The 72,089-nt window shown below is 43.9% G+C and overlaps 1 protein-coding gene and 1 long non-coding RNA gene across 9 annotated transcripts; both read right to left on the bottom strand.

Annotated features, from left to right (window-relative positions):
- Positions 1-17,804: 17,804 nt before the first annotated feature.
- On the bottom strand, positions 17,805-61,592 carry Smim14 (small integral membrane protein 14). Of its 8 annotated transcripts, none has more exons than XM_087583970.1 (7): positions 61,444-61,592; positions 56,387-56,537; positions 54,362-54,532; positions 34,702-34,814; positions 28,002-28,050; positions 20,849-20,991; positions 17,805-18,466 (listed from the first exon to the last, which is right to left on the bottom strand). In XM_087583970.1, exons 4-7 carry the CDS (start codon positions 34,774-34,776, stop codon positions 18,434-18,436), a joined length of 300 nt encoding a protein of 99 aa, XP_087440096.1. In that variant the 5' UTR covers positions 34,777-34,814; positions 54,362-54,532; positions 56,387-56,537; positions 61,444-61,592; the 3' UTR covers positions 17,805-18,433. The 8 variants fall into 8 exon arrangements, with proteins under 8 accessions (XP_087440096.1, XP_087440101.1, XP_087440097.1 ...); XM_087583975.1 differs by having other exon boundaries at positions 54,400-54,532; XM_087583971.1 differs by lacking the exon at positions 54,362-54,532.
- A 171-nt stretch (positions 61,593-61,763) lies between these two features.
- LOC148001333 (uncharacterized) lies at positions 61,764-66,578 on the bottom strand. The gene is made up of 2 exons (XR_015637435.1): positions 66,411-66,578; positions 61,764-61,961 (listed from the first exon to the last, which is right to left on the bottom strand). It is a non-coding gene; the product is annotated as an uncharacterized LOC148001333 (long non-coding RNA).
- Positions 66,579-72,089: the final 5,511 nt, after the last annotated feature.

Raw genomic sequence — 72,089 nt, 5'->3', positions numbered from 1 at the left:
GGACTGGGCCATCAGCCATCAATCTTTGATTAAGAAAATGACCTACAGGTTTCCTATAGCCTGATATTAGGGAAGCATTTTCTCAATTGAAGTTCCCTCTTTTTAGATGACTCCAGCTTGTGTCAACCTGACATAAAACTAACCAGCACACCTCAGAATCTAGAGTAAAAACAAAAACTTCAGTTGGACTTGAAATAGTGAGATAAGCCTAAAATCCCCATAGTCAGAAGGCAGAGTCAGGAGCATCCCCACAAACTGAAGTCCAGCCTGCTCTACACAGCAAGTTTAAACCAGCCTGACCTACAGAAAATCCTCTCTCAGAAACAAAACAAAACAACAACAACAAACCTATCAACACAACCAAAAGAGTCAAAATTATCTGAGATAGTATTTCAGGAAGCAATGCTATAAAAAAGCCAAAGTCTTGGTGTTGGTTACTCGGGTGAGCCTTGTAAAGAGAGAGTTCTGCTCTCTTGAGCAAATGCCACTCTGTGTTGAACTGTACAGCAAATATGGTATGGAAATAAATGAGGAACTTTAAACTTATTCTATATATTTTTTTTTACTTTTTAAAAAAAAAGGGGGGTTGGGGATTTAGCTCAGTGGTAGAGCGCTTACCTAGGAAGCGCAAGGCCCTGGGTTCGGTCCCCAGCTCCGAAAAAAAGAACCAAAAAAAAGAAAAAAAAGATGTATTTATTTTATGTATGTGAGTACACTGTTGCTCCACACCAAAGAGGGCGTTGGATCCCATTACAGATGGTTGTGAGCCACCATGAGATTGCTGGGACTCAGGACCTCTAGAAGAGCAGTCAGTGCTCTTAACCTCAGAACCATCTCTCCAGCCTCATTTTTTTTGCTTTTTAATATTAAAATATTTCCCTCTTCGCTTTCCTCCCTCCAGTCCCTACCATATACCCTGGTTCAGTCTTTATGCCATGGCTTCTTTTTTCTTTGTTATTGTTACACACACACACACACACACACACACACACACACACACACACACACGCCCCTACATATATCAATAAGCCTACTGAGTCTATTTCGTGTTACAGGCACATAGGATTCTGAGCTGCCTACTTGGTGCTGGGTAAACAGGAGAAAGCTCAGATCCCTGGGAGACATTATTCTCTCCAATCTCCGCATTCCTTAGCCAGCTTTAGCTCCTTTGCCTAAGGTGGAGCCCCATGAGATTCCAGTCTCCAAGTTCGAGTGTCTGCTGCTGGTGTACTTTTTGAGGTCTTGTCTAGGCAACTGTGTTAGTAAGGGAATGAAGTCCTTTTGACTCAGGCTTTTCATGAGTTTCATGATAGGAAAGGTTGTTTATCTGACTCTACCGATTCAGGATATCACACAAAGCAACAATCAAATGTTTTCAATCTATGCCCACATTTCGTGTTCAATGTACTTTGTGGGTGAGCATTGTTCTCAGTGCCAAACATTGTTTTCAATGCCTGGAGACTAACAATTACCACATTTTATGCACATATACATTATTCTAAGTTGGGGACATGAGTAAGCCACAGAGGAGAAATGGGGACATGGTGAAAGTAAAACTGTGCCTCCAGAAGCTTGCAGAGGTTAACTACACCAGGAGTCGGAGTATAGTGAGATTGATGACAGTCGTTCTGTTCTCCAGACAGGGTCTCACTCTGGAGCCCTGGCTGTCCTGGAACGCACTCTGTAGACCATGCTGGCCTTGAACTCACAGAGATCCACCTGCTTCTGCCTTCTGAGTGCTAGGATTAAAGGCTGGTGCCACCTTGCCTGGCTTTATTGCTGTTTTTCTTTTTTCTTTTTTTTTTTCTTTTTTTTTTTGGTTCTTTTTTTCAGAGCTGGGGACCGAACCCAGGGCCTTGCACTTCCTAGGCAAGCGCTCTATCACTGAGCTAAATCCCCAACCCCTATTGCTGTTTTTCTTAAAGGTCAATTAATTTATAACTGAATGTAAGCAGAATGAGTCCATAGCTCCATATGATCTAAAAGGATGTTATTATCTTGGTTACATGTTAAGTGAAAGTTTAAAAGACTAGTTAGAAACAAGCATTTTTCTTTTTAGGAAAATCATTTCTACAAATACTTCTTTTCTAAGAGATTCTCAATCAAGTGTTAAGACAAGTGGCCAGTACTTGATTAGAGACACATTGTAGCAAGTCCCCATACCTAAATATGCCTCAAGACCTTAGCACAACTGACTCCATGATGAAGTGTACCATTCAGGCTGTAAAACACAGCACATAGATAGCACCACTTGCTGAAGACCTAACCCATCAAAGTCCATAGTTATGGGAAAGCCTAAATGTACTAACCTTCCTTTTGGCTTCTGTAGTTCTGCTTCTGGATAACTGTTGTTAACTGAAGTATGTCAATCCAGAATATAGATTTTGTGCTTAAAAGCTCACCCTGAGACAGGCTCAATGCTACACTGGGATACTGTAGTTGGTGGCCAGCTAATAAAGACTTTCTATTGGCTTAAACTCATGTCTGAGCAGTCTCTTCTCTGGTGAGTACCCTACAACTGAGCCATCCTACCAGTCGCTGAGGATATTTTAGAAGACCGTGAAGACAAACATTTTCATAATGCCTTATTTGTTTTGTACCTATTCTCTCGCTGATGTAATCCAGAATTTCCCAGAGGCTTCAGTGTGATAGTGTGGCTAGAGATCCGACTGCAGAGGCAGAGGTGAGAATCCACTCCTCTTAAGTCCTTTTCATCTGCTTTATACACAAATCTTCCTTTAAGGTATTAAGGGTTCCCAAAGAAATAAAATGGGCCTGTCGTGGTGGTGCGTGCCTTTAATCTCAGCACTCAGGAGGCAAAAGGAGACCTCTGAGAGTTCAAGGCCAACATGGTCTACATAGCTCCTTCCAGGCCAGGCAGTGCAGTATGGTTAAGACCCTGCCTTGCTGAGGGGCTGGTGTTGAAGAGGTGGCCCCGCAGTTAAGATCATTTACTGCTCTTTCAGAGAGGAATCAGGTTATAAATCAAGGCACTTTTCAAATGCACTGAAACATCAGATGGCTGAAGGTCAAGGAGAGATCTCACCTCTCTCTGATAGGCCTCGGGAGCTATCTGATCCCACTCCTTGCTTCTGCGCGTGGTGGAGTCCAGTTAGTGGTCAGCCTCACTAATACGTCCCAAACACTGTCAAGCTGTTCCTCATAGGATGTTCGGTCCGCCACATGGATGGGCAAAGGAACGGCTATTTAGGACTAAATAATAGCCCAAGATAAATTATAATTAGACTCTTGATCTGCAACCGTCCAACCTTCCCAGACCACTGAAGTTCTAATCAATCGGCTTTTGTAAACAGCTTTTTTCCAGGAATTCTCCCCCTGCAACTTCAGTTTATAATGGCTGCTTCTTGTAGGAAGTTAAGAGTGATTGATTTGTTTGTTTGTAGGTTTGGGGTTTTTTTTTTTGTTTGTTTGGTTTGGTTTGGTTTTTGTTTTTGTTTTCCCCAAAGCAGGGTGCTTTCTATGTAGCCCTGGCCATTCTGGAACTTGCTCTGTAGACCAGGCTAGCCGTGAACTCAATTTGCCTGCCTCTGCCTTCCAACTGCTGGGATTAAAGGTGTGTATTACCACTGCCTGGCAAAATACATACATACATACATACATACATACATACATACATACATACATACATACATACACACATTTTTATAAATTCAACAAGAATTTTCTATCAAGTATTTATTGGCTGTCAGGACTGTCTGTTACTGGAATTCTCGCTGTGAGTAAAGAATATCACATTGGTTGCCTGTATAAATATTATTTTGTTCTTGGGAAATATCAAATAATCACACGAATATATGCAAAATTATAATGTCTTTATTAAGGGAAGGGGTGCATTGAGACAGGGTCTTGCTATGTAGTCCTGGCTGGCCTGGAACTCATATGTAGACCAGGATAGCCTAAACTCAGAAATCTGCCTTCTTCTGTTTCCTGAGTGCTAGGGTTAGAGCTGTATGTCAGCATGCAAAGCTAAAGATTCAGTCTTTATGAAATATAGAATAGGTTTCCTAGCACTCAGGACATGGAAACAAGAGGATCAGGAGTTCAGGGTCAGTGTCTGTGTGTGTGTGTGTCTGTCTGTGTGTGTGTGTGTGTGTGTGTGTGGTGTGGTGTGTCTGTGTGTGTGGTATGTGTGTGTGTCTGTGTGTCTGTGTGTGTGTCTGTGTGTGTGTGGTGTGGTGTGTGTGTGTGTGGTATGTGTGTGTGTGTGTGGTGTGGTGTGTGTGTGTGTGGTGTGTGTGTGTCTGTGTGTCTGTGTGTCTGTGTCTGTGTGTGGTGTGTGTGGTATGTGTGTGTGTGTGTGGTGTGGTGTGTGTGTGTGTGTGGTGTGTGTGTGTCTGTGTGTGTGTGCCTGTGTGTGCCTGTGTGTGTGTGTGTCTGTGTGTGTCTGTGTGTGTGTCTGTGTATGTGTGTGGTGTGGTGTGTGTGTGTGTGTGTGTGTCTGTGTGTCTGTGTGTGGTGTGTGTGGTGTGGTGTGTGTGTGTGTCTGTGTGTGGTGTGTGTGGTGTGGTGTGTGTGTGTGTGTGTGTGTGGTGTGTGTGTGGTGTGTGTGTGTATGTGTGTGTGTGTGTGTGTGTGTGTGTGGTATGTTCGTGTGCCTGTGCAAGGTCAGAAGACATTGAGCACCCTGCTCTATTTCCCTTCACTTTAATTCCTTAGAGATCGTCTCACTGAAGCTGGAGCTAGGCTGCTGGGCACCATGATTGTCTTCTCTACCTTCCATAGCACGGACTACAAGCACAAGGCCAGGCCAGGCTTTCTCCATGGGTGCTGGGACCTGAACTCAGGTCCTCATCTTATTCAGCAAGTGTGCTTACCCACTGAGCTATCTCTCCATCCTGGCCAAAACTTCCTGTTTCTGACAATGAAAGTTAGTTCTCCTTTGAACAAATGAGTTTTACAAGATCTGTTTCCGGCTTCTGAAGTTCTACAAGCACCCCTTTTATAAAAGTGATCTGACCGAGACTAGTCCATTACAAACAGAAGACTATCAACAAAGGAGGGAGGAAGGCTGAGAATGTGAGAGAAGAGGAGGGAAATACAGAACACATTCAAGAAGTTATGAATGCCAATCGGACGATGCTGCATCAATTAGTGATCTTGATTTTTTTAAAAACCAACATAGGGTCTCATGTAAACCTAATTTTTTTAATCTTCATCCTATTTGTTCTAGGAACTTCCTTTTTACATAACTTATTTTTATTTTGCATTCATTGGTGTTTTGTCTGTATGAAGGACCTGCTATGTGGTTGCTGGGAATTGAACCCTGTCCTCTGGAAGATCAGTCCGTGCTCTTAACTGCTGAGCCCTCTCTCCAGCCCCAACCTAAATCTTCCCATGAGGATGGTCTTAAACTCCTGGTTCTCCTGCCTCTCCCTTCCAAGTGCTGGGGTTACAGGTGTGTACATAATGTCCATTGAGTTGGGAGAGACAGAATTGTACAGCAGTAAAAATAAGACACTGGAACCATGTTCACTTCACCTTTAGAACCCTTGGATACGGATGGGGGAGGGGAAGAGCCTCCATTTTTAAGAATGGAGAGCCCTGGGGGCTGGAGAGATGGCTCAGTGGTTAAGAGCACCCGACTGCTCTTCCAGAGGTCCTGAGTTCAAATCCCAGCAACCACATGGTGGCTCACAACCATCTGTAAGGAGACCCGATGCCCTCTTCTGGTGTGTCTGAAGACAGCTACAGTGTACTTATATATAATAAATGAATAAATCTTTAAAAAAAAAAAAAGAATGGAGAGCCCTTAGGTGAGAAGTTATTTCTCTGCAGGTGAAATGAGTCCATTCAAGCCCCTGGGGGAAGGGCAACCCAGTTGGGAGCAGAGTATTCCAGGTAGGGACTGAGAGGTGCTGGGAGAACCTGGAAGCTTGGTCGACTTCAGTCCTTGACTCAGGGTTGAAACCAAACATTGGGAGCTTTCAGGTACCAGTGAATAGAGACTCAAAGAAAAAGTTGGGCATGCAGGCCTCTTTCTGATGGTGTCCTTGAGTTTAGGTTGGGACCTAAGACTTTGAGAATGCACCAGCTTAGGAGATAAACAAGACCTTGTAGAAAGAAAGGCAGAATGATGAACTGGGATAGTGACAACCAGGTGTAGGACAGGACAGGATTAATCCCGATCTTCTCTACTGTCATCAGGTTTCATAGCAAGGCCATCAGTGTGAGTGGAGGATAGGAAGATGGTGTTCAGGGAGCGCTGAGACCAAATAAGGCATGGTAGAGCACACCTGTACACCCTTTATAGGAGAGCCAGAGCCCTAAGGATCAGAAGTTCAAAGTCCTTGACCCCATAGTGAGTTCAAGTCCAGGAGTATCCCACTGAAGTGACTTTCTGAATTATCTACTCCCACTCATGTTTTACCTCCAAAAGGTTGCTCATGGTCTCTCTTTTCTACTGACTTTTTTTTTTTTTTTTTTTTTTTTTGGTTCTTTTTTTCGGAGCTGGGGACCGAACCCAGGGCCTTGCGCTTCCTAGGTAAGCGCTCTACCACTGAGCTAAATCCCCAGCCCCGACTTTTCTTTTTAAGATTTATTTATTTCATGTATGTGAGCACACTGTAGCTGACTTCAGACACACCAGAAGAAGACATTGGATCCCACTACAGATGGTTGTAAGCCACCATGTGGTTGCTGGGAATTGAACTCAGGTCCTCTGGAAGAGGAGTCAGTGCTTTTAACCACTGAGCCATCTCTCCAGCTATGTCTAGTGACATTCTTATTGAGTACATCAATAAATCTGTTTACCCAAAATGACCAACTGAAATTTTCTTGAACTTATTTACTGTATGCCTGGGGATGGATGTGCCACTGTGCATATGTAGAGGTCAAAGAACTTGAGGGAGTTGGTTCTTTCCTTTCACCATGTTGAGTCCCAAGGATGGGACCTGGGTCAGCAGGCCTGGTGGCAGAGTGACTAGTCACCAACCCTTGTCCAGGCTCAGGGTGCAGTTCTCTGCACCACGGTTGAATGCCTCTGCTCAACTTGACATGGTTGACCTACCTCTTGGAGGAGTGGTTTCCTCTGAGGTTATGGGGTCGAGCACAGCCCCTGCTTCCATTTACTTCCTCTTCTCTCCTCCTTGTTCTTTCCTCTACCACAGCTCAGCCCTTGAGACTGTGTCCCCAGCCTGAGTCTAGGGACTTCCTTTCTGCCCACCCCTCCCTAAGTGATTTTTACTCAGTTCAAAAAAACACACAGCCCACAGATGTGTTCTTTACAGATGGTTGTGAGCCACCATGTGGTTGCTGGGATTTGAACTCAGGACCTCTGGAAGAGCAGTCAGTGCTCTTAACCGCTGAGCCATCTCTCCAGCCCCTCACAGATGTGTTCTTTTTTTTTTTTTTTTTTTTTGGTTCTTTTTTTCGGAGCTGGGGACCGAACCCAGGGCCTTGTGCTTCCTAGGTAAGCGCTCTACCACTGAGCTAAATCCCCAGCCCCCACAGATGTGTTCTTAAAGCATCTCTCTATGATGGAAATTAGCTCCGCTGTCTCTAACCAACTGCCTACTACAGACTGAGACTTGTGCGTCCTACGATCACTGAAACCATCACTGAACTGGTGGTAGTGAGTTCTGGACGGACCCTGGAAGCCATTCTATATTTATATAAGTACACTGTCACTGTCCTCAGACACACCAGGAGAGGGCTTCGGGTTCCATTACAGACGGTTGTGAGCCACCATGTGTTTGCTGGGCATTGAACTCAGGACCCCTGGAAGAGCTGACAGTGTTCCTCATCTCTCCAGCCAGACATCCTATTTTTTTGACACATTTCTCAAAGTTTAGATGAGCAGCTATGATCTGAACTCTAAGGAGATGTGAGTAGAAAATGTACAAGGCTGGAGACGGTAGGCAGTTAAGAGCACTTGCTGCTTTTGCAGAGGACCCCAATACGGTTCCTAACACAAGGGAGTTCATAACAGTTTATCAACTATAGTTCTATGGGATCCAATGCCCACTGGACAAGGCAGTTGTCTATACACATGTTGTGTATATAAAACCCTATACATACATACATATACATGGAAGACATACATATACATAAATTAAATAAATAAATATACTTAGTTCCTTATTTTGAAATGGTCTCACTGTGTATCTCTGCCTGGCCTAGAACTTGCTACACACGCTCAGGCTGGTCTCAAATTCAGAGATCCACCTGCCTCTGTCTCCTAACTGCTGGGATTGCAGGCATTTTCAGTATATTTTTTGTTTTCTTATGTATATGGGTGTTTTGTCTATTCCTTAGTTGAATGCTTAATATTTTACTTATTGAGAATTTCATACATGTATACAATGTGTTTTGAGCACATCCACTGTCTCATCCCAACTCCCCCAGACACCCCAAGAAAGTCCCTCTCCTAACTTCATGTCTTCTTTTTTTTAAAGATTTATTCATTTATTATATATATGTACACTGTAGCTGTCTTCAGACACACCAGAAGAGGGCATCAGATCTCTTTACAGATGGTTGTGAGCCATCATGTGGTTGCTGGGAATTGAACTCAGGACCTCTGGAAGAGTAGTCGGGTGCTCTTAACCACTGAGCCATCTCTCCAGCCCATGTCTTCTTCTTCTTTTTTTTTTTTTTTTTAATTTTTTTAAGATTTATTTATTTGTAAGTACATTGTAGCTGTCTTCAGACCAGAAGAGGGCATCAGATCTCACTACAGATGGTTGTGAGCCACCATGTGGTTGCTGGGAATTGAACTCAGGACCTCTGGAAGAGTAGTCAGTGCTCTTAGCCACTGAGCCATCTCTCCAGCCCCCATGTCTTCTTTTTAAAGTAGGATTTCCCATTTTATTTCCCCTGGAACATGGCTTCTCTTCTGTCTTTAAGAAGACGGCTCTTGGGTTGGAGAGGTGGCTCAGTGGTTAAGAGCACTGACTGCTCTTCCAGAGGTCCTGAGTTCAATTCCCAGCAACCACATGGTGGCTCTCAACCATCTGTAATGGGATCTGATGCCCTCTTCTGGTGTGTCTAAGACAGCTACAATGTGCTCATATATATGAAATAAATAAATCTTTGCAAATCTGTTTAAAAAATAAAAAAGGAAGAAGCAGCCGGCTCTTTACAAAGGCTTTGACAGCGTTTGTGAGGCGGTACCAGCTGGTCTAAAGTGCAGTGGGGATCTGTCCTGCCCTTCATGAGATCAGTTCTGATACCATTGTTATGGAAGGCACAGCTCCTGTTGTTCCACAGCTTCCCAGGAAACTTAGAAACATCCACCACACACGTCCCTGACGGCAGTGGCTCCACTGATGAACTTCTTATTGACCTTGTCCTTGGACATGGACTGGGTGCAGCTCATGCTATGAATCAGCTGCAGGAGGTTGAGGAACTGTCCTTTTGTTGTTGTTATCTGGAACCAGGACCTGAAAGCTTTTTAAAATAACTCACTCAGTGTAACTAGTGCTGTCCGCATGCACACGTGTATGGGGGTGCACACTGAAGCCTGGACGACCTACCCGTGGCCACACCCCCGAAGAAAAATGACATGAAACCTTGAGCAAGGGTATTTATTTATGAGAGTTGGTTTTCTCCTCCTACAGCGTGGGTGCCAGGGATCCAACTCAGGTCATGAGGCTTGGTGGTAAGTGCCTTTACCCACTGAGCCATTTTGCTGCCTCAAACAATCTTCCCTCCCCCGCCACCCCCTCCACTTGGTCAGTAAGTTTATTGTATTTATGGAGAAAAAAAATGCTTCCGCTCTCTGAAGCCCGTTCCAAAGCCCTCCCTGAGTTCTGAGACAGCTCACCTTCTTTTGAACAATCTCATCTTCCTTCCAGTCAAGGGACATTTGGGGACCGTTCCACCTTTTTCTTTTTCTCATTGACTGGATCCTCTGGGGTAACACAGGAGCTTTCTGAGGCTCCCCTTCATGTCCAGACCCAGGCTGCGCTCCCTTGGGGGGCCTTCAGGGGAGGAGGGTGTTGGGCTGTTGCTCACAAGCTGGCCAGAGGAGTAGATAAGGAGTCTAGAGGGGAGGGAGTACTTCAGGCGCCATGGTCAGGGGAATCTCCAAGCTGACTGACAGGGAATTCAGGCTGCTTCCCTGGCTGACTGACTAGCAAGCAGGTGCTTCTTTATATATACAAGTTTCACAGAACATGGTTATCCAATTGGTACAGATTATTTTTTTAAATCTTTTTCATAACATGTCTAGGGTTACAAGTTCAGTTACAATTAGAAAATAAAGCAGAACAGATTTTATTCTTATTATTAGCTCTATAACTGCAATTTAAACAATCTCCTTTTATGAACAGCAAATAATAATACCTAACTTCTTTTCCTGTATTGTTTTATCATCTAGGTTATAAAGTAGGAAACGTTTGTTTTAGTCAGTTCATCTTATTTGATTTCTACTCCTCCAGAGATGTACCCTACATGACTCCCTACCTTTCAACTACATTTTCAGAGAGCTCTAAGCCTATAATAAAGAGACCTTGAATCTGCAACCTATTTTTCTGACCAGTGAGAGTTTCTATATTGTCTCTATCCTACACCAGTTGTACTAACTCAGAGGCAGACACCCCCGGAAAATCCCTGGAGTAATGGCCTCATCTAATTATGTGCTTATCCGTGCTCAATGATCTTGTGCAGTGCACAAGGAGGACTTCCAAATAGTGGCCAGATAAAGTTGATTTTAGGATTTTCCTAAAAGCACTCACACATAATTTTTCTCAGGAAAAGATATAAAATGAATCATAATGCAGAAAGTCGTCAGGAAATGCAACATGCAGAGACGAAACCAAAAAATGATAGACAGGAGGACAGTGATCTTAGCAATTTGCTGTTTCCAGTGGATATGGCTGTGCCACTTCTGCATTGAAACTGCTTTCCGAGTCATAACCACGGGATTGTTTGGTACTGTAAAGGATAGACAGGCCTCCATCCACAGCTCCCTCCAGGGACCCAAAAATTTTATTGCCAGTACACACACACACACACACACACACACACACACACACACAAACACACACACACACACACACACCACAATCTTTAAAAAGAAAAAAAACCTCAATTTTCATAAAACAAAATTAGAGATCAGAGCTAAAATCCAGCAGGTTGCAAAATGGTCTGGCAATAGGACAGCTAGTTTTGGCTTTTCTACATCAGGGAAAGAAAAACTACCCAAATAGGATGCTGAGACTAAGCTGGTACACTGTAACAGGTTCTATCTGCCCAGGGCTCACTCCGGAGTTGCTCAGGCTCCAAGATGAGATGCTGTTCTCATTTTCTATCTCCCCTCCATCCATCACCGGCCAGCGTTGACCTACTGAAACTACTCCAAAATACCCAAATCTGCCACCACCAACGCCAACCGCTAACACCTTTCCCCCTAACTCCCATGGTTGGGCGGCTGGCTCACTCAGGTTAGCCATCCTTCCTCTTCCTTCCTTCCTTTCTTTTGGGGTGTGTGGAGCTGGGTAGGAGTTAAGGCGGAGCTGCGGAGCAACAGCCCCGCCCCCTAACCTGTGCTTCCTGTCCCAGCAAACCGAAAAACTGAGCCTTTTATCACCACTGCTAATCGCTTTATGCTCAGTGACTCCAAAGCTTGCGTTTGCCTTGTGAGGCCCTGTAAGGCAGACTTGGTTTCTGAGCTCCTCTGGCCCAGTCTTTTGATTTTATTCTGATCCCCTGGGAACAGCAACTCTATTTCAGTTATAGGCTCTTTGCACTTGTGGCTGCCATCTTTCCCAGACCATGGCATTGTTCAGGTCTCAGCTCAGATATCCTCTCAGAGAATTCCTGAAGTGATTACTGGCTCTTGAAATAGCCTACGCTCTTTGTTAGCTTTTGTACGGTCTGTACCTTGTAACTAGAAATAATTGTGTGTATGCATTGCTGGGAATTGAACTCGGGGCTTCGAACAGATCATTTTTCTTGATAACCAGCAAGTTCAGTTATGTGAAGAATTCATGCTACTAACATTTTAAAGCTTCTCTTTGTGACATATCAGCCTTATTATTAATTGCTGAAATAGATTTTAACTCCCCTAGAGACAGTGTCTTGCTTTGTGGCCCAAGCTAACCTTAAAGGTGGTCTTTCTGCGTCAGCCTGCTGAGGCCCAAGGCTCAGGTGAGCACGACCAGCTGACTGTCTTCTGAACTCCCTGGTCTGTGTGAGTTTTAACACACAGCTTCGTACTAATGGGATAGACTCCAGCCGGGGGCCACTGATGAAGAATAGCATTTGTCTTCCTCACTCTCCCAACAGCAATTTTACACCATAAAATGCATTACTTCTAGGTACAGGAAAAATTCAAGCATTACTGTGTTAAAAGTAGTTCTACTGTAATGGGATTCGGTATCAGCTCATTCCAGCCCACGGGTATAAATCCTAGTAGTCAAGAAGGAATAGTTTTAGCTTGGGCTTTTTAGCTCTAGAACGAAACATTTTTTTTTCCGGGGCTGGGGACCGAACCCAGGGCCTTGCGCTTCCTAGGCAAGCGCTCTACCACTGAGCTAAATCCCCAACCCCCCTGAACGAAACATTTTTAACAACACTTTGCTTTCTTTGATTCAATGACTTAATTACATCAGCAGAGTTCATGTATGTTTTATGCATTCCCATGTACTAGTTGGGTGTGCTTAAACACAGTTGCATTGCAGCACTTGGAACATGAAGGCAGCAGGAGGGCAAGTGTTTGGTTTAGCTGCAAGACAATAACATTTATTGAAGCCTTTTCTCATCTGGTCTCTTAAGTCATGCAGATCCTACCAACGCTGGCACATTTAATTCTGCAGTAGAAGGCGGACCCACGAGCAGCCCATCAAGAATTTAAACTGTACACCAAGTACTGACCGAAGATGCCACCATCTCTACCTAGTAGAGCGAATTTCTCCCAGTGGGAACTCAATAAAAACGTGCCGTGTCTGGTCCCCATGCTGTCCAACCACAGCAGTCTTAGTGTAAATGGAGCATTACAAGGTGGTTAGTCCAGGGACACTGACAAGTGGAACCCTAGAGTTTCATCAACTGGGCCTGTGCTTCTGCAGCTTTCCTGGTCCTTGATCTACCTGTCACTGGTACCACAGCCCAGAATGGACACTGGAGGGCATTCTGACGCACAGGAGCTTCAAGCTACTGGTGACATAACCCTGGCTGTGTGGCCAAGTGCGACTTGGAATGTCTGATCTCTGTGTTCATCTGCGAGTGCTGGGATTAAAGGGATGAGCCACCATGTCTAGTTTTATGCAGTACTGGAGATTAAATCCAAGCTGTGTGTGTGCGAAGCAAGCTCTCTACTGACGACTGAGCTAGGTTCCCAGCCCCATACTCGGGAAACCTGAGACTGAACTAATGCCTCCAAGAAGTCACATACTTCACAAAATATGTTCTTGTTTCTGGTGTATGTTTGTGGACATATATGTGCATGAACAGGTACACATGCAAGTTGCAAATAGGTGTGTGTGTGGAGGCCAGCAGTTGGTGTCTTCCTTCATCAGGCATCTCACTTTTTGACAGGGTCTCCCACTGGTTCTGTAGCTCACTGATTCAGCCAGTGCAGCTAGCCAGCACCAAGTCCCCAGGACCCTCCTTTTCTGTCTCGCTGGCTGAGCCATCTCCTCAGCCCCATAAAATCCGTTGTGAATTTTTGTGGTGCTGAGGATGAACTGAGGACCTTTTGTCTACTAACCTAACCACCACTAACCTACATCAGCCTAGTGTCCTGTTTTTTACAAGGAATTTTTGTTCAACAATCTTCCTGCTTCAGCATTCCCAGTAGCAGGGTCTTTCTAGTACCATCTAAGATATTCAGGTAAGCTTGGCATTTATCTGCAACCCTAGCACCAGAGAGGCTGGGCTACATACTAAGACTGTCTCGGGGTTGGGTATTTAGCTCAGTGGTAGAGCCCTTGCCTAGGAAGCGCAAGGCCCTGGGTTCGGTCCCCAGCTCCGAAAAAAAGAACCAAAAAAAAAAAAAAAAAGACTGTCTCAAAAACATATCACACACAGAAGCTAGCACCAGGATCATGGAGCAGTTTTAACATTTCTCCACACTAGGTCCTTTTTAAATGTTTACACACAGTTACTAAAAAGTTTTCCTTTGTCACCCAGTTGGCCCCAGATGCTAGAAAATGCAAAGGTATAAGTAGGGCCCAGTTGCTGGACTTAGTTTAAAGGATGTTTAACAACAGAGAACTGACTGGGACAAGACCTTATATGTAAACTGAAAGTCACTGTCACTTTCTCTGATGATAAGATATAGTTAGTCTTACAGATACTCAGCAAAATTTTGGTGCCTCACTCTCTCTCAGAAAACAATCAACCTCCTGGACTGGCCTAATACCAAGATCCTCTAATTGTTCAACTAACCAGTTCAGCTACCTTTGTCCAGATTACACAGTACCAGTGACCCTGGAAACAAAAGGCTGTATGATTTTTTTGTGTGTGGACACATTCCAGGTTGGAGGGGAAGCAGATTTTTACCTTTGTGTGATCTGAGTGCAGTATAGTTCTGGGTACAAATGTCTGCTCAAATAAATACTACTACATGTTACTCCCTCAAAGAAAATGTCTGTTTGACATCTTCTAGGAAGAAAAGGGTAACTAAGGAATGTAATGTAACTTCCTAGAGGCTCTCAGAACCTTTCTTCTGAACACTGACCCTGTGGTTTGCTTTGCTTTAGATGTTTGATAAAGTTGGACTGCACCCCAGTCCAACTTCAAACCTGCTATGGCACAGGGTGCTTGGACTTCTGGTTCTCCTGCACCTACCTCCCAAGTGCTGGGATTAGAGATGTATCCCACTGTGCCTGGCTTATCAACTGTGGGTGACAGGACCCAGAGCTTCATGCGCAAAGACACTCTAACAGCTGGACTCCATCCAGAACTATCATCTAAATATTTTCCTTACTTCTTGGGAACATTTTGAGTTGACAAGTTGTACCTAAGAAATGTTAACATAGGGTCTTACCATTTATCTAACAGAGGGCATCTTTTCCCATAAAATTCAAACAGAAAACAAAGTGTTACTAACATTTTCTATTTATTCATTAATAAAAAGTGCATAGTACAAGCCCTTAACCCCAATCCAAGAACTCAGTAAAAGATTAACACCAAAGGCTAGATGGCATGGGCTGATTTGTTTGGCATGATTTAAACATTGAGAAATAGTACATCATATGACCCCTTTTCCTTTAACAAAATAATCATGGGACAAGTAATGATACACAGGATTCTTCACTGAGAAATGTAAGACTGTTCCTATCTTCTATTGCAACAACAAAATTTAAACCATTTGTCATTTTCCTTCTTCGAGTTGCTGTTTTGTGTTTTAAAGTGAGCTGGTCAAACTTAAGTACAAAATCACAGAGAGACAAACTTTCATTTAGAATGACAGACTTACACAATCCCTTTAAAGTCTAAGATATTGGTAATTCCATAAATGCTATCACAGACGCTAAATGAAACCATGGGGCAGTGCTGCTCAATGGCTACTCTGGAGAGCCTCTGTACATTGTAAAGCATGTGCTCTGAAGCGTGGGACAGTGTTTAGATACATGGTAAAATCATTTGTTATAAACAGCCCCGATGTTAACCTGTCCCATATGGAAAACAGAAAAACAAAACTACTAGATTTTGTATGAAACAGCGTGAAGGGAAGGGGCTATCGAGTGAACTTTCTGGGTGGCGTGGATGGCCCAAAGTCAAGACTGTAAGCTTCTCTTGAGCTCTAAGAGAACTGTAGCTATGGCTCAAGTGAAGGCTTGCGAGTCAAATGAAGCTGTAGAACAGACTCGGCTTAAAGAAGAGAGTAACAAAGTATTAGCTGGGTTGATAATAATATTCTATGTAAGATATCATCACTGTAGGAATATAGAATAAATCACCAAAGAAAACAAAAATAGCAAGACTAAAGGTACAACACAAGGCCAAATACTTCTCAGAGGAATTCAACTGTTAACAGGCACTGAAACGCCTGGATTGGGCGCACGGTGGTGGCGCACGCCTTTACTCCTAAGCCAGGGAGGCAGAAGCAGGTGATCTCCGAGCTTGAGGCCAGAGCTACACAGAGAAACTACACAGAGAAACTCTGTCTCAAATCAACAACAACAACAAAGTCTGGATCGGATTTTCTATACAACTGTGATCATACGTACTTCTGGTACAAATGCCATTTCTATGTCAGAAAGTTAAGATCTTTACTGGGCTAAGAACAACTGAGGCTGTGTTACTAACTTAACAGAAGGTTTACATAGGAAAAAGCTATGATATTTAGACATAACTAACTGCATGTGGTAGGAATGAATACCTAGAGTAAGAATCTACTCTTCCAGGTCTCTAATGCTAGATGTTCTGTACCCACATTTTCTTCATTAAAAAAATTATTTATTTATTCTTATTTTATGCTCATTGGTCTTTTGCCTGCATGTGAGGGTGTCAGAATCCCTGAAACTGGAGTTACAAACAGTTGTGAGCTGCCATGTGGTTGCTGGAAACTGAGCCTGGGTCCTCTGGAAGAACAGCCAGAGCTCTTAACTGCTGAGCCATCTCTCCAGCCTTGGACATTTTATTTTAATCCAAAGTAAAGTCTCAACTACTAGTGAAGCAGACTGCACGAAGCCATCAGCAGTTGGAAAGCACTGCTGGGATGTGTGCAGCCTCCAGAGGCTGAGGGCAAGAGAAGAAACGCTACAGCGCTTCAGCTCTACCTGAGGCCATTCCAGTTTTGCTCAGGTTAAGTCCCTCACCCCATTTTTTTTTCCTTTGTAAGCCAAGGTCTTCCCATGTAGCCCAACCTGATCTGAAATTTACCGTGTAGCCTAGTCTGGTCTCAAGACTGCTACCATATCTGGCTTTTGTGTTAAACTGGCTACAGGCTATGAAGCAGGTAAGACTTCTGGGTGACCACAGCAAGAGAGAAATCCTTCACCCTGTGTTGTTCATTTGTTCAGGATTAACTTACCTGGTTAATCACTCCTTATAGATACAAGTAGCTGAGAGGTGGTTAGATTATTTTTTAAGTGTGGAGCACAAAGCCAAGTGAGCTAGGAAGAGCGTAAGTAGCCAGGATTACCATACAGGACAAAGAGATGCCCTTAACGATGCTTATGGGCCAGATCTTGATAACCAGTGCTTGGGGGAATAAGCAGAATGGCACACAATGGGGTGGGTCCCAGGCCTGCCTGTGGTGCAATGTTGTAGACGTTTATTTAGTCCACACAAAACATTTCTGAACTCCATATAGTAACAGCCTAGACTGACCGAGGAGGGGTCAGCCTTACCTAGTTAACAAGATATGTTCTGGTCCCGACTAATCGCCTGCTGTGACTCCTAGAAGAGTTCAGGCCAGCCGGCCGTCCAGGCCTGTTTGAATGCAGTTTGTATTCACTGCTTCTGAACCTCTTACTGGTTAAACACATTTTTAACGTTTCAGTTACCAATGCTCCTTCCAACTCCGACGAATCTGCACTGTGACACTAAACAGAACTGAGCTGAGAGGTGACAAAATATTCTGGTTTGTCATTTTCCTCCTTTCCCTTGGAATAAACCAAGACCTCAGATTAAAGGTTTTCTCCTCACAAGCCAGAAAGGCAACAAAAGACTCATTTTTTTTTAATTTAAAAAAAAGGAATGAAATTAAGTCATAGGTATTAAAATGTCAGCCTCACATACAGACATAAGGAGATTTCACTGAACAGGGAAGTGTTAGGACACAAGAGAAGCTTGCTGAAGAGGCACCCACTTGACAGACAAATACCAGGAGCCGATAAGGCTAGCATACAGTGGCTTTCAATGACACACAATGGATTCTAAGCCAACCATTATATTAATCAATCATGTTTATTTAAAGTATTCTTAACATCAAATCTTTAATGGGAATTTAAAAAAAAATCAGTAAACAACCAATTCGATTTTCCTATTCTAGCCATATAAGCCAGCTGGACTTTGTAAGGAAAATGTTCTGAAGCGTCACCGTCAAGGACTACAGAAAACTGCCACCCACAGATAAACTGCCACAGTAAGTGACTACAGCGTGGCTCTGTCACTCATACCAGACAACCCCAAATAAATACTTTATGAAAAGAATTAAAGTCTATCAAAACCACTTAAAATAGAATCTTAAATGCAGAAATCTTAATTTTCCTTCAGTTGGGCCAGAAACCACCACAGACCCTACGGTCAGGGTTCCAGGGAGAATGAATGGAATGTTTAAGCTCAGGCCAACCAACACAGCCCTCAACTTTTCAATAAAATCATTTACTCAGGTATACTGTAAATAAGAACTGTGGCAACACAGGAAGCAAAAGGCAGTTGGCAAGTGAAATTTCTACAAGCTCATGAAAACAATACCATCCAAACGGCAGATGGAAAAGGAGAGACAGTTAGTGCCTGGTCATCTTCAGTCGTTCGGTCGTGCAGGGTGTCAATCACTGCTTCCCACACCAGGATGTTAGTCCACAGGAGGGGCCGGCGGGTCCTGTCCCTGGCATTAAAAAAGAGTGGGTTAGGTGACTTTAACACATCCCATGAGTAAAGAAGGAGCATGGCACCTGTCCCCACCCACAGCGCACTAAATCTATACTTCCCGTCTTCGTGTTTTTACATGGGGAACATAAGATAAACACTATGGCTCGGCAGTGCTTGCCTCTTTCTTTCCTGTGGTACGGAAGGGAAGCTGCAACCATAATGGGGTTATCCTGACCACTGTGAGGCAGAGTCAAGCTTTCTGATAGTGTGATCGGCTGAGTGCAGTACACCCACAAGTGGAGACTTCTGTTCTCACTGGGGAATGTCTATCAGAATGTGACTCCTGTGCTTATGTGGCACCCATCATGCCACTGTAAGGGAAGCTGGCCTTATAAGGAAGCCTGTAGTAAGAGGGAAGAAACTAGCTATGCGTGCGTGTGTGTGTGTGTGTGTGTGTGTGTGTGTGTGTGCGTGTAGGTAGGTAGGTAGGTAGGTAGGTAGGTATTTAGACTGGGTCTCATGTATCTCAGAGGTTGCCATAATACACACTGGTCAAGACCTCCTACCAACTGAGCTATATCCTATTAACTATATACCTCCTACTAACTGAGCCCAGAAACCGGGTTTACAATAGCACTGCTAGTTTTTTTCCTTTTTGGGACATTGGGGGTTTGCTAGGTAGCCTGTATGCTGGGTTACAGTTGTGTACAAGCACAGTTTGCTTCACACTGCTGAACTTTCTCAATGCTGAACATAACTGAAATTTTGGTGTGTAAACCAGTAAATCCACTTACTTAATCAACTTTATACTAGTTTTTGCAACTTGCAACAGCAAGCATTTAAGCTAAAAGATGAAAGCTATGATGAACCAGGTGGGCTGACAGAGGAGGATCAAGGGTTTGAGGCTAGCGTGAGCTACAAAGTGAGTTCAAGGCTAGGTGGGCCACGGTGAGACTTTAATTCAAGGCACGCGGGGGGTGGGGGGGGTAGAGGAGGGAATGGAGCTTTTAGCATTGCCAGGAAGGCTTTATTTACTTAGCTGGCAAGCTCTGTAAGGTGAGCAGCCTTTCTATTGAGGTTTGGTTTTTTTCTGTTCCTTGCTTAGGACACAGAGACTATTTGTTCCTAGGACCTATAAGGTCCGTCATTGTAAAGGCTTCTCCGTCAGGTTAAGTTGGATTTCTTTCTCTAAACACTGGAGAAATTGCTCCCTGACACAAAAGTAATAAAGGTGTACACAGAATGGGGAAAGGCTGAGAAAGAAATACTTTACATTTGCAAGTTTTTAATGCACATTCCCCTTTCCAAGAAAAGCCTAAGTAAGTAAAGCTTTCTCTCCTTTTCTTCTAAGACATACGGAGTCTCACTGAGTGGAGCAGGCGAGCCTTGCTGCAAATGAAAACCTGTGTGCCAGTAGAGCCACTCTTAGCTAGCTCTGCACAGGTATGTCTGCATACTCTCTTCCTAGAAGCTCCCGGGTGCAGGCCAACTCTCACTGTATGCCTGCTTTCCTCCATATAAAGAATTACTTATAGATTCTAACATTAACAACGTAAGGCTGCACATTGTGCAGGCTGAGTAACAGGACGGAGTAATTTGGTGATCCGACATGTTGTTTGATTAGGAGACAGGGTTTCCCACAGGAAAGCAAGCCAGGCTCTGACTCGCTCTGTAGCAAAGGATGACTGCCAGTTTTAGATGTCACCCTCCTCCTCCCTGTGCTGGCATTACCGCGTGTGCCACCACACCCTGTTTATGAGGTGTTGGGGAGCCAAGGCAGGGCTTCATACACGCTAGGCAAGCAAGCAGTCTACACACTATGCCAGATCCCTATCGATGGATGATGGTCACAGGTGAGCAACATTACATTTATAGCCAGACACAGAGGCTTTACTAAACAGATCACTACATGTTCCTAGCCTGAAAACTTTTTTCTTAATTATTTTTATTTTTATTTTATGTACACATTTTGCCTACATGTTATGCCTGCGGGAGGGTGTCAGATTCCCCAGAACTGGAGCTACAGACAGTTGTGAGCTGCCATGTGGGTACTAGGAATTGAACCCAGGGCCTCTAGAAGAACAGTCAGTGCTGAGAGTCATCTCTCCAGCTCAACTTTTTTTCTGGATGTTGTGTAATTTATAGATACCCATGCTTGTGGCAGTCCTCCTGGCACAGCCTCCCAAGAATGGGGATTACAGACAGGAACCACACCCAGCTCTGCTTTTGGTTTTTGTTTTTTATGTTCGTCTCCACAGAAGACAACTGGGGACTGAAAAATTTATTATGAATACTGAAAGGACTCAGTGCAAGAATTAAATCTCATCTTGATAACTTCGGTATTTCAGTCAAAGCCAACACGCCATGCCACCCATAAGGAATCAGTAGTGACTCTTACACTGTGAGGACTGGAGGGCTTTCCAGGAAGGCTGGAGCCTCTCAGGTTAGGAGGCCTGAGTAGGAAGAGGAGCACGGCGATCACCATCCAGGCCATCAAGATCACAGTGATGCTGATGCCACTGTCGCCGGAGGGTCCTGGCACTAAGGACAAACAGAAAGAGCATCTATAGTGAAACTGCATCCTTACTGAAACACCGCGAGACAACCTAAAGCCGGTCACCTTGCTGGCTTTAAGAATCACGTTCAGAAAACCACGGATAATTTAAGGACTGCTATCAACTAGTCGATTTCAATTCCCCCTGAAGCAACAAAATCTACAGCCACAAACCCAACTGTAACAGACTTTGACCTGTCTCATAGTACTTTACAGTCTTACTCATTTTTTATTATGTGTGCATATGTCTCTGTGTGGATATGAGCATGCCACACATACGGGTGCCTGTGGAGGCCAAAGGAGTTGGCTTCCCAGAGCTGTGGTCATAGGCAAGCTGTGTGCTAAAGAGTTAGCAGTATATGCCCTTAACCACAGAGGCGCCTGTCCAGCCCCCTGTAGTAAGCTAATAATTTGTGTTAACAGAATCCTGAGAGCTCAGGGGCAGTTAGGGACTGCTCCATGGCCTACACACATTCAACAGTTTTGTATTGATTTGCAAGGATCATGGACTCTGGAAACAACAAATGCATAGATCCTGCTGAGGTCTAAAGAAGCGGATTAAGAATGGCTAATGGAGGGCTGGAGCCATGACTCGGGGTTAAGAACATTTGCTGCTCTTGCAGGGAGAGGATCCCGGTTCAGTTCAGCACCCACAGCGGTGGCTCACAACTAACCATCTCTAAGTCTATTTCCAGGCGTCCAACACTCTCCTCTGACCTCCACAGGCATCACAGACATATGTGTAGGCAAAGCATAAATAAATAAATCCACACGAATTTTAAAGAATACGCAATAGTAGGCATGGTGGCACATGCCTCTAATCCCAGGACTCAGGATAGAGACAGGTGGATTTCTACGTCTCGGGGCAGCCTCCTCTACAGAGAGTGTTCCAGGTCAGTGAAGGCTAGATAGTAAGTCTGTATCCAAATAATAAAAACCAAGGCAAACGAAACTCTAAAAACCCAAACAACAAAAAACAAAACACTCAATTTTCAGAAACTACAATTACAGACCAGACTTAAAGAAGATGACAAAAATGGCCTGTCAATGTGACGCTAGTGACAGGATGCTGAGACTAAGCTTACACACTGTAACACATTCCATGGGCCCAGGGCTCTCTCACGGTGCTAGCAGCTGAGCCGCTGGGTACAAGAGAAGGCAGATGGCAGTGCGGTCTCAGTCCTAACCTCAGTCACTTTCTGAGCAACGACTCGGTGGGGCAGGGGTCAGCAAACTGTATGCTTTCTGCACACTGTTTCTTTCTTCCTGTGTCGGATGCTGGGTGCTGAAGGCAGGACCTCACCATTCCAGACAATTGGTTTATCACTGTGCCACACCCAAACCCCATAGCACATGCCCCTTGTTCCCTTCCTTACTCTAAACATTGTGGGGCCTTAACGTTTTTATTACATCTACTCTGACTTCTGTGGAGTACACATGTCAGGTCCCAGGATAACTTTCAGAGTCTGGCTCTCTCTTTTCACTGTGTGGGCTCCTGGGATTGAACTCATAAGCCTGGGTGCTTTTATCCACTGAGCCACCTGACTTGAACTTTGTTAGATCCTTTTCCTCTCACATAGGATCTATCCATTATCTTCAAGTCTCCAGGGCAGCCGAGGCTCGCCTCAAATTCCTGGTTTCCCTTCTAACTCCCAGACAAGTATGTGTCGTCATACCCCAAAACACAAACATCTCTGCTGACCCACCCAGTGACTAAGCCTACTGACTGAGCTCTGAGGACACTGGTCTGACCTTTGCCAGGGTGACTGGGACAAGCTTCCCTAATCTTCACTTTCTCCAACATTATCTTTCCTAGTCACTTCATTCCTTCTTCTCCAGCCAATGCTTCCCTCGCCTGACTGCACACCAGGAAGCCTGTGACCTACAGCACAGACTTTGAGGACCTGTGTCCGACCATCTGACTCAGGAGCACAGGGCTAGTTTTGGGTTTAAAGACTTCCCATGTGGGGCCGGGGATTTACCTCAGTGGTAGAGCGCTTACGTAGGAAGCGCAAGGCCCTGGGTTCGGTCCCCAGCTCCGGAAAAAAAAAAAAAGAACCAAAAAAAAAAAAAAAAAAAAAAAAAGGTTAAAGGGTGTGTGTGTGTGTGTGTGTGTGTGTGTGTGTGTGTGTGTACACGTGTGCACATCTGCTGTGTAGGTGCCAGAAGAGGGCATCAGATGCCCTGGAGCTAGAGTGGAAGGTGCTTGTGAGCTGCCTGTCACGGGATCTGGAACTGAACTCAGGTCCTCTGCAAGAGCAGCAAGCATTCCTAACTGCTGAGCCATCACTTTAGCCCTGTACCAAAGCTTCTAACTGAGGGAATGTCAACATCTAGTCTGATTCCTTTTTATTTAAAAATTACATTATTGTGTATGTGTATGTATGTGTGTAAGCACACATGTTGAGGTTTGAGGACAACTTGAGAAAGTTAGTTCTCTTCTTCCACAGTGTGTGGTGGGGGGAGTCCCAGGGAACTGAACTTAGATCATCAAACTCGCAGCTTTATCTGCTGGGCCATCCTACTGGTCCTTGCTTGTATTGAGATCTCATGTTTCTAGGCTAGCCTCAAATACGCTGCTCTGCAGCCATGGCTGGCCTGAACCGTCCTGTTTCTAGACTGCAGGCCTGGGCTGCTTCCTCCTGGTTTGCTGAACTTTAGAAAATAATTATGGTCCCACTCTAGAAAGTTATTTGGTATCTGAGACCCAGAAAGACTCTACAGGCCAGAGGTCAAACAGCAGGTGAAGAGGACGTAATGAAAGCAGAGGAAAGGTGCTGCGCAGGATTAAACACACACATGAGAGGATTGAGGAGGGCAGGTGCAGTGGGCCAAGCAGAAAGAAGGACCAGAAGGCTCACAGCCAGCCTGAGCTGGATAGTGAGTGTGAAGCCAGCCTAGGCACACAGTGAGACCACAGACACAGGCTAAAAGTGTACTTCAGTGGTAGAGCACTTGCCTAGTGTGCATGTGGGTTTGATCTGTAGCACCGTAAGAAAGAAACAATAGTCTTTTTAGAATATTCTACAAAGCCCCAAAACGTTCTCCATGTTCTGACAAACCTCTGAACTGTCTTTAAAAGTGGTGCTATGGAAAGCCTAGAAATGTTCTTCAGATGCCTGCCTTCTGTAACGAGAAAACCATGTCCAGTGGGAACTATAAATGCAGGGGCTAGAGAAAGGTGCCAACGCATGGCAGGGTCTAGATCTAGACTGGGAAAACTGCCAGCAGAAATAGGAAGGAGGGAGATCACTGCCTTGATGTTGGGAATCTAGACCACAGAACGGTCTGCCTCCAACTATCCCTGCCTTCAAGGAGCTTAGAAGCAAGACTGACATGAGATGCCCAAGTCAAACAATCTCTAGGTACATAGTTGCTAGACACAGGGCAACCGAGGGTTACACTGAGAAGGTAACATGTTCACAAAATGTAGACTGAATTAAGCCAGCAGGACAAGGCATCCCAGCTCCAAGCTTGATGACCTGAATTTGGCTTCCGTCCCCCAATATAACCAATATATATTATACAATTTTATATATCAAATATAGAGCGAGATGGAGCTGTGAACAATGTGTTTACTGCTAACTACTGCAACTGGAGTGAAGCTCAGAAGCCAGGTGAGACCCGGAGACCAGAGACTCAGTCACAGAAGCAGCCTGTCACAGCCTGAGCACAAGTCTCATGGGTAATAACAATGGCTTCCTATTATGCATCCAACAGAAAACCCCTGAAAAGTTTTAGGTGAAAAGAAACCAAAAGCGAACTCTTACTTTTTAAAGCCAAGTGTTATGAAAAACAGAGCAACAGGGAGATAAACTGGGAGAGAGTTAAGAACATATAAGGTTGGGCATGATGACACTTACCTTTGATCCCCACTTGGGAGGCTTAGGCAGGCAGATCTTTGTGAATCTGAGGCCAGCAGGTTATACACACAGAGTTCTAGACCAACCAAGGCTACATAGTTAAAGCCCTGCCTCAAACAAAGAAAACCTATTCTAACAGCCTAGATAAGAGATGGTGGGGTTGGGAATTTAGCTCAGGGGTAGAGCACTTGCCTAGCAAGCACAAGGCCCTGGGTTCGATCTCCAGTTCCGAGGGAAAAAAAAAAAAAAAAAAAAGAGAGATGGTGAACAGGGAGGAACAGAATGGGGTGCTATCAAGTACAGTTTTGGCTACATCCTGAAGGTAGAGCTAATGGATAGACCTGAGAGCCAAGGGTCACCTTCAGAACAGAGCTACCACACATTTACAGGAAAGACAAAAGAAGACAAGCAGCCGTGGTAGAGCTACTAGCAGCTCAATTCCAAAGATGATGGGTTTGAGATTGCCTATGAAGCACCACGGTGGCCATGTCCACGAGACAGTCACCAGCACACACATAACGAGTCATGAGACTTGGGAACATCATCAAGGGAGTGTAGGAAAGGAGCAGTTTCAGGGACTGAGCTCATGAGGCCAGAGAGGATAAATAAAACGGAGCACTTGAAGAGAGAGTAATTGAAAAGTTACAACTGGAGGGGAAATATGGCTACAGAGTTGGAAAAACTGTAAGGCTGAGTAATTACAGGTTCTGAGTAGATAAACAAAGGCTTTATCTAGAAACAGGAAAAGACAGGAAATCATGTCAAGGGTTGTGCTAGGTAGGAAGCTGTAGCAATTAGGTGCTTGTTGTGCCAACATGAGGCTCTGAGCTCAATTCAAAGCCATGTGAAAAAGGAGGCCATGGCGTACTTACAATCCCAGTGCTGGGGAAGGGAGCCGGGGAGTCCCTCCCTGGGGCGCACTAGCTAACCAAGCAGCAGACTCTACTCAGTGAGCTCCACGTCCCACTGAGAGACCCTGGTTTTTGTAAAAGGTGGAAGGCTTACAAGGGACATCTGCGATGGACACCTGGCATGTGCACCAGCACAAAGGCGCTCCTGCACACACGAACACATGTCGCAAAGTACTGATGCACAACCTAATCCTATCACCCGAGAGGTAGGGCAGAGGCCAGAGCTCAAGGAGTTAAAGGCCAGCCTGGTTTATGGTTATGTGATGGACTCCAGGCTGGCCAAGACTATAGAGAAAGACACTGTCTCAAGGTAAGCAAGTAATAAAACAAATAAAGATGTCATAAGTTAGGTTTCAATGAAAACAAATAAATAATATAAAGTGGCAGAGAATTATCAAAGAGAAAAACCACTGGTGCCTTGAGCAACCATGCAAGCAAACTAAAACTTAGAACTTAAAAACCCCAGCCATGGGGTTGGGGATTTAGCTCAGTGGTAGAGCGATTGCCTAGGAAGCACAAGGCCCTGGGTTCGATCCCCAGCTCCAAAAAAAAAGAACCAAAAAAGAAAAAAAAAAAAAAAAAGAGAAAAAAAGAATCACAGCCTTAGGAGAACCACTGCTCTAGAGTGAGTAAAATAGATGGTCTATAGACTGAAAAAACACTGAGCACAGTCAAGATCTCTCCTCTCTCTCTCTCTCTCTCTCTCTCTCACACACACACACACACACACACACACACACTCCTCTCTGTATATAATATATACATATATGTATATTTGTATATGTATATATGTTTATAATATATACATGTATAATGAAAAAAAACAAAACCCCAGCCATATTCACTGACTAATGCTGGCCTCTAACTCACCGAGTAGCAGAGACTGACCCTGCACTTCTGACCCTTCAGCCTTTGCCTCCTCAGTGCTGGGATTATAGGTATCTGTAGGTATGTGTATATATAGGAATGTATATACAGGAATGTATATATAGATATGTATCCCCGGTAGGCTTTGTTTATTTGGTGCTGGAGGTCAAATCTGGTACTTCATATATGCTAAAATAGCAGAATTGAGAGGACCTGCCTCAAGGACTTAACATGTAGAATGATTGAAGGATATTCTCAGTGTCTTCTCCACACACACACACACACACACACACACACACACACACACACACACACACACGGTATCTGATGCTAAATTAAACAACTGACTTATTAGTAAATGTAATTTGGGCCTGGGCTATGGAGTATTGTCTACCATGGGCAAAACACAAGGTAACAAAACAGCACCACAGGCTGGAGAGATGGCTCAGCGGTTAAGAGCACTGACTGCTCTCTCAAATCCCAGCAACCCATGGTGGCTCACAACCATCTGTAATGGGATCTGATGCCCTCTTCTGGTGTGTCCGAAGACAGTGACAGTGTACTCATATGTATAAAATAAAAATAAGCATTTAAAAAAACCCAAACCAAACAAACAAAAAAGCCAGCACTACTCATTAAGAGAAAACAACATAATCTGGTAACCAAAGCCTTCAGATGTGTGCAGGAGACCTCAGAATGGCCGAAATATGCTTTTCAATTAAAAAAAAAAAAACTGAGCTGGAAGTGATTTAGAAATAGCAAAGGCAAACTCCCATGAACAGATTTTTCTGTCTAATGATGATAGATCAATTCATTACTGAAAACAGATCTAAAGTAGAAAACTCTAAGTTTCCTTCACAAATTCCCTCCCATGCGTTTCCTCCCACACTCTCTCTCCTACCCTTGGAAGCCCAGAACCCCTTTAATCCTATTGTTCTCCCACAAACTTAGGTTTTTAGCTAAGAAGTTATAAAGGAAGTGTTGTGGGTTTTTTAAACATGGAGTCTTGACATGGAGCACAGGATAACCTAGAGTTCACCATTGTCCTGCCTCAGCCTTCCCTCCATGTAGGATTTCAGGTATGTACTACCACAGCAAGAGCTGGGTTAGTGACTCTTCCTTGAGGAGCCCATAACCTGCCCTTGAGGCAGACAGAACATCTTGAATACATCAAGCAGCAAGCATACAAGGAGAGCCACTTACCTTAAAGGAAGCTAATCAGGCATAATAATACATACTTAACATCCCAGCACCATGGGAGGTGCAGTCAGAGGTCCAAGGCCAGCCTGGGCTATGAGAAAAGTTTTTGCCTGTATGGGCCCCAGGTCCACCCTCCTGCTGCCCACTGCTACTTACATTCCCGAAGGCATTCTGTGTCGGTGCAGTAGGACTGGGACTGCCGGAGCTGCAGTAACAGAAAGGACAGTTAGCTGCTGAGTCAGCAACACGGCAGAGGCAGGGCTAGATGGACATGCAGTGTTAGAACTAGCTCAGCATGCATGCAGCCCTGCATGTAATTCCTCCCACCAGACAATAAATAAGCAAATCCTTTTAAGTTTAGACACATTTATGTATTTTATCTGCATGTTTGTCTGTGTATCACAGATATGCCGGGTGCCCAACAGAAGTCAGAACCAGGCATCAGACCCCTGGAATGTGCTACTATGTGTGCTTTAGGAATTGAACCCAAGTCCAGTCCTCTGGAAGGGCAGCCAGTGCTCTTAACCTGCTGAGCCATCTCTCTAAGCCCTTTATTTTCTTGTGACAGGTTCTCAAACTCACTACAGAGTAGATGACCAGAAACTCCAATCCTCTTTGTCTCTACCTCCCCAAGGCTGGAGTGAAGAGCAGGTCACTTTTCAATGTGATCTCATTATGAATGACTCCCTCTTACATTTTCACTGACCCACTCCTGCATCTGTTTGCACGGCAACCTACAGAACTGCTAGTCTGGCTAAGCATGGGTGCTGCAGAATGAAAGGCATCGCCTTAAAGTCAGGTTAGGCAATGTTCTAGTGTTTCAAGACTTTGTGCAGATTACTTGACACCTCCAAGTTTTAGTTCTTTTCTCCTATTAACATGGGAACAAGAAAACTACCTACTTATCAGGGGACCATCAGGGATTAGCACAGACAACACAAGTGAGACGCAGTAACAGCCCAATAACACTATGGTCACTGTGTACTACAGAAGTACGATCTCATCCCAGCAAGGCTGCACTAACCACCAGACTGTTCTAAGATGATCAGTCTTGCGGAGTCAAAACAGAAGTAAAAAGATTGGGGTTGGGGATTTAGCTCAGTGGTAGAGCGCTTGCCTAGCAAGCGCAAGGCCCTGGGTTCGGTCCCCAGCTCCTGGGGAAAAAAAAAAAAGAAGTAAAAAGATCTTGACTAACGTAAGATTATGCTGTATATATCTTTTGCTCATTTTTTTCTCAAGATAGTGTTTCCTCTGTGTAGCCTTGGCTGTCCTAGAACTAGCTTTGTAGACTAAGCTGTCCTTGAACTCACAGAGATCCGCCTGCCTCCAGAGTGCTGGGATTAAAGGCGTGCACCATCCCTGCCTGGCCTATTAAGTCTTTAAAAGTAAGGTGAAGGGAATGAAGATGAAACTCAGTGTCAGAAGACAGCTCTACACCTCTGTGCACACATACACACACTCAAACATAGACCTAAACAACTTAAAACAAATTTGGGGGCAGTGGGAGACAGGGTTTCTGAAGTCTGGGCTACCCTGAAACTCATTCTGTAGATCAGACTGGCCTCAAACTCAAAAGATTTGGCAGCAGCTGCCTCCCAAGTGCCAAGAATAAAAAAGTGTACCACCACTGCCTGGCCATTTAAAATATTTTTTATTTTGTTTATTTTTTTCTCTCTTCCTTCCTTACTTTTCTTTTTCCTAAGACTGATATGTGTAGCCCTGGATGGTCCAGAACTTTCCATGTAGACCAGGCTGGTGACAAACTCAGACCCACTTGCCTCTTAAATAATGGGATTAAAGGTGTGCATGAAGCACCATGGCCACCTGCAAAGACATCTTTAAAAAGAGAACTACCCACATTTCATTAAGTTACAAGAGAGATAAAGGAAAACAAAAAAGCCTTCAAGTTTATACTTCTAAGTCCATGTATCTTTCGAGAACTTTCATCACTAAGGGAAGAAGAAAGTAGGTTAAAAAGTGGGGAGACAGACCAGGAAAAGGAGCTGGTAAGATGGGCTCAGTGGTTAAGAGCACTGACTGCTCTTCAATAGGTCTTGAGTTCAATCCCAGCAACCACGTGGCTCACAACCATCTGTACTGGGATCTGCTGCCCTCTTCTGGTGTGAATGAAGTGTGCTCACAGACATACAATGTACTGCCGTCTTCCTACTTGTGCAGTACATAAACTGCCTATGACACAGCGAGCGAGCGAGCGCCTGTTTCAGCTGAAAGGGACTCTTGGTGCATCTATTCTCATTCATCCTGTTTTAGAAAACATTTCACAAGCCAGGTAGGGTGGCTCACACCTTTAGGCCAAGCACTGGGCAAGTTCTACACAGCAAATTCTAGGCCTGCTGGGGCCACAAACCCTGTCTCAAAAAAGACAAACGGGGGCTGGAGAGATGGCTCAGAGGTTAAGAGCACTGACTGCTCTTCCTGAGGTCCTGAGTTCAAATCCCAGCAACCACATGGTGGCTCACAACCATCTGTAATGAGATCTGATGCCCTCTTCTGGTGTGTCTGAAGACAGCTACAGTGTACTCACATTAAATAAATAAATAAATAAATAAATAAACAAACAAACAAACAAACAGATAGACAGACAGAAAGGATTTAATAAATGAAGCCTAAAGGATTACACTGGGAAAGAGAAGGACATAGTCCATTGTGAGGATCTGGTATGGTGTATGAGGATACACACGTTTGCTTGCCCATGCCTGCACAACTGGGGACCAAAGGATAACACTGGGTGTCTCTATTGTTCTCCAATTCAGTTTTAGAGACAAAGTCTCTTACTAAACCTAGAACTTTATGATCAGGTTAGCCCACAGTGATGCTTCAGAGTCTGTCACTCTCTGTCCCCACAGCAGAGCTTGGGGAGGGAGTGACAGGCATGGTCCAGCATGCATGGTTTTGTATGTGGACCTGGGATCTGAACCTAGGTCCTTGTGCTTATGTACCTCACTGAGCCATCTCGACAGCCACCATTTTTTAAAAATGTTACAACACACACACACACACACACACACACACACACACACACACACACACACACACACACGAACGTTTTTAAACATTCCTTAAACAAATGTATATTAATACTCACACATCTGGGAGACATGGGAGGAGAAAGGAGTCTTGAACGCATGTAACTATGTAACTCAATTGTATAATTAAGTCAAGAGCACCACAACCTCGGCGTTCTCTGTATTGCAGTTACAAACAACTCCAAACCGAAACCTAGAGTTTACAACAGGCCAGGAAGGACACCCCATCCTAACCCACCGGCCCAATGCAGGAAAAAGGGGTGAAAAATAGGCATCGTTGCCTGAGTAGGAAAACCCACCAATCACTGGACATGAAAACACACAAATCCCTGAGCTCCCCAAGCTCAGGACTTGAAACCAGAGCAGTCCTCAATCTGGAAATCTCTGCCCCTAAGAAATTCTATATAAGCCCTGCCCTTTGTCCAGTTCCCTGCTGTCCATTCCGGGTAGCAGAGGGCAGCCATCCCTGGATGCATCCGTCCATACCTAGGACCTCCAATAAATCCCTCTTCTGAGACTAGCTACCTGATGTGACTCATCAGAAGAAGCCAGGAAGAGAAGGGAAGAAGCAAACAAGCTGGGGCTCCTGAGCTCCCAGGTCTCAGGGTGCCCTTCCACTGGGACACCTTCTCTCAGAGCTGTACGCTTCCTAGATTGGAGTCACAGGATACCCTTCCATCCATGCAGAAACACAATGACTATGCACAGTCAGGGTTTCAGGGTTTCTAGTGAAAGCAATGTATTTGATCTTGCCCTTTTGCTGATTTTCTTCTGGCAGTTTTGAATATATTTTGTTCATTTACTTTTGTGTTTTTAAAGACTTACTTATTTATTAGAGCACACTGTAGCTGTCTTCAGACACACCAGAAGAGGGCATCAGATCCCACTACAGATGGTTGTGAGCCACCATGTGGTTGCTGGGAATTGAACTCAGGATCTGGGGAAGAGCAGTCAGTGCTCTTAACCTCTGAGCCATCTCTCCAGCCCACTCATTTACTTTGTAAAGGTGATGATTTAGTGTGCTGAATATCTTGATTCTTTCAGCACACTTGTCTTCCTCTAGCATTACTCCCCCATTTGAATGACAGCGTTTATCACATTCTCCCTCTTCTGCCTTGCAAGGTTTCCTTAAGCATTTTTTGTAATTCTGGTCTTTTCGTCATGAATTCCCTTACCCTATCCTTACCATAGACAGTCTTAACTCATCTGTGCTGAGTACCCTGAATAGTTCTCTACCAACCTGACACAAACCTGGACACATCTGGGAAGAGAATCTCAGCTGAGAAAATGCCTCCATGTGGGCTATGCCATCCCTGCATTCTACAAGAAAGAAGGCTGAGTAAGCCATAGGAAACAAGGCAGGAAGAAGAGCCCCTCAACAGTCTCTGCTTCCATTCCTGCCTCCAGGTTCCTTCCCTGATTTCTCTTAATGACTGACTACAAAATGTAAACCGAAATAAACTTTTTCTTCCCCAATGTGCTTTGGGCTCAGTGTTTTATTACAGCAATAGGAACCCTAAAGAAGACACGAGGTATCGAGGATCTTGGTTGATATTTTCTTTTAAAGCAGTGGTTCCCAACCTTCCTAATGCTGCGATCCTTTAATTCAGTTCCTCATGTAGTAGTGACACCGACCATAAAATTGTTTTCATTGGGCTGGAGAGTTGGCTCAGCGGTTAAGAGCACTGACTGCTCTTCCAGAAGTCCTGAGTTCAATTCCAGCAACCACATGATGGCTCACAACCATCTGTAATGGGATCTGATGCCCTCTTCTGTGTGTCTGAAGACAGCTACAGTGTACTCATATAAATAAAATAAATCTTTAAAAAAATTCTTTTCATTGCTATTTCATAACCACAGTTTTTGCTGTTTTGAATTTAAGTGTAAATATATATGTGACCCCCAAAGGGGATGAGACACACAGGTTGAGACCTGCTGTTTTAGAGATTTAGAGACTGCTTTCCTAGCATTTAGAATTTCTCCTTAAGTGTCCAGGAGTGGGGTTGGGGATTTAGCTCAGTGGTAGAGCGCTTGCCTAGCAAGGGCAAGGCCCTGTGTTCAGTCCTCAGCTGGGGGGGGGGGGATTTCTCCTTAAAAAAACAAAACAAAACAAAAAATCTAATAGGTTTGCCTTGTTATTTGGCACTTCTCTCTCACGAGTCCTAACTTTCTGTTTTTGACAATTTATGATATATTATAGAGAAGAACTCCTTTTATATAGACAAGGTCCCACTATGAGGCCCTAGATGGTCTGAAACTTGCTGTGCAGGCCAGGCTGGTCTCAAACTCACAGAGTCCACCTGCTTCTTCCTGGGATTAATTACCTGCACCATCAGACACAGCTAAGAAGTACTTTAAGGCCATGCTTAATCCAAGTTTTCTAAATGTTTCTTGTACCTGCATGATAGTATGGTTTCCCAAGACTTGGGAAAATTTCTGGTGTTTGGTGTGTTTTCTATACCTTTAACCTGAGGCTCTCTACACAAGTACCCCAAAGAGCCAAATACATGATCTTTTTTTTTTTTTTTATTCTTTTTTTCGGAGCTGGGGACCGAACCCAGGGCCTTGCGCTTCCTAGTCAAGCGCTCTACCACTGAGCTAAATCCCCAACCCCGATCCCTAAATACTCTTTAAAAAGTACTTTATTATTATTACTGCTCAATTTTCTGTAAAAAGTATACACTATGATATAAACAGTATTAATTTTACGTTTAGGAACTAGGAACGTCTTAAAGCACTGTAAATTAAATCACACTGTAACAGATCAGTAAGACTACCCGGTTTTCTTGATGAAAAATCTGCCTTTGGAGCCAGGCTATGGTGGCATATGCCTTTAATTCCAGGACTCAGGAGGCAGAGGCAGGTGGACCTTTCTGAGCTTGGGTCCAGCCTGGTCTATAGCTTGAGTTCCTGGCTAGCCTTTGCTTCCTAAGTGCTAGGATTAAGGATGTTGCAACACCACTGTCCAGATCACAAAGGTAATTTTGTTACACCCTTGTCAACCAATTACTAGGTCTAGAAACGCTTTCTACAGAGATTCTTACTGAGATGATTTATGTTGGAGAAGGGCTGAACTGTGTGTATCAGAAAAGAGCTCTGGTTTTATAGCAGCCTGGCAGGCAAGGTCCACTTAACCAAAAACAATGATCTGTTCCAGCATGGATACAACAGGCTCAACATGATTGTGGCTAACTCTACAGGATGGCCGATGTCCTTAAAAGAAATCTACAGAAATAGAGAATAAGTGGTTTTCATCTCTAATAAAAAAGCACTGGCACATGTTTTATCACTGTGTTAACTGACTGTAGCACTTCCATTAACAAATACATTTTCCTGACTATGGAGAAAATCCTCTATTAACCTTGGTGCTGGCTAGTTGTCTATTACACACAAGTTATGGTCATCTGGGAAGAGGGAGCCCCAACAGAGAACATATCTCCATTACATCAGCCTGTTGGTAAGTCTGTGGGGCATTTTTGTGATTAATGATCCATGTGGGAGGGCCCGGGCCACCATGGTAGGAAGTTCTGCCCCTGGGCTGGTAGCCCTGGGTTGTTAGGAGAGCAGGCTAATAAGCAAGACATGGGGTAGAAGGGTGGCCTCTCCTTCAGTTGCTGCCCCCAGGTTCCACCTTAGGTTCCTGCCCTGACTTCACTTCACGAGGGAAAGCTGAAATAACCCACCTCCTCCCCTGTTGCCTTTGGCCATGGCCATCACTGCCGCAGAGACATAGCTAAGAGAAACATAGGTCTCCCAGAACCAGGAGAGCCCCGAGCAGTCAGGAACTGGACTGATTTTGTTCATCTCACCAGATTGATAAGTCTTCTCATAGCGTGTTCATGAGAGCAAATACATTCACAGGGATCAAATCCTCCTTCAGCCATGGTTGGTTACCAGCTTGGTTGTACTCAACTCTTCAAACCTAGGAATAAAGGAAAGGACAGTTAAGAGTACTCTTCAGTTACGAAAAATTAACAAACTGCATAAGCTACGAGTAGTCTGCATTTATTAATGGCATATACCTTACTAATATATAGTAATTACAATTTTATCGTATGAACTATGAACTTATACAAGCTTTTGGCTTCTTCTGCCAGCAGCCCAACTTTCTAGAGAGGAAGTGTCTATGGGTGCTCTAATTGGCCTTACCTCTGAATGGCCTATTCTACTCAATTCCTAAACTTTATTTGCTACTGAAATTAAATTTAAAATTTTAAAGCAACCTTTATGTTAAGAAGACTGGCTGAGCATGATGGCCAGAAATTAGAAGGCTGCAGAACTGGAAACCAGCCTGAACTACAGAGCAAGTTCTCAAGGTGGCCTAGGCTACAAAGATTCTTCTCAAAATGATACTCTTCTAGAGAACCTGAGTATGATTCCAAGCACCCACATTGGGCAGGTCTTAACTGCCTCTAACTCCAATTCCAGGGGATCCACCCTCTTCTGGCCTCTGTAGGCAACTGCGTGCATATGATACACAGAAACTCATGCAGATACATACATATAAATATATAAAAATTTTTAAAAGAAAAAAATCTGAAAGAAAAATGAGGTTTCTTAGATAATATCAATGTTTATGGAGTTAAATTAATAACAGGGGTAGGAGAGATAGCTCAGCATTTAGAAGCACTTGCTGATCAGGGTTTGATTCTCAGCATCCACAAAACTATCTGTAAACTCAGGTGGTCCTGGAAAACTAATGTCCTCTTCTGGCCGGCATGCACGTGGTATACATACATACATTCATACATACATACATACATACATACATACATACATACATACATCATACAAACAAACAAACAAAACATTCATACACATAAAAAAAAAACCAAATTCTTTTTTATTAATGACAACAGCCAGAGAAACACTGTTACATTTTGTAAAACAAAAAGAAACCAGATTCTGGGATGGAGTACTAGCAACCAGATTTATCTTTCTGTCTAAGACAATTTTTAGAAACTGGATAAAATTCACAAAATGGGCCAGAGAGATGACTCAGCAGTCAAGAGCATAAACTGCACTTGCACAAGGAGTTTGATTCCAAGGACCCACACTGGGCAGCTCAAATACCATGTCCTTCCAGTTCCAGAGGGTTCTGATGTTTCTGTTTTCCATGGGAACCTGCACTAAAGTGCACATATTCACAGACAGACACAAGTGCATGTGTACACACATGCACATGCACACGTATGCACACGCTTCAATAAAATAAATCTTATTGAATATAACAGTACATTTCAAGTTTAGGCACATCAGGCAATTTTTAAAAGATAATTTATTCACTTATTTATCTATTTATTTAAATGTATATATAGCTTTGTCTGCTTGTGTATCTGCATACCAAAAGAGAGTACTGGATCCCACAGGACTACAGTTATAAATGGTTGTGAGCTACCATGTAGGTGCTGGGAATTGAACCCAGGACCTCTGAGCCATCTTTCCAGACTCCATCAGGTAATTTTTAAACTTCCCTGAGCAATGGGAAATTGAGTGAATATTGAAATTGACTCATTTTGTTGCCTAGAGGAGTCTTTAGTTCAAAACCCAAGCAGGGAAGAATAAAATAAAATTCAAATAAAATTATGAACAGGAGGAGGAGGGACAACAGGACTCAGATGGAGGAGGGGCTTTGGGTTACACTGAGGATCATGTCTTTATCCAAAGAGCAAACAAACAAACACACACACACTTTTTTTCCGAAATAAACTAGGGCAAATCTACCGTGGTCTTTGGATAACACTTCGTCTATGCCCTGGAGAGTGGGAGGAGAGAAACCAGGAGACATAAAAGAGATCTGGCTAAGCCTAGCAATGAAGGCCTATAACCCAGATACTTGGGATGCAAAGCTGGAGGAATACAAGTTCAAGATCTGCTTGAGACAGGATACAGAGAAACTTCTAAGGTCACTCTAAGCAACTTAGCAAGATCCAATGTCAAAAATTAAACAGTGATCTTTATTCACTGGTAGAGCATGTGTTTGCATAGCATACAGTAAGGTTTAAACTTAATCCCCAAGACACAAAGGAGGGATGAGGGGGGGACAGGGAGGAGAGGAACTCTGTGGACATGATGATTCTCTTTGAATAGATCATGCTAATGATGCATATGAAGATGATTAATTATTCCATAAACAGTGCTAGAAGAGCTGACTTCCTACCCCCAACCCTCATCGCAAAATAAATTCTAGATGTACAAGTGATTAAAAGTTCAAAAGACCAGGCTGGAGAGATGGCTCAGCGGTTAAGAGCACCCGACTGCTCTTCCAGAGGTCATGAGTTCAATTCCCAGCAACCACATGGTGGCTCACAACCATCTGTAAAGAGATCCGATGACCTCTTCTGGTGTGTTTGAGGACAGCTACAGTGTACTTATATATAATAAATAAATCTTTAAAAAAAAAAAGTTCAAAAGACCATAACAGTGTCCACAGACTGACCCTTGTAAAACTACATGATGACTGGGAACATGTTGAAGGACAAGCAAACAAAACCATCGACAACCTTGACAGCCAAAAATGCAGAGTAAATGAAAACCTTTGAAAAAAAGCACTTGCAGTCTTCTTGGTTTATAGATAGAACTGTGAAAACCCAGTATGAAAATAGCAACCTTGCCGGGGCAGTGGTAGTGTGTACGCAGACACTCCGGAAGCTGGCAGACCTCTGAGTTCTAGACCAAATTCTAGGATAGCCATAGATATCTACACACAGAAAACCTGTCTCAAAAACAGACAGACAGACAGACAGATAAAAATACTCGCTGAAATGTTCTAAAAGCCAAACTGGTAGACCAAAATGTCTATCAGTGTAGTTCTAAGTAAGTGAGTAATAGAAGAACTATAGGAGATGCTATAGAGCATAGGGAAATAACTCCATCTCACTGTGGGGATTTGTAAAATCTTTCTAATTTTTTTTTATTTGAGGGGCCAGAGAGAAAGGTGTTGCTCTTGTAGACGAGATCAATCCCTAGTATCTATGTTGGCTGGCTCACAACTGTAATTCCTGCTCCAGGGTAGGTGAAACGCTCTGAACTATGGAGTATCTGTACTCAAGTACATGTGCGAGCGTGCACACACACACACACACAAACACACACGTGCAGAGAGAGAGAGAGAGAGAGAGAGAGAGAGAGAGAGAGAGAGAGAGAGAGAGAGAGAATATTAAGAACAGTACAAATGGGCTGGAGAGATGGCTCAGCGGTTAAGAGCACCCGACTACTCTTCCAGAGGTCCTGAGTTCAATTCCCAGCAACCACATGGTGGCTCACAAACATCTGTAATGAGATCTGATGCCCTCTTCTGGTGTGTCTGAAGACAGCTACAGTGTACTTATAAATAATAAATGAATAAATCTTTAAAAAAAAAAAAAAGAACAGTACAAATATCAGAGCCTGCCCCACATGTGGCCCATACATGTACAGCCACTAAACTAGATAAGATGGATGAAGCAAAGAAGTGCAGGCCGATAGGAACCAGATGTAGATCTCTCTTGAGAGACACAGCCAGAATACAGCAAATACATAGGCGAATGGCAGCAGCAAACCACTGAACTGAGAACGGGACCCCCGTTGAAGGAATCAGAGAAATGACTGAAAGAGCTTGAAGGGGCTTGAGACCCCATATGAACAACAATGCCAACCAACCTGGGCTTCCAGGGACTAAGCCACTACCTAAAGACTATACATGGGCTGGGGATTTAGCTCAGTGGTAGAGCGCTTACCTAGGAAGCACAAGGCCCTGGGTTCGGTCCCCAGCTCCAAAAAGAAAGAACCAAAAAAAAAAAAAAAAAGACTATACATGGACTGACCCTGGACTCCAACCTCATAGGTAGCAATGAATAGCCTAGTAAGAGCACCAGTGGAAGGGGAAGCCCTTGGTCCTGCCAAGACTGAACCCCCAGTGAACGGGATTGTTGCAGGGAGGGCGGTAATGGGGGGGAGAATGGGGAGGGGAACACCCATATAGAAGGGGAGGGGGAAGGGTTAGGGGGATGTTTGCCAGGAAAGGGAATAACGGGGCTGGGGATTTAGCTCAGTGGTAGAGCGCTTACCTAGGAAGCGCAAGGCCCTGGGTTCGGTCCCCAGCTCCGGAAAAAAAAAAGAATCAAAAAAAAAAAAAAAAAAAAAAAAAAAAGGAAAGGGAATAACAATTGAAATGTAAATAAGAAATACCCGGGGCTGGAGAGATGGCTCAGTGGTTAAGAACACCCGACTGCTCTTCCAGAGGTCATGAGTTCAAATCCCAGCAACCACATGGTGGCTCACAACCATCTGTAATGGAATCCGATGCCCTCTTCTGGTGTATCTGAAGACAGCCACAGTGTACTTATATATAATAAAATAAATCTAAAAAAAAGAAATACCCAAGTTGGGGCTGGGGATTTAGCTCAGTAGTAGAGCGCTTACCTAGGAAGCGCAAGCAAGGCCCTGGGTTCGGTCCCCAGCTCCGAAAAAAGAACCAAAAAAAAAAAAAAAAATACCCAAGTTAATAAAGATGGAGGAAAAAAAAGAAAAAAACTAAAAAAAAAAACAAAAACAAAAAAAACAAAAACAAAAGAACAACAGTACAAATAAATCTTTTAAAAAATATTGTGGGGGCTGGGGATTTAGCTCAGTGGTAGAGCGCTTACCTAGGAAGCGCAAGGCCCTGGGTTCGGTCCCCAGCTCCGGAAAAAAAAAAAAAAAAAAGAACTAAAAAATATTGTGTAGCTGTGCCTGTATGGTAAGAGGGCTCTGTGAGTGTGGGTCCTAGAGATGTATCTCTGGTCATCAGGGTGGCAGTCATGCGCCTTCGCCTCAGCTATCTATCTGGAAGGCTGGTTTGAAGACATTTCTAAGCTGCCCTGGAGTGAGGCTGCATAAGAGTCTGTTTCTCATCAAGTATCTTCCCCTCTAACCCCTGTTTATAGGAGCCAAGCAAAAGGAGAAATGGAGATGCTTGTAGCCAGCCCTTTCAAAGCTAGAAGTACTGTGCACAAATTCTGACTCATTCACATCAACTGGAGCAACAGGCGGAGATGTGTGTGTGTGTGTGTGTGTGTGTGTGTGTGTGTGTGTGTGTGTGTGTGTGTGAGCCTTCTCCTTATCAAACTCAGATAGAGCAGCCATAGAAAACTCAAAGTAATATAATCTACCTTATAGTAGACTAAATTTGTCCTTCAGATTGTGCTGATGTGGAAATAACCAGTTTCCCTTAACAATACTAGTCTTTCCTTCCTGTCTGAGTCTTCCTTGGAGTGAAGTATTGGTCAAAATTATTTTTGTTTGTTTGAGGCAGGATCTTCTGTAGCCCAGGCTGGTCTGGAACTTGACATACAGATCCAACTGTTAATTCTGATCTTTCTGCCTCCACCTCCCAAATCCTGGGATCATGGGTGTGGGCCATCACACCCAGCTTCTGAAATTCAGATACCAGAATGTCCAAGCCCTTTCCAGCTTGTCAGCCTCTGAATATGGAGGCACTTGAGAAGCACTAGTGAAAAGAGAAACCTCCTTCTACTCCCAACAATCCATCACAAGTGTAAGCTCTTCTTAAGTTTGCCTTTCAATTTATCAACAAAATCCAACTTGGCCCACCTCTCCTCCCAAGGAATCCATCCTAGGTACTACCGTGCTCAACACCTCCTCACTGCCTCAGCCACAGCACTCACTGAGGAAATATTTACGTGCTAGAAACACATCCACAGACTGGGGTCTTAAATTATGCTCATCTTGATTGGCCTCTGTGTGGGCGAGCATTTTTAGACCAGGACACTCCTTAACAGCACTATGCTTCTACGTAGCTTTCTGCAGGTAAAGGCTCTCTCAGTTCCACACAGCCTTCACTGCCTTCACTTTACGGTTGCCATCTTTAAATAACCTTTTTTGGGGGGGGGGGGCACATGGTGGCTCTCACCTTTAGTCTCTGCACTCAGGAGGCAGCAGCAGTAGGATCACTGTGAGTATGAGGCCAACCTGGTCTACAGAGTGAGTTCCAGGACAGAGAAACCGTGTCCCCAAACAAACTGGGTGCAGGGGTGGTGATGGATGGGACACACAACAGAACAGGTAAGACAAACAAAAACCCATTGGTTAACAAACAAGGTGTGCCAACTTGCGACAGAAGCTAAACAATGCAACCAATTTCACTTCCCACTTGCTTCACAGCAAATGCAGAGCAAGACTTAACAGGGCCGCTGAGTCAGAATGCTGGAAACCAGCCTCAGAGAGGCCTTTGATGGAGGCATTTAATACCTGCTCTCTTGCCTTTCCTGATGCTAAAGCTGCCTGCCTCTTGAAGTTAGGCAACACTGCCAAAATTGAAGGGATGGGCTCACTCCTTAAGGACAGAGCCAGGTGCATACTGGTTTCCTTAAAATGTGCAGAGAGCTGGGTATGCCACTTGGCTGACAGCAGGCTTGCCTAGCAGGCAGGGTTTGATCCCCCAACCTCATAAACAGAAAGGGCATGGTGGGAACATTCCTGTGAATGCCAGCACTCTGCAGGAACATCAGAAGTTCAAGGACATCTTGGTATAATGAGATCTTGTCTCAAAAAAAAAAAAAAAAAAAAAAAAGTGCAAGTGATAACAAAAGGCCTAAAAGGCCTAAGTCCTAAAGACACACCAGGGCTGGGAGAAATGGGTCAGTGGCTAAGAGCACTTACCTTAACTCTTACAGAGGACCCAGATTAGCATCCAACAGCTACAACTACTGTAACTTCAGTTCTATGCCCTCTGGTCTCCGTGAGTCACAAAGACACACACAGAGCTACATAAATCCATCTTTTAAAAACATACACACTAGGTCTTTCAGCAGTGGTGGCACACACTTTTAACCCTAGCACTAGGAACTTGGAAGGCAGATACAGGCAGATCTCTGAGTTCAGGTCAGCAGCATGGTCTACAAAGTGAGTTACCAGGGCTTCTCAAAATAAATAAATAAATAAATAAATAAAATATATATACATATATATATGTATATGTGTGTGTGTGTGTGTGTGTACATACACACATACATATAAAACCTAGGGAAGTTGAAGAAATTACATATGTCTTAAACAAAACTGGCCCTGAATGGACAATAAAATCAGGTAATTAGTGGCTATTTAGAAGCGCCCACTCTAAATTTTTACATTTGGAAATAATACACAAAATATTTAGCTTACAAGTCAGTACTTTCGTAATGAAGTTAGTGTCTGAGACCACAATCTGACTGCAGTCTATGAACAACAGTCTGGGGGTAAGAAGGAGAAATGGGTAGATACACAGCAAGCTCTCAAACCACTCATTCCTAGACAATTCCTGGTAAGGAAAAGCAGAATGGCACTGGCTGGCTGGCACGTAGCCATCCCCAGGGCTGCGGAAATGGTCAGCCTCTCTCCACCAGGACTTCTCAGTGGATTTGGCAGCTGAGTCATGCTATTTCTTTATCTAGTGAAGAAAATTTCCAGTGTTACTCAATTTATAATCTGCCATTAGAAACAAATCTCAAGCTTGCCTTGTGGGTTCAACTCACCTAAGTTCACCTTTGCAAGGTCAAATTTGAGGGATGTTAGGTCAAATCCAACTGTGGAGGTTAGAAGAGACAAGTAATCCTACTAGTGTGCCTCTGAGAATGATGCTTATGGCCAGGATTGGATTCCTTTTTTTTTTTTCTTTTCTTTTCTTTTCTTTTCTTTTTTTTTTTCGGAGCTAGGGACCAAACCCAGGCGCTCTACCACTGAGCTAAATCCCCAACCCTCAGGATTTGATTCCTTAAAGAAACAAATTTACCCATTGTTTGTAACTAGCAGTAAATATCAAGAACAAAGCAGCTGACCTGGCCAGTCTTCAGATCAACTAATTTCAACAGCCCCAGAAGTATAGAAACCACAACCTTCCTCTTCTAATCCATTTCCTTGCCCCAGAGGCACCAGAGGAACAGTCTAGCAGGAATGATTCTATGTCCTTTTATGTGAAACCTAGAAATGCAAACTCTGCTCTTAGGGCCTTGTCAATTTAAACCAAAACAGTGAAAGCACTCTTAACGTTCAGATATTTTAGGGTGGAATATTAAAACCAGTATGTCTCAGTTTAAGGGCTTATATAAAAAGAACTTACTGCTTTTCTTTTCTTTTCCTTTAGTGCTAAGGATCAGAGCCAGGGCTTTAGGAGGCTAGGCAAGAGCTTGACCACTAGGTTACTCACAGCCCTGGATTTGCCACTTTTATCAATAGCACAGGGCACTGCTAACTATATAGTAATAGAGTCCCATTAATGCTAGCACTCTAGTATGCGGGCATTATCTATTTAAAAACTCTTTCCCAAGACACAGTCTCCTAAGATGTCATGCACACCAAGGGGCACGGATTTTCTCTTTGAACAAGGACTCACTGTACAGCTATGGCTAGCTTGCAACTGGTTGTGCAGACCAAAGTGGCCTTGAATTCACAGAGATATGTCTCCTTGCCTCCTGAGTGCGAGATTAAAGGGGTACACTACCACAAAACCCTTTGCTAGGCTGTCAAGGCCCCAAACTATATTTCTTGGTTTTCCTTCCCTAATTTTTATGACATGGAACATCTTGTCAATTTCTTCTTTTTCAAATTCTTCTTGTCTAACTGATTCTAAGGGTATTTTCTATTATTGGCTTTTAGTCACCTGTCATGTAAAATTAAGAATTTCTTTTATGGGGCTGAAGAGATGGCTCAATGGTTAAGGGCCCTTGCTACTTATCTGTAGGACCCACGTTTGGTTTCCAAAACTATGTCAAGTGGTTGACATTGGCCTGTAATTCCACCTCAAGGAATCCTATGTCCTTTTCTGGCCTGGAGATACATGCACATACAAGCATCTGCATGCTCACACAAAGATATATAGCTTATTCGCTTTGTTTTTACCTAAGTGGCTCCAACTGTATGAGAAAGTGGGGAAGGAAATGGCTCAGCATGCAGAGCATGCTCTGTAAGCCTAATGACCCGTGTTTGAACCAAAACACTGTGAGAGGAGAGGACCAACTCCCAGAAGTTTTCCTCTGACTTCCACATATACATCATGGTATATGTGCATGTACACACTCAGATCTCTCTCTCTCTCATACTTACATACATATGCAAACATACACACACAAATTTAAAAATATCATTAAAAATAAATTATTTAAATCCCAGCACTTGGGAGGTAGAGGCAAGTAGATACCTAGTTCAAAGCCATACTGGTCTACAGAGAATTCTAGGAAAGCCAGGGCTATATTGAGAAAGCTGTCGAAAGAAAGAAAGAAAGAAAGAAAGAAAGAAAGAAAGAAAGAAAGAAAGAAAGAAAGAAAGAAAGAAAGAAAGAAAAGAAAGAAAGAAAGAGGGGGGGAGGGAGGGAGGGAGGGAGGGAGGGAGGGAGGAAGGGAGGCAGGCAGGCAGGCAGGCAGGCACGCACGCACGCACGCACACACACACACACACACACACACACACACACACACACAAAATGTGGAACAAAAAAAGAAAAGAAAACTGGATGTGGTCCACACCCTCAATCTCAGGCGTCAGGAGCAGAGCTGGTTGGAACTCTGTGAGTTCAAGGCAGATCTACTCAGCAAGTACCAGATCAGACAGGGCTACAAGGCAAGACTCTTCTCAAAATATGTTTTAGAGAAGATTCTGGGGCACACGGTATAGTACCAGCTACTTGGGAAGCTGAAGTCACAGGTTCCATGTTCAGGATGTCTGGTCAAAGCCAGTCTCATCAACTTAGCAGGATAAAAAGAGCTGCACTCTGCTCCAAGGCCCCCACATGACTGCAACTTGCATTTTCTAAATTTTTGACTTATTCTAAAAATATATACCCTTATTTAAGCTTTCTTTTGTCAATCCTAAATTCTTTCTTCAATAAATGCTTGTTTTCTGCCCCAAGAGAAATCTTGAGAAGGCTACATGGAGAAACACTCTCTCTCTCTCTCTCTCTCTCTCTCTCTCTCTCTCTCACACACACACACACACACACACACACACACACACACACACACACACACACACGATGAGGGGGGCCAAGGGGAGACACTGACACTTTCAGTTTCCTCCTAAGAACAGAGCTAGAAATTTCCATGTTCAATGTGAAATTCTTGTGGTTGAGGCTTTTTAAAAACTATGCAGGGCATGCACAAACCCAGAATTTAAACTGGGGGAGTGAAGAGAGATATTATTTGAAATAATCATAGTGATCAGATGATAATAGTTCCCCTTATTTTCCTATGCATTTTACAATTTGGATGAAATTATAGTTTGATACACAGGTATGTATACATGTTCATATTTGCTCATACATATGAATGAAAGATTACTGAAAAAAAAGTTGGGTGGCTAGAGAAACAGTTCGGTGGTTAAGACTGATTACACACACACACACACACACACACACACACACACACACACACACACACACACACCAATAAAGATAAATTAAATCTTTTTTTCTTTTTAATGCTGGGCTGATGCGATGGCTAGAAAGGCACCTGCTGCCAAACAGGATGACCTGAGTTCAGTTCTTTAGAACTGACTCCTACAAACTGTCCTCTGACCTCCACCATGGCATGTACCAGAGTGCACACATGCACATGTGCATGCACACACACAATCACTGTTTAAAATTTTAAAAACAGGAGTTGGGGATTTAGCACAGTGGTAGAGCGCTTGCCTAGCAAGCGCAAGGCCCTGGGTTCGGTCCCCAGCTCTGGAAAAAAAGAAAAGGGGAAAAAAAAATTTAAAAACAAACCAAAGCCCTATACGCTAAGCCACCCTGACACTTTTTAGAGAAAGATAAACACAAACAGCCCAAATCTTCACCATCTTGGTTTTTGAAAGCTTTCTATAATTGTTTACCTATGGGTTATGTGCCTAGGGGACAGAAACAATGACACTTCTCATTGTACTGTGAGGGAGAGAACAGCATGAACCTGAAGAACCCATTATATGAGAGATGAGACAAGGCCCCCATGAGCCCAGGAGTTCTGGGTTAGTCTAGATTGAACAAGAGCGTGTCGTCTTCTTCTTCTTCTTCTTCTTCTTCTTCTTCTTCTTCTTCTTCTTCTTCTTCTTCTTCTTCTTCTTCTTCTTCTTCTCCTTCTCCTTCTCCTTCTCCTTCTCCTTCTCCTTCTCCTTCTCCTTTCTTCTTCTCCTTCTTCTCCTTCTTCTCCTTCTTCTCCTTCTTCTCCTTCTTCTCCTTCTTCTTCTTCTTCTTTTTTTATGTATCTGAGTAGTACACTGTAGCTGTCTTCAGACACACCAGAAGAGGGCATCAGATTCCATTATAGATGGTTGTGAGCCACCATGTGGTTGCTGGGAATTGAACTCAGGACTTGTTGAAGAGCAGTCAGTGCTCTTAACCCCTGAGCCATCTCTCCAGCCCAAGCATGTCTCTTAAAACTGTGTCTTCTGAATTTACATGTGTAAAGACTTATCATTTGGGGGGCTGGGAAGATGGATCTTCTAGAAGACCTGAGTACAATACAATTCCCAGCACTCACATGGCAGCTCACATCCATATGTAACTCCAGGTCCAGGGCTTCTGACACCCTCACAGTTGTACATGCAGTTAAAAAGAAAAAATTAACATAAAATAAAATTTAACTTTAAAAGAATTCTCATAAAAAAAGGTGTGTGTGTGTGTGTGCGCGTGCGCGCGCACAGAGGCCACAAGAGGGCACTGGGTGTCCTCCTCTGATACTCTCCTTGAATCTGGGCTCCATTTTCTCAGGGAGACTAGAAGGCAGCAAATGACAGCGACAGCTTTGTCTCTGCCCTCCTCAGACACATACTAAAAGTGAAGCTCGCTACCTGGGTGCTGAGATTCGAACTCCAGTTTTCACAACTATGCACCAAGCACCCTTAACTTCCGACTCATCTCTCCGGTCCCCTATTTTCCTTATATGGATTGAGCCCAGAGACTTGTATGCTGTACTTTCCTAAGGACTTATAGCCAAACTCCTAGAAAGGAACAGTCTTCCTCCTACTAGAGCCATATCTCCAGAGACAAATACGTCTCACGTTTCTTGCACTAAGCATGTTAAATTGTCTGAATCCTTAGATCAATCAGTAAATTTGTTGGTTAACGTTAATACAGAAGTACTTTATATCAGTTTGGTAGTGGTAGTATATACCTTTAAATCTCAGCACTCAAGAGGCAGAGGCAGGAGGATGCAGAGTTAGAGACCAGAGCTACACAGTGATCTTCAGAGAGAGTTCCTGCCTCTGTCTTCTAAAAGCTGGGATCAAAGAAGGCATCACTGCCTGGCTATACTTTTTTTCCTTTTATAAAGTATTAATTTGTATTTTCTATACATTTGGTGTTTGCTTGCATCTATGACTGTGTGAGGGTGCCAGATCTCCTGGAACAGGAGTTACAGATAGTTATAAGCTGCCATGTAGGTGTTGGGAATTTAACCCGGGTCCTTTGAAAGAGCAGCCAATGTCCTTAACTGGCTGTTTTTTTTTTTTTTTTTTTTTTTTTTTTTTTTTTTTTTTTTTTTTTTTTTGAGGTCTCAGGCAATCCACAATGGCCTTGGTACTCCTGCATAACCTACTTTAGCCTCCTAAATGCTGGGATTAAAGCTAGAAGGATTTTTTTTTTTGTTGTTTTCTACATTTATTTATCATGGTATGATTATGGTCACTCTCTGTCCTGGTATATACAATTAATCTTTATAACCTTTTCATAGAGAAGTAGATTGGGCTTAATGCTTCACTGCCATAGGACTTAATGACAGAGCAGTTTCCCCTTCTTTATGAAATTGAAAATTCTACCTTATCACTGAGAGGGAACTCTTTACAGCTTCTTGGCATTTCAGATTGCCAGGACTACTCCTCCTACATCCAGGCCTGATACTGAAATTGAACATTTTCCTTGAAGACCAGCATTCCAGTCCCGAGTTCCGGTAAGTGATGGTGACTGTGTGACTAATGAGCAAGTAGCACGCACAGTGTGGTCTCGCTGAGACAAAGAAAGGGTGATTCACCCTTGTGTGGGACAGAAAGGGAGGGGTGGGGTCAAACCGTGCTGTTCCGAATGGGAGAACAGAGGCAGAACAACTGCACTGAACACTGAACACTGTGACTAGCAAACCGGTCGGTTCTGGAATTATCTACTAATATGCCTTTAGCCACATCTTGTTTTGAGGCAGAATCTGATTTATGTCACTCTGTACTCCAGGTTTGTTAGCCTGTAAGCTTCGAGGTCAGAGATTCCCTTCCCTCCCATTCTGTCTCAGAAGTGTTGAGATCATGGATGTGCACCACTGTATCCAACTTCTTTACAAAGGTTCCAGGGCTCAAACATCGGTCATCAAGCCATCTAGAAGCATAGGGTAAGGTCCTGCCTAAAACACTAGCACTTGGGAAGCAGAGGCAAACAGATCTCTGTGTGTAAGCAAGTTCTAGGCTAGTCAAGCGCTACATAACGAGAACAGGAAACTGGGCTGGGGATGCAGCTCAGTGGGAAGAGGTTTGTCATGCAGTTATAAGGCCTGGTCTTGACCCCAGTACTGCACAACACTGGGAAGACTGAGACGGAGATGGCTCTGTGGTGAAGAGCACATTTGGGTCTGGCACAGGACCTGACTCTCTTCTCAGCACCTCAGGCAGCTCATAACTATCTCTAAATCCAGCTCCAGAGATCCGATGACCTCTTTTGTATTCTGAGGGCACATACCCATGCATACATACATACATACATATAACTAGGACTGAAGAAGACAATCTTCAGGGACCTCTGGCTTTCACATGTGCGCACATGCACGCATGCATACAGAGGAAATAGAAGTCCAAGATTATCTTTGGCTACACAGTGAGTTTGAGGACAGCGTGAGCTACTATCTCAAGAGGAAAACTGGTTCAGGTATGAAAGCAGTGATCACACTCAAATAGCTTGTATGTCACAAACCCTGGACAGGAAGTCACACTGTGAATGCCAGAAGAGATTTCAGTCTCCATTTGTGAGATATGACAAATAATGCAAATTACAGCTGTTTCAAGCTTACAAAGACAACTTCACAATGCTACAAAAGTTAAGACAGCTAGTAGTGAGCTGCCTGTTATTTAAGGATACATTTCTTTTTTTTTTTTTTAAGATTTATTTACTTATTTTATGTACAGCATTCTGCCTACATATGTGACTGCAGGCCAGAAGAGGGCACCAGATCTGATTACAGATGGTTGTGAGCCACCATGTGGTTCCTGGGAATTGAACTCATGACCTCTGGAAGAGCAGTCAGTGCTCTTAACTGCTGAACCATCTCTCCAGCCCTAAGGATACATTTCTGAACAACACTTGAACGTCTGCTGGGAAACAGGCAAAGAAAGATACAGTCATGCTGAAGCTGGTCCACTGTTGTTTAAAACCCCTAGAGCTGTACCAACAACATTTCACTTTCTGTGGAAATAAATCCAGTATAGACCTGAGAAATCACAGTTGCCTTTTGCCTAGGAGTTAAAATTCCCCAACTCTTATCACAGCAACCGACTGTAATTACAAGTTTTCTTTAGTAACGCAAACAGTATGGTGGATGAAGAGTTCTCTCTGGACCATGGGGTGGTTTAGCAGTTAAACCCTGTTATCATCAAGCCTGACAACCAGGATTCAATCCCCAAAACCCATATTGTAGATGCTGTCACCCATAAGTTGTCCTCAGACATAGACATAAATAAGCACAGTAAAACAAAGAAACAAAAACAACTTACAATCCTACTGGTTTTTTTCAAGACATGATTTCCCTATGTATCCCTGGCTGTCCTTGACCTCACTCTGAAGACCAGGCTAGCTCATATAGATCTGCCTGCCTCTGCCTCCCAAGAGTTAAGACCAAAGGTGCGTTAGATTATATTCTAGCATTTTTAAAAGAACAAGTGTACTGTTGGCAAACTCTTTTAATCCCAGAGAAGCAGAGGCAGTTGGATCTATGTTGAGTTTGAGGCCAGTAGAGTCTACACAGCAAGTTCCAGGATAGCCTGGGCTACATGGAGAAACCTTGTCTTGAAAAAAGAAAGACCCCAAACTTCAGACAGAGCATATGTTATTTAAAAGGTAGAAAGTAAAGCCGGTGCAAAGGACATTAGCTAGTTGCATAGAGGCAAACGGTCTATGGGAGTATAAAGAAATAACAGGGCGTGGTGCATGGGATGCTGTGGTAGTGAGCACTGTGTAGCAAGGGTCAGAATAGACAATACAAATTTTCAAGTACACAGCCAACAAATGGCAAGTTTACAAGTGGTCCAATCACAGCCTTAGAGGGACAGCAGTTCTCTCCCAATTGTACTTTTGTTTTTAAGACAGGGTCTCACTATGTAGCCTTGGCTGGCTTAGAACTCATTATGTATGCCAGGCTGGTTTCAAACTCAGAGATCTGCCTGCCTCGCTTCCTGAGTGCTGGGATTTGAGGAACTTCTGACCCTTTGCCTCTACCTCCCAAGTGCTAAGATTACTGGGATTAAAGTCTTGGACTACAAGGCCTTGGTTTGTACAGTGCTGAGCATAGAATCTACGGTCTTCTGCATGCTAGGTAAGTACTCTATTAATTAAGTTGTATCCCCAGGCCCTCACCTACTTATTCAAAGAAAAAACTAGTGGGGCATGGTGCCTCATACTTATAACGTAGTCAGTCATACATAAGTGATTTCCAGGCTAGCCATGGCTAAATAGGAAGACCCTGACTCGAATGAATGAATGAATGAATGAATGAATGAATGAAAAGAAGGAAGAAAGAAAAAAAAGAGAAAGTAAAATAAAGAGGAAGGAACTAAGGTCCTGAGCATTTCAGTCACTTGCTCAAAAAGCCACAGGACACAGAGGAGGCATTCAAGCCTATGAATTTTCTCATTTCTCCTTTTCTGAAAATGATTTAGCTAATAAATCCTTAGGGACCCTAAGAACAGGCAGAAAAGTTTGCAGAAAGATACAGAAGAATCAACAGGCAGCCCTCAACTCTAGAATTACTAATGTTACTTAACAATTTCACAGTAATACACAAATAACTGTTCAAATAAACACGCAGGTCCAACCTCAGTAAAAGATCAAAATACACTCACACACGCGTGTGCACACACACACACACAGTGTGTGGTACTACTCCTTCCTTCTAGCCCATTCTACTAGGGTAAATTATGTGTAGGCTACATATGTGGCAGAGTTGGTATCTGGACATCAGTGGTATGTTCTCACTGCATTACTGAATGACAAGAAAGGTCATACTGTGGGCCTCTTTTACAAGGACACTAACCCTATTTCAAAGGTTCTTTGCCCTTTTTATCTACTCACCTCTCAAAGTCTTACCCCCATGGACCATTACCCTCGTGATTAAAACTTCAATATATTCAGATCATAGCATTTACCTCTGCCAATTCTCAAAATTCACGCCCTTCTCAAACATAAAATATCTCATTCTAATTTAATAGCCCTCCCAATACTTCTTATGTATCAAGTCAAAAGTCTGAAGTCCTGGCTTGGATAGCTCAGTGGGTACAGGCCTGCTGCCAACACTGACAATCTGAGTTTGATCCTCTGACCCACATAGAGGAAGAGGGCAGGCTTTCTCAAACTGTCCTCTGATCTCCACAGAGGCATCACTGTGCTCATGCTCACCTCCAGACCCCTCCCAAAAATGAAATTTTATAAAAGTCATGAGGCCGTAGAGGTGCATGTCTTTAATCCCAATATTCAGGAGGCAGAGGCAGAGGCAGGGGGAACTCTGTGAGTTTAAGGCTAGCCTGGGCTAAAGAGAGAATGGTAGAACAGTCAGAAGTACACAGTGAAACCATGTCTTAAAAAACAACCCCCCCCCAAAAAAAAGTCTAGGACCTGGGAAATGGGCATAGTTGTTAAACACACATACTGCTCTTCCAAAGGACCCACGTTTAATTCCTAGCACTCACATCAGGTGGTTCATAACTTTCCCTCCCAGGGATCAGACACCCTGTTCTAGCCTCTGTGAGCTCCTGCATCCACGTGCACACATCTACAGTACACCTACGTGAGCAAAACTCCTATATATTAAGAAAAATCTGAAGTCAAAAGCTTACCTATGTATCACAAGGCTGGGAATGCAGTTCGGTGGTACAGTCAGCACCTGCCAAGCATGAGGCCAACTACTGAATGTCATCTAAAGCAGGGTCGGACTCAGAATATGACTCATCCTGAGGCAAATGCTCGTCAGATATGAGGCTATACCTGGCAGTGAGCAGCTACCAGGATTTACTGCGGTCTGTGAGGGGAAGGATTTCACATTGGAGCAGCCTTCCACAGAACATGCTATCCTTGGTCCTCTGGAACCTGAAAGCACCAAAAGGTTTGCAGTTGCTTTGCCCCCAACCTTCTGAACTCTGGCCACCTGGCTGATGGGAGGGACAGCCTCAGACTTTCCAAAGTGCTGCTGGGATTGTGGATTTATGAATGGTACCTGACTACCTACACCCTTATCAAAAGGCAGCATGAGATCCAATACCCAGCACAAAACAAAACAAAAAATGAAAGATCTGGCCGGCTATGCCCTTGTTCTCTCCCAAGCACAGCCAAGCTTTCTCTCTCCTCTCAGCAACGTATTCTCTAAGAATGAGGTTTATCACCACCTCTCTCCTCAGCCCTCACCAAAATCACTTTGCAAGGTTGCATTTGTGAACACCTAAGCTTACTGATGTGCGCTTTGAAAACTCCAGTCTCTATGCATTGGACGGGGCACAGCTGCTTCACATCTAGGTGGTCGTTCAAGCCCTACTCTTGTTCCCATTCATCCTTAGTGTGTTTGCGCTGCTACAGCAAGTGCCTGGGAGCTTACAAAACAAAACTGCTCACACTCTGGAAACTAAGTCTCTCTCGTGGCAATGGCTATGTCCGTAAGACAGAAGCAGCAGGCCTCTCTCTAAGGCCTTGTCTGGGGGAGCAAGAGAGAAGAGGTGCTAAGACAGGGTCTCATGCAGCCCAGGATGGCCTAGAACTGACTCTAACAGCGGGAAGCCTTGCTTGACCTCCTGATCCTCCTTCATTGGCAATGAAGTGCCTGGGTTGCAGCTCTGTGGCGTCACAGCGGGTGTGCACACAAGGGTGCTAGTCTTCCCCCTGATACTCTGTCAGTCAAGGTTCCAGACACACTGCTTGAGGAAACACATACAACCTGGATTATACTGTGTTTCCAATAGTCTTTAAGTTTCTTTTTTTTTTGGGGGGGGGGGGATGCTTTCTGGAGACAGGGTTTCTTTGTGTACTTCCAACAGTCCTGGAAGTCTGTAGTCTAGGCTGGCCTCAAACTGCTCGCCTCTGCGGGGTTAAAGATGTGCTCCACCACCTCTTGGCATGCTTTTCCTAAGGTTGGTTTTTTTTTTTTTTTTAAATCCTTACCAATAACTGATTCATATTCCAGCAATCACTTTAGACAACTTACCAAGTCATCAGGGATTAACTCATAAATGTAGGACTTCTAGTTATGAGCATTACCAAGAGGGATAAATCGCTTAGGTTCTGTGACTTTGGTTTATTTATAAAATGGGACTGATAACGGAAACGATTCACTTTAAAGGGGAGTGCAAGGATCACGTGAGAATTTTGATGAGTCCTTTATAGGCTGAAAATGCTGAAGGCCAACTCAACAGAAGGCATCTTCGCCCCTCAGCAGTAAACTGCCTTACACTACTTCCACTCCCCTGGGGACCTTGGGTATCATTCTGTACAGGGGGAAGGGAAGGAAGATGTCTACCTACCCTGAAGCCCCATTCATCTCTCGTCTTTTCTCAGCTATACTTTGCTCAGGTAAAGAATCTCTTTACCTGGTCAAGGTACAGGAGTAAAATTTACCATAAATGGCAAAATAAATGTTTCAATTAAACTATTTATATTCAGTATCATTAAACTTTCAAATTCTGAAAATAGTTCCTAAAATGTCCTCTCAAGAGTGCTTTCCAAGGGTTGGGGATTTAGCTCAGTGGTAGAGCGCTTGACTAACAAGCGCAAGGTCCTGGGTTCGATCCCCAACTCTGAAAAAAAGGAAAAAGGAAAAAAAAAAAGAGTGCTTTCCACCCGGGGGAGCAGAGCTATGGGTCTGACTGGCCTGGCATGCACAAAGCCCGAGGTCCAGTCCTCAGCAATATACACATGTACAGAGGGACAGAACTACTCAGATTCAAAAAAAAAAAAAATTTAACAGATTTTTAAAAAATAAAATCCATACTAGCCATTTGTAATTACAGTGAATATGTTACTTCTAAATGCTAACAAAGTAGTTTTTAATTGCTGTGTTACAATTTATTGATGAGCTCTGAAAATAGTGAGCTCTATCAAATGTCATGACAGCTGAGAGTAGTGGTGGCAGACACTAACAGATCTCTGTGAATTCAAGGCCAGCCTGGTCTACACGGTGAGTTCCAGGCTAGTCAGGGTTATATAAACCCTGTCTAAAACAAACCAACAACACAAATCAACCAACCAACCAAACGAACAAAAACTAAGTGTGCTACAAGACAAAAGACACTACCCACCACAGCACTGACCTCTATGGCTCTGGAATATACGTCATGAAGATGCTTACCACACCCTGTTTAGAAGCACGGTTAGGTGTGTGAAAGTTTGGAAGTTGTGCCAGTGCGATGGGGTAGGGAGACGGGCAAGAGTAAAGCAGCTCCACTCTGCAGTTACCCAAAGCTGATACATCTGTGTTTTGACTGCAATTTTTAAAAAAGCAAAAAGGGAAATGAAAATCCAGTATGAAAATAAGTATGAAAGGGGAAACTTTCTCCAAAATAAAAGCAGTGCCATTAAAAATATTATTAAATGTGTGTAAGCTCCATGATACACCTAAATGTCTGTTTGGTTTTAAAAAAAATACATGTTTGGGGTTGGGGATTTAGCTCAGTGGTAGAGCGCTTGCCTAGGAAGCGCAAGGCCCTGGGTTCGGTCCCCAGCTCCGGAAAAAAAAAACAAACAAACAAAAAAAAAAATACACGTTTTCAGAGTTGACTATTTTAAAACACTACATATTTCAAATTATAGTTTTCAAATACCTCATCCTGCTATCCCAGGAAAAACCTAAATTGAAAGTCAAGCCTCTCTACATGGATTTCTCTAGCCACAGCCAAGTACATGCATACTGCCTAGATTTTCTGAACTACTATTAATTCCGTTTTGAGTCATTAAAGTGTTTCAAGTATGATTTATTTTATATTTAATTTACTATTACTTTTTTGTTTGTTTTTTTTAGACAGGGTTTCTCTGTGTAGCCCTGGCTGTTCTGGAACTCCCTCTGTAAACAAGGCTGGTCTTGAATTCGGAGATCCACCTGCCTGTACCTCCCAAGTCCTGGGATTAAAGGCATGAGCTACCACCCAACTGCTATTATTTTTTTTTTCACTCTTACTATGTAGTTCTGGTTGGCGTGGAACTCACTATGTAGATCAAACTGGCCTCAAACTCTGAGAGATCTGCCTTTCTCTGCCACCTAAGTGCTGAGATTAAAGGCATATCGCCATATCCTGCTCTAGCTTATTTAATAATTAAACTGGTTAGTATAATTCTTCAGTTTGAGTTAACTAAACATGGCTCATGTTATTTTTAGGCATGGTAATTATTTTCATGCCCAGATAAACTAAAAACTTCAAGTGATTTTATTCAAAATGTTTTATAACATAAAGCCAATTGAAACCATGTTAAGCATGGTCTAGGTTGTAGCTTAATAGGAGAGTCTTACGGGGTTGGGGATTTAGCTCAGTGGTAGAGCACTTGCCTAGCAAGCACAAGGCCCTGGGTTCGGTCCCCAGCTCTGAAAAAAAAAAAAAAAAAGAGAGTCTTTGCATAACTTGTAAGAAGCGATGGGTTCAATTCCCACCACCAACAGAAGAGGGAAGGAGTTAACAGACTACCACGGGAGACTCTTTCTCAAAAATCATACAGAAGGGTCTGGAGAGCATTGGCTACTTTTCCAGAGGACTCAGTTTTGTTTCCTAGCATCCACACAGTGCCCTACAACCATCAATAACTCCAGTTCCAGGGGATCTGATGCCCTTTTCTGACCTCCTCAGGCACCAGGCACTTACATGGGGCATAGACATCCACACCCATAAAATAAAATATAATTAAAAAACAAGAGACAGGGAAAAGGCCAAGTACTTCTGAGAGCATTATAGCACAGCAGCTGGTCTTAAACATTAGCCCATTGTAACTTTTCGCTAACAAGCAGATGAAGTAGAAGGAAAAATAAACAGCTATTAATAGAAGTCCAAGGCCCCTAAGTGAGGCGAGAGCTGGTGACCTAAGCCTCCAGAGAAAGGGCGAGGCTAAAAGAGGACAGAAGACTAGCCAGTAGTCCTAGTCTGTGTTGAAGTCTCAGACATGATGACAGAGATCACATGTATCTTCTCCCTCTTTTCAGAGGGGTCTTGCACTGAGAACTCTGCAGTTCCTATGCAGTCCAAGAGTAAGGCACTCACACCAACAGATGTAGAATTAAATGCCTCATCAACAAGGATACCTTTCTGACAGGAGAAACATAAACAAAGGAGGAAAAAGAGTCCTGAGCTTACTTGGTGCTAGCCAGTAGGCTCTCAGAGCCAAGAAGACCTGGAAGGGTGTAGAGGCTTCTTCGTGGTTGCTGCGGTTTTGTTTGTTTTGTTGGAAGTAAGGCCTCACTGTGCTGCCCACACTGGCCTCAAACGGTCTTCCTCCCTCAGCATCCTGAGTAGCCAGAAATAGGCATGCTTAGAGTGTTTCTCAAAACCATCTCCTAATTCTGCAACTTCCAACAAGAAAGCAGCAACTTTTTTTTTGTCAAAATAAATAAATAAATAAATTTTTAAAAAAGGCTTTCACATAGGTTGCAAATAGGACAAAAATACTATTTTGTCCTTAACTAAAAGCTTAGGGCTGGAGAGATGGTTCATCAGTTAAGAGCAATGGCCACTCTTCTAGAGGACCCCACATTCATAGGGTAGACAACAACTTCAGTTCCAGAGCATCAAATGTCGTCTTCAACCTCAATGAGCACTGCATGTATATGGTGCACACGCCTGCAGGCAAACCACCCAGATGCAGAAAATAAAAATAAATATATCTAAATCAATAACTGCCCAGCTTATTGAAAGTAGTGTGTATCGTCCTGCACGCTGTCCCTCACAAGCAGGAAGACACGCTGAGGAAGCACAGACTGGGATTAACCACTCTCCATGTCTGTGTCTTCTTCATTTGTAAGATGTGGGCAGGAAAACGTAACTCTAGATTACTCTGTAGCGACATGGAAAAAATGAAAGAGTAATATTTAGCAGAGTAACCTTGTCTAACACACCCCAAGTCAGGACCACTATAATGGAGCTAGACATTAAAAATCAAGAAACATTCCCAAACTTTAATGTACAACAAAATCACCCAAAGGGTTGTTGAAAGTGCGAATTTGGAGCTGGGTGTGGTGGCTCATGTCTGTAATTACGCTGGGGAAGCCTCTGGGGGAGAGACAGGAAGACCTCCACTTAACCAGGCCAACCCAAGCTACCGAGCCAAGACACCGCCTCAGAAACCCGAAGTCTGGTGGAAGTAACAGGATCCGAAGTCCAAGATGGGCCCCAGGCCAGCCTAGGCTTCATAAAACCCCACCTCAAACAACAACAAAAGGCACAGCTACGGTCTGGGGTATAACTCAATGGTAAGGCACTTACCTACCACACACAAAGGGTTGGGTTCAATTTGTGGCACCACAAAAAAGTGGGTCTGGTAAGGATACAGAATCTGGGAACCCACTTCTCCAAGGGTCCATAGGTCTAAAATAGAATGATGCTCTTTGGCACAAACATCAAAGATTATTAAATAGAATTAAGACTGTCCTTCGAGAAGCTGCTGAAAATTAGTTTTCTGAGAAACAACAGGCCTAAAGAGGAGTTGCATAGAAATGTCCACAAGTTCACTCATCCAACAACAGTCACAGAGTTCCTGTTATGCCATTTTGAAGAACTGCCAGCATAAGAAGCATAAAAATCAAAGCAATCCAGGTAGTGATAAATGTGTGAATAAGATAAAAAAGATAGAGACATGGGGCAATTTCTTTGAAAAGCCAACATCTGAACTGCAACTTGAATAACAGAAATGAACTGGCCAAAGCAGACTGGGAGAATACTGACCACAGGGTACAGGAAGAGCAAAGGCCTCCAGGCAGTAGTTCGAAGGCTAGTAGACTCAGAGACAACAAAAAGGGATGACAAACAGGAATATACTGATGTGCCAGGTTCCAGAGTAGAGGACTGGGTAGGAAGTGCCTAACAAACCTGATACTCAAAGACCTACCTCCAAACCAGACACCTACCAGCCTCTGCCTTCCAAGGGATTGAAGGTATGTGCCACCATGCCAGGTTAGGGTTTATCTGGAATCAGAGACTTTCAATCAACCGTGTGTGTGTGTGTGTGTGTGTGTGTGTGTGTGTGTGTGTGTGTGTGACAGAGAGAGAGACAGACAGACCGACCGACAGACAGACAAGAGACAGACTCTAACCTAAAATCTGAGGAAACTCTTAGGTTGTGACATGAGGAATGCACCATATGTCAGTAGCTAAAGTTGGAGACAGACCAGGAAATTACTTCAGTTGACCACACAAGAGACTGTGGTAGTCTAGCAAGGGCGGTAGCACCAGGGATGGGAAAGGAATGCTTACTGAGTGCTGTAATTTCTTTTAATTAAAGGGGTTGGAGAGATGGCTCAGTCATTAAAAGCACTTGCTTCTTGTCTAGAGGACCCCAGTTTGGTTCCTAGTAACCTTGTCTGGTAGCTCATAAACTCCTAACAACCTTTAGCTCCAGTACTAGGGAATTCAGTACCCTTTTCTGGTTTTCTATGGCACACAAACATACAAACACACACACTCATGTGCTCATTAGATATAGACAAAAAAAATCAATCATAAACACTTGTACATATTAAAGAAAAAGAACTGTGGGCTGGAGAGATGGCTCAGAGGTTAAGAGCACTGATTGTTCTTCCAGAGGCCCTGAGTTCAATCCCCATGGTGGCTTACAACCATCTGAAATGGGATCCCATGTCCTCTTCTGGTGTCTGAAGACAGCTACAGTGTACTCATATACACAAAATAAATAAATCTTAAGAAAGAAAGAAAGAAAGAAAGAAAGAAAGAAAGAAAGAAAGAAAGAGAGAGAGAGAGAGGGAGGGAGGGAGGGAGGGAGGGAGGGAGGGAGGGAGGGAGGGAGGGAGACAAGTCACAGAGAGTACTAACCATCTGGAATTAATTCCTCAGGAGATAATGAACCACAAAGAGATTTATAGGTCTTAGAAGGCTTAGGAGACACCAGCCCAATTGGCATTAGCAGACTTAGGATGCTTCATGGTACTAAGCCTTTGAAGCTGGAGTGAAGAGGGCACTGCACTTCTGGTTAGGCTCCTTCAGTGTCAGTGGTTAAAAACCAAACAACAAAAAACCTGTACCAGATGGCACGTACCAAAGCCAGTTAACTATGTATGAAAAGTAAATTCTTCCAGAATCTTATGGCTGGGGCGGCAACAGGTGTGCTGCACTTGGAATGTGGTGTAACTAAGGGTTCTACCTAAACCTACCTGTGGAACCGTTAAATATGAAAACTTTACTAAAATTCCACATTGCACTTGCTGCCTTGAGAGTTAACAAGTTAACTCACAGGCCATTAAGTGTCTGGTTTTTTGTTTTTGTTTTTTTGGGTTTTTTTTGTTTTTTTTTTTTTTAATTTCACAATGTCACCATAGAGACATAGAGGAAAACTTTCAACGCCATGGCTTTAATAACTATTGATTTTCCAACATGGTGGAATTTCACCGTAAAAGGTCCACAGTTCATAGCTAATACACAAATAAATAACTGAAAAAGTGCCAGTATGTGAAGCCTACAGCCAGAGGGCAAAAAGCAAATGCATGAGGTGGAGAGGTGGCTCAGAGATTACAGCATAACTACTCTTCCACGGGACCTGGGTTTGGTTCCCAGCAACACAGCAAGTCCCATATCCCCTGGGATCCAACATCTCCTTGGGCACCCAAGAATGCACAAGGTGCACAAACATATATATAGGCAAAATACCCATACACATTAAATAAAATTAATAAAATTTATTTTTTAAAAAGCAAATGTATAATACCATATTTTTATAAAACAGTTGCAAAAGCATCTGGAAGGAAGGATATACACTAACATTCTGGCAAGAGGAGTGGCACGATTATCATTCTTTTCTCCTCATGCACTTCTATCAACAGTTCCTCCAATCATCACAAAAACATTTCGCAAAACAAAAAAACATTGTTTTAGAATAGAAAAAGAGTGGGTATATACATATCTATATCTATATCTATAGATATAGATATATGAAAGGGGGAAGTGCAAAAAGAAAATTCTCCTTTATCTATATCAACAGGATTCCAAGTATGGTAGAAGGAAAAAACCCACGACCAATACGGGAGGAAAAGATTTGATAAGAGGTCTGTTACTGACCAAAGGTACACCCTTCAAAGAGAGGGGTCTAAATTCCTAAGAATTCTGTCCAGATTTGATGGAAAGCAATCAATCTGTTTTTATCGTTCTTTCCTGCTGCTTTCCACAGAAACGCTTTAATTAAGTATCTTGGAGAGGGGGAAATGTCCCTTTTTAAAATCACGATGGAATATCCAGGCATGGTTTTCGGGACTGAGTGCGGAGGGCAAAAGGGTGGGCGGCTACACTACAGGAATCTGCGCGAGCAGTGAGTCACCTGAAGCAGGAGCACGCAGCTGCTTCCCCTAACCTCCACATCAGACACGGGGCAGCAGAGTGCCTCCTAAGCGTTTCCAGACTAGAATCCTTGGGAAATTGCAGGTTTCTCCAAATTCTGGTACGAATAGCTGCCAACTAACACCACAGCATAAAACCCGGAGGGTGTCTTCCACAAATGCAGGTATAAATTCTTCCTTACGCTCATCAGGCGCTCCAGATGTAAACCCAGGGCATTCCGTTAAGGCCGCATCCTCGGCTTTTCCAACTGGGGCAACTAAAAGCATCCTGCCGCCTCTCTACAGTTAGCAAGTATCATCTTGGCTAAAATCCTAACGTTTAACCAGCCACTTCGGAAAACTTCGGCTTTAAGCAGCGATACCGATCTCAAACCACTGCCAGGCTGTTGCCCCGCATTCCTTCCAATAACGGCGCTGCTACCTGCTCCATTGTCAGCCCCGGCTCCACAAACTGAACCAACAGAAAAGGGGAATCCTTTAAATCCGCAACACAATGGAGGCTAAAGGAGAGCTCTGGCTTTCAGGATGGCAGCTACCACACACAACAAAGGGCCGCGTCCGGGTGACTTCATCGAACCCACCAGGCAAACGCCACCGCCCGGCTTTCGGGGTTACTGTCCCCAATCCCCTGCACGCCCGCGCCGCCTATGTGGCCCTAAAAGTGAAACCACCCGGGCTGCGGGTGCCTGGCCAGCCCAGTTGCAGACTGCCGGGCCAGCGGCTGCGGGCTCCCCAGGTGCAGCGCCCAGCTAGAGGCGCCCGGTCTGCCGCAGCGGTCCCCGGGCACGCGCGGCCACAGAAGTGGCAACGCGAAGAGGGTCGCCGAGGAGGGCGGTGGGCCAGGGGGACACTCACCCGCCCAAACAAGCGGCGGGCGGGGAGGGTGGCGGCCGGGAGCGTTCCGGACGCCGCTGAAGCTGCCTCTGCTGCTGGCCGCCGGCCTCCTCCCCTCTGTTTGGATTCGATAGACCACGTCACTCTTAGCCACGAGACCCGGATCTGCCGGCTCCGGAGGGCGGCGCAACAGATTGTAGCGCCCGGAGCCTCCCGTGACCCTACCTAGTGAGCATGCGCGTGTCGCGCCGGCCACCTGCGTCGGAGGGGGGCGGCTCCCGCAGCCTCAGTGCTGACGTGTGTGGGCGCGCCGGGTGCGGAGGAGGCAGTTCCGGTGTGTGTGGTGGGGTGGGGTTGCTCCACTGTGAAAGAAGGGTGCTCGTGCTGTTGGATTGTCCCACGTAGCCTCCGAGTTGTCTTATCCTCTGACGTGTGTATTTGTTTGCTGAGGGAATGGCTTCTGTCCATCGCAGTATTTAGTCATACTTTGGTGGAAGGGCGTGCGCACACAAATTGATGACTGCCGAGACCCGGTCTACCTGCAGAGGTGGTGGTAGTTCATCGTCAGGCACTCGTGAAAACCGGAACTCGAAGATTACAGAAGCATGTCAGCTGTGGGGGGTTTGAGTGATCCTGATAACGTTCGAATTTTGGACTGGAAAACAGACCTAAATTAAGTTCCACATTAACGTTAAAAGAGATGTGTTAGAAGCCGGGTGTGACAGCTCAACAGCAGACAGAGACAGGCAGGCTGGTCTACTGAGCGAGCTCCAGGACATCCAATGCAGCAAATGAAGGGCGCCTACCCTTGGGTTTGCCCTCCTGGTGAGGGAGGGAATGTGACCAAAGGAAGTAGCACCACACGTTTCTTTGGCTAGGGAACTAGGAAGCAGTATTTCAACAATCCAAAGACAGCTTAATTTCTATGTAAGAAAGGTCGGGAAATACCAGCAAGTAGAAGTGTGGAGCCTGATAAGCAAAGAAGAGCATCTGTGGAAGCAGTTGTGGAAGCCCTTATTCTGCAGATGTATCCAATGACCTCAGAGAAAACTAAGCATATTTTTATAAGAAAGTACAAGAAAATTATTCCAAGAATCTAAAGTTTGAACCAAAAATAGTGAACTCCAGAAAACATCCACTTGGAATTTCATTTTCTTCCCTAATATTTTAACAATCTGACAACAACAACAAAACCTTTAAAACAGTGCTGTCCAATTTGTCTTAAGCTACAAGCTTTAAAAGTTCCATGATCGGGATTGGAGATTTAGCTCAGCGGTAGAGCGCTTGCCTAGCAAGCGCAAGGCCCTGGGTTCGGTCCCCAGCTCCGAAAAAAAGAAAAAAAAAAGTTCCATGATCTACAGAGGTATGGCCTGCACACTTTGGTAAGGTTACAAGTTAGAAAAGAAAACAAAAACTGACAAGCCAAAACAAGCATGGGAGCTCTGTCTTTTTCTGCACACTACAAAATTTCATTGAAGAAACATCCCAAATAAAAAAAGAAGAAAGAAACCTTCATGATTCTCCGTTGCTGAGTTGAGAAAAACAAAACTGACCATGCAGTGATGGCATAGGCCCTTAATACCGGCACGAGGCATCTCTTGAATTTGAGGCTCCCTGGTCTACAGAGTTCCAGGACAGCAAGAGCTACACAGAGAAACCCTGTCTTGAAAAAACAGAAAAAGAAAATGGATGTCCACTTGTCAAGCAACTTGACTGCCTGATTTGTAATCTCCTTTGACATGTTATTTTTACTCTGTTCTTAAAATCACCTATTGTTTTCTTTGACATCTGCGTGAAATATTTTCAGGGATTCTACATCTACATTGTCCTTGTTCATTTAATACTAGCACTTTATGAAGATAGCATTTCATACATTACATACATACATATATATGTGTGTATGTGCAATTTATTTTTACTTTATATGCATTGGTTTTTGCCTGCATGTATGTCTGTGTGAGGGTGTTGGATCCCCCTGAAACTGGAGCCAAAGGACAGTTCTGAGCTGTCATGTAGGTGCTGGAAATTGAAACCAGGTCCTCTGGAAGAGCAGCCAGTGCTTTTAAACTCTGAGCCATCTCTCTAGGACCTAAGATAGCATTTGTAATTGTTCCTATACTATTGTATGTGAAGGACCCTAGGGGTTTCCACCAGCCTTACACCCAACCACCTCAGGTCAAGGCTAGGCTAAGTTCCATTCTCCACCCACAGGAACATTTTTTTTTAATTTTTTTTATTGATTTTTATTTATATAAGTACACTGTAGCTGTCTTCATACACACCAGAAGAGGGTACCAGATCTCATTACAGATGGTTGTGAGTCTCCATGTGGTTGATGGGAATTGAACTCAGGACCTTTGGAAGAGCAGTCAGTGCTCCTAACCACTGAGCCATCTCTCCAGGCCCCACAGGAACATTCTTGTAGAAAATTCTCAGAATGTACTTACTGATGCTTGCTAGTCAATAGATTTAAAAATCAATATGCTAAGCGCAAGGCCCTGAGTTTGGTCCCCAGCTCCAAAAAAAAAAAAAAAAAGAAAGAAAAAAAATCAATATGTTTAGCCAATAAATTTGAACTGTAACCTTGCTGATGTAACCTCTGCCCCTAAAAAAGTAAAAACTTCTTGTAATAACCATTCAGGGTCGCCTTCCAATTAACTCACCTTGAGGAACTACTGGAGGTTGACCCTGACCTTCGGCAAAATAAACCTCTTGCTTTTGAAGTAAGTACCACTGATGAAGGAGGGGGAGGGGGGTCATTTGGGGCTTGTCCGGTATTCAAGGAGAACCCCCACCACCCCATGGGGTGCTCCGTCAGACGGGGGGGGTGGGGGGGGAAGGCGTGTCCCTTGGAAAACCCAGCAGTCATTGATGCAGGATACCCTTTAACCTGACCTGATTGGAACTTTAATTCAGCCAAAGGTAAGGAGCACCTTAAGGTCTTCCACCAGGCTCTGTTGGCAGTCCTCAAGGCAGCCATCCAGCGGCTCACAAAGAACCAGGACTTGACTTGGTGATTGGAAACATTCCAGTCAGCCTGGGTGGAAACGGTGGAGATGGGCAAAGCAAAATGTCATCCCCCATGGTGATAGAACTCAAGGTGCAGGCTATCCCAGTGTCTCTCAGACAATACTCTATGTCTCGGGAGGCATGAGAAGTAATTAAGCCACACATCTCCAGGCTCCTCCAGCTTGGGGTATTACATAAGTGCCATTCAGTGGAACACACAGCTCCTGCCAGTTAAGAACCCAGGCACTAGGGGTTGGGGATGTGGCTCAGTGGTAGAGAGCTTGCCTAGCAAGCGCAAGGCCCTGGGTTCGGTCCCCAGCTCCAAAAAAAAAAAAAAAAAAAAAGAACCCAGGCACTAACGATTATCACCTAGTCCAGAACTTATGAGAGGAAAACCATCAAGTGGCTAATATCCACTTGAGTTCTTCGCCACCTTCCAGAATTGCATACACAATCTTACACTTGAAAGATGCTTTCTTCTGCCTACCCTTGGCACCTCAAAGTCAAAAATATTTCACCTTTGAATGGAAAGACCCAGAAGATGGGACCACTCGTCAGCTGACATGGACTAGATTCTCTACCAATTGGGCTCAATCCAGTGACCATGCTGCCCAGTTCTGACCTCAAGCCACTACAGCACAAGTGTCAAGAAATACTGGCAGAAGTCCACGGGTAGAGAAAAGACCTCTCTGACCCTTACCTGGAACTGAGGCTACCTAGTTTACAGACAGGAGCAGTTTTCTCCATGAAGGTCAGAGAAGAGTCAGGTGCCGCCATGGTAGATGGCACAAATGTCATCTGGGCTGAACCTCTACCCCCCCCCCAACCCCAGCACTTCAGTGCAGAAAGCAGAGCTAATTGCCCTCACCGAAGCCTTGGAACTTGGGGACAACAAGAAAATTAACCTCTACACAGATAGCAGGTATACCCAACTCCACAGGGGCTATATACCAAGAGAAAGGACCGCTCACATCAGAGGGAAAAGAAAAAACAAGAAGGAAATCTTGGATCTCTTGGATGCTCTAATGAAGCTGGCAACTGTAAGTATTATTCATCACATAGGACACATCAGAAGAGAAGAGACTCAGTGGCCCCGGGCAGATCAAGTGGCTTGAGCAGTGGCTATACAGGAGCCTATCCTGGTTATGGACCTGCAAGAGACACCATCTGGAAATGGGATTGGGCTAAGGGATGGCCTCACTTAGAATATATAACAGAAGAAAAGGCCCAAATTGCTAGCCACCCCACCAACTATTACTTAGAGAAAGAAGGACAATGGTACATTCAATTATACTCTCCAGAGAACAAGCAAAAGACTCACTTGGCCAAATGCAAAGATGGACTCATTTAGGGAAGTTTATCCAAGCAGTCAAGGGATCTAAGGTATATATAATGGACCTTAGGTTTGTAGCCAGAGAGACAGTAGAACAGTGTAAGGTTTGTCAGCAAGTAAGTGCTTATGCAGCCAAGAGCAAACAGAGCAAGAGACCTAGGGTATATTGGGAGGTCAATTTCAAAGAAGTTAAGTCAGGTAAATATGGTTACAAATACCTCCTAGTGTTTGTAGATACTTTCTCTGGATGAGTTGAGGTTTTCCCAACCAAGCAGGAAACAACTACTGTGGTAGCCAAGAAGATACTAGAAATTTTCCCAAGGTTCAGAGTGCCCCAGGTAATTAGATAACAGTCCAGCTTTTGTTTCTAAGGTAAGTCAGGGATTGGCAGAGATACCGCAGACTCATTGGAAACTCCATTGTGCATGCTGGCCCCAGAGCTCAGGGCAGGTAGAGAGAATGAACAGAACCCTAAAAGAGACCTTAACTAAATTGTCCTTGGAGATCGGAGATGACTAGGTGATGCTCCTTCCTGTGGCCCTCTTCCAAGCCTGGAACATCCCCTACCATTTTAACCTGACCCCTTTTGAGATCCTGTTTGGTACCCCAACTCCCTTGGTATCCATTGGGAGGTATCGCAACTCACCAATAGGAACCTCTTGAGATTCCAAGCCCTTCAATCAATACAACACAAGATTTGGCCCAAACTGTCTGCCTTATGCTCCAGGGACGTCAGAGACCCTTCACAGCTTCCAGACTGGTGACTGAGTCTACGTCCAGAGGCATTGAGCAGAGTTGCTGGAACCCCAGTGGAAGGGACCCTTTCCAGTGCTGTAAACCACTCCCACAGCCCTCAAGGTGGGCAGTATTGTGACCTGGGTACACACCCATATGAAACCTGTAGATACACTGCTCCCCAGGAAACACCACCCCACCCCCCGCTGGTCTGTACAGAAGAGGGACAAGCCACTCAAGCTCAAGATCACTTGGCACTGATCATGTCCGCATGGTGGTACCTCTGGAGTTTGATTCCTTCCCCATCCTATGCAGCCCCATGAGCCTTTCGTCAAATCTGGACTGTGGTTTCCACTGAAGATGAGGTCACCTCCCTGATGGTCCAAGCCCCTCAACACCTGGTGGCCCAACCTTACTTTCGACCTGTGCCAGCTGGCAGCAAGACTTGACTCATGAGACATCCCCACCCATGACAGGAGTACTGGCGGAAGCAAACAGCCCATATGAGAGAAAGAGGGCTCTAGGCTGGGAGCGTGGGAGTGGTGGTGATAGGATGTGCATTCCCCGCACAGACCCTCATTTATGTACGTTTGCCCTTGAGATGGAAGAAGCAGGCAAGTTCACCAATGTGTGTGTGTGTGTGTGTGTGTGTGTGTGTGTGTGTGTGTGTTTAGGGGGTGGGGAAGTCCAGGTCAGTTTTATTGAGCTGCCTATGATGCAAGACTACAGGAAACACCACCTGGAATCCCTCCTCCTCTTGGGTAAAAAGAAATTACATGACTGGGGGCCCTACCAGGGGGACCAAGGGTATTGGGATACCCTTGCCCAAGTGCCACCTGTAACCCAATAATAACCAGATTCCCTCAGAATGGCAAAGAAGCGATGGGATGGCTAAAGGGAAAAACTTGGACTCGGGTTGTACAAATTGGGGTATGATGATAGCCAAGGTGAGAGAAGGGCTAGCCAAATGGAAGAAAGAACAGAGTCAGGGCTGGTTTGAGCATTGGTTTAACTCCTCCCCTTGGCTGACCATCCGCATATCCACCTTGTTAGGACCCTTAATCAGTCTCTTGCTACTGTTGACCTTTGGACCCTGTGTACTGAACCAGCTTATAGCCTTCATAAAAGAGAGAATAGGTGCAGTACAGCTGATGGTCCTATGCCAACAACATGAGACCCTGAGGACAGGACCTGAAGAATATGAATTAGTCACCAGAGATCCCTGAGCATAGGCAGCTCCACAATTGGAGCTAGTACAAGAAAAAGGGGGAGAATGAAGGACCCTAGGGGAAACCTTACACCCATCTGCCTCAGGTCAAGGCTAGACCAAATTCCATTCTCCACCCACAGGAACATTCTTGTAGGAAATTTTCAAATTGTATTGATTGATGCTTGCTAGCCAATAGATTTAAAGGTCAATATGCTTAGCCAATAAGTTTGAACTGTAACTTTGCTGATGTAACCTGTGCCCCTAAAAAGTGTAAAAACTTCTTGTAATAGCCATTCAGGGTCGCCTTCTAGGCACTCAACTTGAAGGACTAATTGCAGGTCAACCCCCCCCCCCCCCCCGACTTACCTGAAAATAAACCTCTTGCTTTTGCATCCATCGGAGTCCCGGTGTCTCGCACGAGGGCATCTCGAAGTGAGTACCACTGACTGAGGGTCAGGGTCTTATAGTACGCTCTTGACACTACTTTCTTTTTCTGACACAAGGTTTCTTTCCGAAGCTCATTCTGTAGACCATGCCTGGAACTTAAAGATCTACCAGCCTCTGCTTTCAGGAGCTGGGATTAAATGCTCACACCACCATGCCCAGAAATGTTTATTTCAAGTATTGATAACATTACACTGTTATCACTGCTGCCTTATGAAAGTATATTTCACATAAGTTATGAAAAATAATATATTTGTTTATTATTACATATCTTGTTTTCTTCAGGGGACACCAAATTTGTCTCAGTTTTCTTTTATCTAAGCATATGTTGTCTAATTCATTTCAGATTTACTGGAAATTTCCTAAGAATTCTTTCATATTTTAACATCCTTATTGAAGTATAATTCACTCTAATTCTGCCCTTTCAGTTGTATAGTTTCAAGAGCATTTTGGGCTCAGAATTTTACAACCGTTACAAATGTTAAAATACAACATATTTTTTTCATTATATTTGTGGGGTTTTGGAGGATTCTTTTGAGGTCCTTGTACTCACACAGCACTAGGAGAAGCAGGAATGTTAAACACTCAGTTTCTTCTCAATGGAGGAGATAAAATCAAATACCCACATTCCATCCATAAAGCTGAAAGTGGATGTTGTTAATGACCTGGTGACCTTTTTGCTATCAGCAGTGGCAGACCTCACCCTAAATCCCTAGACTGATTATGTCAGGTTCTTCCCTCCCTTCCCTCCACCTAGTCTTAGTTTAGATGTCTCAGGCACTTCATGGCCTGCTGACCTCTATGCTGACAGAGACCACACTAGATTCTAGGCCACACTAGATTTTTAGCTATAGAGCCCACTCTCATGGTCACATGTACCTTGTAAAGAGTTTCTGTGCAGTCACACCTTAATCTTTATTGTGCCCCTGGAATTGGGATGATTGGATGGTATTTTAAAGCTAAATATGCTAGCAATGAGATGCTCCCCGAAGTCTGACCCAGGTTGACAAAGCCGATCTGCACCAGAATTTCATTCTCTCCTTTTTGAGGAGTTCACTCTCCTGTATGATACCTGCAGGGACTCCCTTACTTTTTTTCTTTTTTAGGGGGAGGAGGATTGAGACAGAGTATAGCTCCAGCTGTCCTGGAACTCACTATGGAGAGCAGGTTGGCCTCCAACTCAGAGATCTACCTGCTTCCATTGGGGATAAAGTCTTGCGCCACCACCGCCTGGCACACATGTGCTTTTGAATGAAATTTTAAAGATATCGTTGTATCAAGTTTTTCCCCAAGGATCTTGACTCCATATTTTGATTAAGTAATTTATTTTTGAAAGGGGGGATTGAATAAAAGAGGAGATATATAAGTTAAAAAATGGGGGGGAGGAGTGTTAGGAAGTAGTAGGGAGAACCCTTGGGTGAGCAGGCCTGGTGAGAGGCCATAGTCCACTGTATGTCCTCAGTACATGCTTTATAAAGCAAGTTACAAGGAAAGATGTTGGTATCCTAGGTCAGCCACCAACATGATCTTCAGTGATCCTCACCTCTGCAGTGCCTTGTTCCCTCAGGGTTTATTGTATCAATAGGATAGTGTTAAAACTGTGGCTTCTGAAGGTAACTCAAAAATGTGCTCATTGGAGCCCTCCACTCCCTTTTAGATTGCCTGTTGGTCCAGCAGCAGGGCCTAAGGACACAGAAACTTAAGGCAGGAATATTAGATGTTCAAGCCCTGCCTGGGCAGGTCACTGAGACCCTATCTCTGCAGAAAAAGTAAAGCAAAGGTCTGGGGTGTTTTAAAAGGTTTGGGGTGTAGCTTAGTGAAGTCTTGGTCTATCATGTTATAGACCCTGGGTTTTGTTGGTTTTGGTTTTTGGTTTTTCAAGACAGGATTTCTCTGTGTAGCCTTGGTTATCCTGGAATTCACTCTGTAGACCAGGCTGGCCTTAAACTGGCTGCCTCTGACTTCCAAGTGCTGGGATTAAATTCATGGGCTCTGCATGGACCCTGGTTTTAATCCTCAGTTCAACATTAAAAAAAAAGGAGTAAGGTAATGGTGGCCCACACCTTTAATCACAGCACTCATGAAGCAGAGGCAGGAGGATCTCTAGGTTGAAGGCCAGCCTGGTCTATAGAACAAGAAAACCTTGTCTTGAAAAGCCAAACAGAAGAAGAAAAGGAGGAAGAGGAGGAAGACAAAAAAAATTAAAAGTCTTACACACATGCACACAAATCCAAGCTGCCAGCCATGTGTGTGTGCTGCTTGGACTGACCCCATTCAGTTAATCATGTATGCAGATAATTTCATGCTTGCCAAGTATCTTGTCACATTCCCATAGAAGCCTTACTCCACAGACATGGGAAACCTACAGAGATTAGAGTCTTTAAAGTCAGTCTTCCTACACTTCAACAAATAAAAAGAGATACGTAGGCCAGGCGAGGTGACACATGCCTCTCTTCCTACCACTCCTGAGGCAGAAACAGAAGGATCTTTTGTGAGTTCGAGGCCAGCCTAGTCTATATAGTTTCAGGCCTGCCTCAAAAACATAAGTAAATATTAAATTTGAAAAAAGAATGTAGGTGTAATTCTATGTCTAATTTGGCAGAATTTCCACCACAATGTCTACATGTCTACGACATGGTGGAGATGGCAACATTTTAGATGGATTTTAGAATTAAATAATGGAAAACTGGCACAAATATCAATAAAGAAGTGACATCATAATATATGAGCATAACAAATCATTAGGTTGGTTTTAATGCCAGTAAGCATATATCTTATAGAACATAGCTGTTAACTGACACAAAAAGGAGATACAAATGACTAATATCTGAAAATCTTCAATACGATTAAACAACATACAACTAAAAGTTTATTTTTTCTTTGACACTTGTATTTATGGGTAGTATGTGTGAGTGTTTAGGGTGTGTATGTGTGTACACCCACGGAGGCAGGCAAGAGGCAGTCCCTGTGGAGCTGGACTTATGGCTGTAAGCCACCCAGTGTGGTTTGCTGGGTTACTCTTGGGCATCGTGTGCTCTTAACGACTGAGCCATCTCTTCAGCCTCTTTTTTTTTTTTTTTTTTTTTTTCTTTTCTTTTTTTCGGAGCTGGGGACCGAACCCAGGGCCTTGCGCTTGCTAGGCAAGCACTCTACCACTGAGCTAAATCCCCAACCCCCAGACTTATGTTTTGTTTTGTTTTGTTTTGTTTTTTGGTTCTTTTTTTCGGAGCTGGGGACCAAACCCAGGGCCTTGCGCTTCCTAGGCAAGCGCTCTACCACTGAGCTAAATCCCCAACCCCTCTCTTCAGCCTCTTAAACAACTTCTTAACTCCTACATTAAAGAAATATTTTTACTTTCAAAGATTTAAAAAATCTTTGTAGTTTAAAACAGGAGCCTGTGTGTAGTTTGTACACATTAGTGCAAAGCCAGTGCAGGACAGAAGGTGGTATTGGGTCGCCCAGAGCAGGAATTATGGGGGGTGTGAGCTCCTGGGTGCTAGGCACTGACCCTGGACCCTCTGTAAAAGCAGCAAACTCACCATCTGCCCAGCCCCAGGAGAAATATTCTTACAAGGAAGAGTTGGTATTAACAGTCTTAACTGCTGCTGGTAGACATGTAAATTGGGGTGTATGTTTTGAAAATCAATTTGACAGTATTTCAGATTCCATAAAAATAGTCATATAAACTGGTGTGGTGGTCTAACCTTGCAATGAGTCTCTTACTCTAGAAATGGGTAAGGAGAAAGATTTTGAGTCGAAGGCCAACCTGTGAGAACTTGCAGGTGAGATGGCTCAGAAGGTAAAAAGCACTTGCAACTAAGCCTGTCATGTGGCGAAGGTGAAAACTGATTCTCAAAAGTTGCCTTCTGGCTACATGCACACCGTGGCATGCTCATAAACTTCTCTCCTCACATAAATGTTCCTTTTTTATTTCTT

The sequence above is a fragment of the Rattus norvegicus genome, chromosome 14, assembly GCF_021556685.1.
Source record: "Rattus norvegicus strain SHRSP/BbbUtx chromosome 14, alternate assembly SHRSP_T2T, whole genome shotgun sequence".
Classification (NCBI taxonomy): Eukaryota; Metazoa; Chordata; class Mammalia; order Rodentia; family Muridae; genus Rattus; species Rattus norvegicus.
Note: the sequence above shows the minus strand (reverse complement) of the source record. Positions and strands in the feature narration are given on the sequence as shown.

Excerpts from the sequence above, each read along its gene's own strand:
- Smim14 (XM_087583973.1), bottom strand. The coding sequence starts at position 34,776 with ATGGCTGAAGGAGGATTTGATCCCTGTGAATGTATTTGCTCTCATGAA. Across the intron at positions 28,051-34,701 it reads TGAGAAGACTTATCAATCTG|CTCCGGCAGTCCCAGTCCTA; the intron begins GTGAGATGAACA and ends CTGTTACTGCAG. Across the intron at positions 18,467-20,848 it reads AGCCCTCCAGTCCTCACAGT|GGACAGGACCCGCCGGCCCC; the intron begins GTAAGAGTCACT and ends TTTTAATGCCAG.